The sequence below is a fragment of the Miscanthus floridulus genome, chromosome 18 (genome assembly GCF_019320115.1).
Source record: "Miscanthus floridulus cultivar M001 chromosome 18, ASM1932011v1, whole genome shotgun sequence".
Classification (NCBI taxonomy): Eukaryota; Viridiplantae; Streptophyta; class Magnoliopsida; order Poales; family Poaceae; genus Miscanthus; species Miscanthus floridulus.
In genome coordinates, this window is record NC_089597.1 from 121,629,705 (window position 1) to 121,701,793 (window position 72,089).

The window sequence follows — 72,089 nt, forward strand, 5'->3', positions numbered from 1 at the left end:
GGACTGGTGCGGCCTGAGACTCTATAGGTATGACTGTAGCAAGCGGCTCTGATGATGCAACTAAAAAAGGGAGCGTCTTTGTAGTCTCGGTAATAGGTGCAACTATGGAAGGACTTGGGACATGAAGATATGGCGAAGTAGGCTGTCCTGTCAACTCGCTGAAGGTAGAACCAAGGCTCCTAGAAACTATGGTATCTGGCGCTAATAGCAAGGAAGTCTGAGCCGGTGTGAAGCCCGTCTAAAGAGGTGTGAACTGTGGGGCTAACACTAGCAAAGCAAACCACTAGGACACCTACTCTATAGGAGAAGGAAACTGTGCTGGTGGCTGTCCCTGACTCTAAAGCCACTAGGCTATAAAGCTAGAGTCATAGAAGTGGTGGCAGGCTGACCAAGCTAGGGTGAAGGTTGTGGCGGTGGAGCCCCAATAGCTATCACAACATGCTGCATAAACCAAAGAAGCTGTTGTTGCATGAGAAGCTATTGCTGATGCATGGCCTGCTGCTGCTAGATCGCCTGCTGCTATCACTGGAACTCATCTCATCTTGGTGGAAACCACTGCTCAAACTCCACAAATCTGAGCTGCTGCACCTGCTTGGCCGTGGTGGCCCTCAGATCTAGATGAGTCACTGGAGGTGGACCATATGGTCTAGGTAGTAGACGAGAACTCCTCCACTGTGTCTCTGACCTCGGTGTGACTGGAGCACGGGTACGACCAGAACGGCAAAGCTATGGCTGAGGTGCCTGCTCTGTCTCCTCGACCTACTCTCCGTCCTGAGTCTGCTCTGCTGACTATGGTAGCTGTTGTGACTACCCCTGAGGCTAACTCTCATCAACAGCAACATGTCATCCTCCAACCATGACAGTCCTAGCTGGACCACCATGACAGCGCTCAACCTGCTCAACTGTAGCCCTTATAGATGGAGAAAGCTGATCTACAATAACAACACCACTCCGAGTACCTCCTCTCTCTGCGCGCTCTACGGCCTCTGCAACTGCAGCTGCTCTCGCTGTATTTGTATCAGGGTACTTGCGCTTCCTCGTCGCTAGCTTCTTTGTCGCCTTGCCTTTTGTATCTGTAGGCTGGCGAGGTGGGGGCCTCGGATCCTCATCACCGGGACCTCCTCCACCATTCTTGACACGAGCCATCTGATGGATCTAAAAAGAATAACTACTGCTGATAAAGATCAACTGCCAACAATCACTTCTGAGGCTTGGTCTCGATCTATACTCGCGAGCTTGGCCCCGAGTTAACTAACAACAGCCAATGGGACCACAACGGCACCGACTCGCTGCACGATAGAATAGATAGGATATACAAATAAATACATTATATCTAGAGATACGAAACCCTAAGAGAGCAAGCAATAGGTACGAAATTGAAATGATGGCTTGCTACCTTACGAACCGGTGAATCAATGAGAAGAGGAAGGAATCGGGGAACCATCGGGTCGGCAACTGGACGTCTAGGGTTAGAGTTGTGGCGAAGTTTGGTGGCTGAGCAATATAGTGAGGGCACGAGTGCAAGGATGGCAGTAGGGTCTCCAGCGTGGAGCATCACGGCGGCAACGCTAGTGAGTGCTGCGGGTGGTGCTAGGACATGGGAGCACTCGACAGCGGTGGTGCGATGGTGCTACGGCGGCTGCGTGCCGGCGTGAAGGCATGGGCGCGCGGAGCAATGCGACGCGACGGCTTGGCTTGGCGGTGGTGGCGTACAGGTGCTGGAGCAGGGCGGCGGCATGGGAAGGAGTGATGCAGGGCTAGACCAAGGCGGTGTTCTGTTATAAAGGGTCCCTCGACGGAACAGATGAGGAAACAGAGAAGAATTCGGATGCCGCATGATTTCTACTGACCGGACGTTCTAGTGGCAACGACCGGACGCTGCCACCCAGAGTCCAGTCGATTCCAGAGAGGTCCAAAACCCCTAAAATCATGACCGGACGCGTCCGGTGAACCTCGACCGGACACAGCCAGAGTCCGATGCAACCTGTCTCCTTTGTCTTCGATCGACCGGACGCTAAACCACCATCTGACCGGACACTGAACAGCAGAGTTCGGTCATGCCATCACGGTAGGTTCACCTCCTGTGAACTGATCGGATGCTAGACTTCAGAGTCCGGTGCAGCGTTCGATCACTCTTTTTCCAGCAAATCTTCAAAGTCCTTTGTGTTGCCTGTTCCCAATCTAGTCCCAACTTCAATAAGATCCAAATAAACACCAATTGAGACTGATGTGAGTTACCGCTCTCAAACCCTCAAAAATTTTAAAATATTTTGCCTTAGGCTATAATCCTTTTTAAGAAAATAGGTAATAAGGGGGCAATTGAAGATAAACGACAAAGCACCATTCATGCATATGCAATGCAATACTTGAAAGTAAATCTAGTTGCTTGTCAAGTTTGATCCAAGGTTAAGCTTCTTCACACGCTTTATGGCGGTTATCTTAACCATGTTAGACAAGCCTTAGGTGCATTACCATAAAGAAAACATGTTGTATATTACAATGCAATGCAAAGGACAACACAAGCTCATTTTTAGTGAAGTTACTAAAATCAAGCACATTGGGCTCATTCCGCAATTGATAAAAAGTCACCTCATCTAGCGGTTTAGTGAAGATATCCACCAATTGAACCTCGGTCCTTACACCTTCTAATGAAATATCATTCTTTGCAGCATGATCTCTAAGAAAGTGATGACGGATATCTATGTGCTTGGTGCGAGAGTGTTGAACCGGATTATTTTCAAGTTTTACCGCACTTTCATTGTCGCACAAAAGAGGTACTTTTTCTAGAACTACTGCATAGTTTAGCAAAGTTTGTTTCATATAAAGAATTTATGCACAACAAGCACCCACGGCAATGTATTCTGCTTTGACGGTGGACAAAGTCACACTATTTTGTTTCTTGGAGGACCAAGACACAAGTGATCTACCAAGCAAATGGCACCCTCTGGATGTGTTTTTTCTATCAACTTTGCAACCGGCATAATCCGAATCAGAATAGCCGACTAATTCAAATATAGCTCCTTTGGGATACCAAAGGCCAATGCTTGGTGTGTGCTTAAGATACCTAAGGATTCTTTTAACGGTAATCAAATGAGTTTCCTTAGGATTAGCTTGAAATCTATCACACATACACACACTAAACATGATGTTAGGCCTAAATGCGATTAAATATAATAAGCTACCAATCATAGAGCGGTAGAGAGTTTGATCAACCGTGTTACCTCCCTCATCTAGGTCGAGATGTCCATTAGTTGGCATTGGTGTCTTAATTGGTTTACATTCATCCATTTTGAATCTTTTGAGAAGATCCTTAGTATACTTTTCTCGAGAGATGAAAATCCCTTCTCTTATTTGCTTGACTTGAAAACCAAGAAATAATGTAAGCACTTCAATCATTGACATCTCGAACTCTTTTGACATCAATTTACCAAACTCTTTGCAAGAATCTTCATTTGATGATCCAAAGATGATATCATCAACATACACTTGACAAATGAAGATATGTCCATCAAGCTTCTTGGTGAATAGTGTGGTGTCGACCTTCCCAATGGTGAAGCCCTTCTCAATGAGGAAGTCCCGAAGGCGCTCATACCAAGCTCTTGGGGCTTGCTTAAGCCCATATAACGCCTTGGACAACCTATAAACATGATTAGGATGTCTAGGGTCTTCAAACCCGGGAGGTTGATCAACATAGACTAGTTCAATAATAAGTCCATTTAAAAATGCACTTTTCATATCCATTTAATATAGTTTCATTTCATGATGTGATGCATATGCAAGGAGGATACGAATGACTTCTAGTGTTGCAACCAGTGCAAAGGTCTCTCCAAAATCCAAACCTTCAACTTGAGAGAATCCCTTTGCAACTAGTCTTGCCTTATTCCTCACAACAACACCTTGACCATCTTGCTTGTTGCGGAACACCCACTTTGTTCTAATAACTCTTGCACCTTTTGGTCGCTCTTCAAGTGTCCAAACTTCATTGTGGGTGAAGTTATTCAACTTTTCATGCAAGGCATTTATCCAATCCAGATCTTGAAGAGCTTCTTCTACCTTAGTAGGCTCAAAGCAAGAGACAAAAGAGTGATGTTTAATAAATAAAGCAAGTTTTTGTGAGCGAGTCATTACTCCCTTTGATGGACTCCCTATGATGAGATCTTGTGGATGAGCTTAAAGTAGAGGTGAATTTCTTCTATCAACCACTTGAGGAGGAGGTTGTGGAACATCAACATCTTGTGCTTGTACCACCATTTGCTCATGGGAGACATGAGTGTCTTCATTTTCTACTCTCCTATCTTTTTCACCATCTTGTGGCACACTTGATGAAGAAGGTGGATTGATCACTTATACATCATCTTCATCATCATTAGGCTTGATGTCTCCAACCAGAATATTCTTCATGGCCTCCCTCAATGGTTCATCACCTACATCATCAAGATTCTCATGTGCTCCTTGTGAGCCATTAGATTCATCAAAATCCACATCATATGTTTCTTCAAACAAGCCGGCGGCATGATTAAATACTCTATATGCTTTGGACTTTGATGAGTAACCAACAAGAAAACCAATATCACAACATCTTTGAAACTTCCCTAGGTTTTGCCACTTCTTGTAGATGTAGCATTTGCAACCAAACCTCCTAAAGAAGGAGACGTTCGGCTTCTTCCCATTGAGCAACTCATAAGGTGTCTTACCAAGAAACTTTTAAAGGAATAGGCGGTTGGATGCATAGCATGCGGTGTTGATAGCTTCCGCCCATAGAGCTTCGGAAGTGTTGTACTCTCTTCAAGCATTGTTCTTGCAAGAGTGATCAATGTCCGGTTTTTCCTCTCAACTACACCATTTTGTTGAGGAGTATATGTTGTGAAGACCTCATGCTTGATCCCAATTTTATCACAATAGGCTTCTATGTTTGTGTTGTCAAATTCTTTGCCGTTGTCAAGCAAGATCCTAGTGAGGTGTTTGTGATTTGAGAATCCAAGAGAGTAGCCTCACTAGCAAATCAAGAGTAGCAAAGTGTGCATCCATCTTCTCATTAGGCTTCGCGTGGTCAAGTGAGAGTTCGTGCTTGTTACTCTTGGTGATCGCCATCACCTAGATGGCTTGGTGGTGATCGGGAGTTTGGTGTTCACCCGGCGGAGCTTGTGGGTGACCCAACTCAAGTTGTGAGCGGCTTTGGGTGATTTGCCGCGACGGAGTGTCGAAGAATCAACCCGTAGAGAGCACTTGATCCTTGCGCGGATCAAGGGGGAGCTACACCCTTGCGCGGGTGCTCCAACGAGGACTAGTGGGGAGTGGCGACTCTCCGATACCTCGGCAAAACATCGCCGCGTTCCTTTCTCTCTCTACTTACTTTGAGCACTTACTTTGAGTATTTACTTTGAGCAATTCAATACTTGTTTTACATCCATAGAATTGCTTGCTAGAGTAAGTTTGGAACATAGGTTGAGAGGTTGTTGTGCATTAGTTTGATATAAACACTTTTCTAGGCACAAGGGGTTAATTGGGCTATCCGTAGGATTTGATTATTGCAAGAGAATTTAGAATTAGCCCAATTCACCCCCTCTCTTGGGCATCTTGATCCTTTCAATTGGTATCGGAGCCTCGTGCTCACCTTTTAAGCTTAATCGCTTAGAGCAAGATGTCTCACGGGGATGGACCTCCTCCTATCTTTGAGGGAGATGATTTTCCATATTGGAAAATCCGCATGGAGGCATACTTAGAAGCTCTAGATGTTGGAATTCTTAGAGCCGCCTCTCAAGGGTTCCCCGCACCTAGGAATGCCGCACAACTTCAAGGCGATGAAGTGAATTATGAGAAATGGAATGCAAAGGCTCGCAACACCATTTTTAGAGGCCTTTGCAAAGAGGTGTTCAATCGTGTAAGGAACCACAAAGACGCCCATGCTCTATGGTCGGACGTTTGTGCGCTCCATGAGGGAACCAAGAGTGAGCGTGAGGAGCGCTATCATCTTGTGATTAAAAAGCTAAATTCTTTTGAGATGTTTCCCAAAGAAAGTGCTAATGAGATGTATTCTCGATTAAATGTTCTTGTAGAGGAAGTCAATGGGCTTGGACTTACTCAAATGTCACCATCCGATGTTGTGAGAAAAATCTTGAGTGTCCTCCCCATTGATAAATATGGACACATTGTGACCGTGCTACATCAAGGTGATCTTTCCACCGCTACACCGACACAAATCTTGGGAAAGATCAATGCTCATGAGATGTACATGCACATCACACCACAAGATGGCTCATCCTCTACAAAGAAGAAAGAGAAGGACTTAGCATTCAAAGCTAGCCAAGACAAGGGCAAAGCAAGACTTGAGTATGAGAGCTCAAGTGATGAAGATGATGAAGAAAGCCTTGCCCTCATGGTGAAGAAGACCACAAAGATGCTAAAAAGGCTAAACAAGAGTGGCATCAAGTTCGACGGCAAGAAGAAGAAGTTCTTCATAAGCTCAAGAAGAAAGCCAATCTCCGAGATGGATTGCTACAATTGTGGTGAACTTGGCCACTTAGCTCATCAATGCACAAAGCCCAAGAAAGACAAGTTCAAGAACAAGGGCAAGAAAGATAATTCAAGTGATGAAGATGAAAAGAAAAAGAACAAGCCATACAAGAAGAGAGATGGCAAAAAGAGGGACTTCTACAAGAAGAAGAAGAGTGGCAAGGCCTACATTGTCGGTGATTGGCTCACGGACATTGATTCATCAAGTGGATCATCCGATGATGATAGTGACGATGAAAAGGTGGCCGCCATTGCTATTGATCTTGCATCTTCACCGCCACCATCGCCATCATCCTCTACACACCTATGCCTTATGGCCAAAGGTGAACGCAAGGTAACTAAGAGTGATGATAGTAGTGATGATGAACATGCTAGTGATGATGATAGTGATAGCGATGATGATGACTCACCCACTTATGATGATCTTGTCAAAATACTTAGAAAATATACTAAGATCATTAGAAAGAGTAGAGCTACAAATGAAAAACTTGATGCTAAAAATGACTCACTCTTAGCTAAATGTGACACATTAGAAAAGGCTAATGATGAGCTCAAAGAAACAAATGATTCTATATCATCCAAACTCAAGGAGCTCAAATCTTCTAAGAAAGAGCTTAAAGATAAAAATGATAAACTTGAGTGGGTGCACAATGAGCTTATCACTAGTCACAATAAGCTAAAAGATGAATATGCAACTCTAAAGATCAATTATGATGCCCTTATTATTGCACAAGAATTCTTACCAAATGAGCCACATGATGCTACTAACCATGTTGTTAAGATTGATATAGCTACCTCATGTGATGATTTAATTGATGAAAGCATTGAGCATGGATCTAGTAGCAAGGGCAAGCAAGTGGTTGAGTGCAATAACTATGATGAGTATGTCAAGCTCAAGAGTAACAATGAGAAGCTCATGAAAGATCTTGAAGAAATGAAAAGTCACAACACCATTGTGCTAGAAACTCTTGATCATGACAAAGAGGTGATCCTTGAAAATGAGAAGTTAAAAGAAGAAGTCAAGAAACTCAAGGAGGAGAAGAACAATGATCTTCTCAAGGAAGAGAACAAGAAGCTCAAGATGGAGAAAGAGCATCTCAAGGTGGGATTGAGCAAGTTTGCTAGAGGCAAGCATCTCCAAAGTGAGCTACTCATGAATACCGTCATGAAGATGGATAGAAGTGGCATTGGATATATGGCAAGTGTAGAGAAGAAGAAGGCTCAAGCTCAACACCAACAATCAAAGCCAAAGCCAAAGTCAAAGAGATGTTTTGAATGTGGACAAGAAGGCCACTTTGCTCATGAGTGTCAAACTCCACTGCCACAACCCTTGCCCAAGCATGCTAGACCCTTTGCTTTCAATGCTCACTACATGCTTAGAAAAGATTCGAGTGGAAAGATGAAAGTCATGTTCTTGGGTCCCCCCAACAAGAGTAGGCCTAAGAAAATTTGGGTGGCTAAGTCACTTGTTGAGAAGGTGAAGGGCCCTCAACAAGCTTGGATCCCTAAAGCTTGAATCTCTTGTGTGTAGGTGAACTACAAGATCGGTGGAAGTCATTGGGTTATTGATAGTGGTTGCACTCAACATATGACCGGTGACCCTCGTATGTTCACCTCACTAGATGAAGAGGTAGATGGACAAGAGAAAATAACATTTGGAGATAATTCAAAGGGCAAGGTTAAAGGATTGGGCAAAGTGGCAATATCAAATGATCACTCCATCTCCAATGTGCTCTATGTTGCTTCATTGAGCTTCAATTTGCTATCCGTTGGGCAATTGTGTGATCTTGGCTTTCAATGCTTATTCACCGAGAAGGAGGTTGTTGTATCCAAGGTCGATGACAATCAAGTGATATTCAATGGATTTAGATACAACAACTTATATCTAGTTGACTTCACCTCCGAAGATACAAACTTGAAGACTTGCTTATTCACCAAAACAACACTTGGGTGGCTATGGCATAGAAGGCTTGCTCATGTTGGGATGAGCTCACTCAAGAAGCTTATGAAGAATGATTTGGTGAGAGGGTTGAAGGATGTGAAGTTTGAGAAGGACAAACTTTGTAGTGCATGTCAAGCCAGCAAACAAGTTGCAAACACTCATCCAACCAAAGCTTTCATGTCAACCACAAGAGTGCTAGAACTCCTACACATGGATTTATTTGGACCAACAACATACAAGAGTTTGGGAGGAAATCTCTATTGTCTTGTGATTGTGGATGACTATTCAAGATATACATGGGTGTTCTTCCTTCATGACAAATCCGAAGTTGCATCTTGCTTCAAGAAGTTTGCCAAGAGAGCTCAAAATGAATTTGAAGTGAAGCTCAAGAAGATAAGAAGTGACAATGGCAAAGAGTTTGACAACACAAACATAGAAGCTTATTGTGATGAAGTTGGAATCAAACATGAAGTCTCCGCAACCTATACTCCTCAACAAAATGGTGTAGTTAAGAGGAAGAACTGGACTTTAATCACTCTTGCAAGGACAATGCTAGATGAGTACAACACCCCCGAAGCTCTATGGGCGGAAGCAATCAACACCGCATGTTATGCATCCAACCGCCTATTTCTTCAAAAGTTCCTTGTCAAGACACCATATGAGTTGCTCAATGGGAAGAAGCCGGACGTCTCCTTCTTTAGGGTGTTTGGTTGCAAGTGCTACATCTACAAGAAGCGGCAACACCTAGGGAAGTTTCAAAGGCGTTGTGATATAGGTTTTCTTGTTGGTTACTCATTGAAGTCCAAAGCATATAGAGTATTTAATCATGCCACCGGCTTGGTTGAAGAAACATATGATGTGGAATTTGATGAATCTAACGGCTCCCAAGGAGCACATGAGAATCTTGATGATGTAGGTAATGAACCATTGAGGGAGGCTATGAAGAATATTCCGGTGGGAGACATCAAGCCAAAAGATGATGAAGATGATGTACAAGTCATTAACCAACCTTCTTCATCAAATGTACCACAAGATGGTGAAAAAGTTGGGAGAGTAGAAAATGAAGATACTCATATCTCCCATGAGCAAATGGCGGTACAAGCACAAGATGTTGATGCCCCACAATCTCCTCCTCAAGTGGTCAATAGAAGAAATACACCTCTCCTACAAGATCATCCTCAAGATCTCATCATAGGGAGTCCAACGAAGGGGGTGATGACTCGATCTCAAAAACTTACCTCATTTATTGCTCATCACTCTTTTGTCTCTTGCTATGAGCCTACCAAGGTAGAAGAAGCTCTCAAAGATCCGGATTGGATCAATGCCATGCATGAAGAGTTGAACAACTTCACTCACAATGAAGTTTGGAATCTTGAAGAGCGACCAAAAGGTGCAAGAGTCATTGGAACGAAGTGGGTGTTCCGCAACAAGCAAGATGATCAAGGTGTTGTTGTGAGGAACAAGGCAAGACTAGTAGCAAAGGGGTTCTCTCAAGTTGAAGGTTTAGATTTTGGAGAAACCTTTGCACCGGTTGCAAGATTAGAAGCCATCCGTATCCTTCTTGCATATGCATCACATCATGAAATGAAACTATATCAAATAGATGTGAAAAGTACATTCTTAAATGGCTTTATTAATGAACTAGTCTATGTTGATCAACCTCCCGGGTTTGAAGACCCTAGATATCCTAATCATGTTTATAGGTTGTCCAAGGCACTATATGGGCTTAAGCAAGCCCCAAGAGCTTGGTATGAGCGCCTTCGGGACTTCCTTATTGAGAAGGGCTTCACCATTGGGAAGGTCGACACCACACTATTCACCAAGAAGCTTGAAGGGCATATCTTCATTTGTCAAGTATATGTTGATGATATCATCTTTGGATCATCAAATGAAGACTCATGCAAAGAATTTGGTGAATTGATGTCTAAGGAGTTCGAGATGTCTAAGGAGTTCGAGATGTCTAAGGAGTTCGAGATGTCAATGAATTGATGTCAATGCAAAGACTCATGCAGCTTCCCTATGCTCACTGGATCACGTTCCTCATCCGCAGAGTTGTGATTGATAAGCCCCCTAGCATGATGGATGAGTATACAGGTGCCACTACAGAGTTCCCAGCTTACAACCTATCACAGAGGATCAGACATGCCACTCCTCAGGCACCTAGTCAGCCTAGCCGTCGCCCCGATGTGCTAGAATCTGCAGCTCAGCAGGACGAGATCATCAGAGGGATTGTAGCCACTGAGGAGGAGGAGCTAGAGGCACAGCAGGGAGTGAGTGAGTACAGTGACAGCTCTGACGACGACTACCAGCCTATACCTCAGATGCCTCCACGCAGACACGATGCAGAGGCCGATAGCTCCAGTTTTGCTCCACCTGCTCCACAGACAGACCCCGCTCTCATTGCTATTCTTGAGCGGATGCAGCAGGATCAGACACGACAGGCACAGGAGACAGCTACAAACTTCACACAGTTTCAGGCTCGTCAGGACGAGTTTCAGCGGCAGCAGCAGCTCCTTCAGCACCAGCAGTTACTCATGCAGCAGCAGCTCATGGGATTCATGCAGCATGTAGTGACAGCCATTGGGATTCCACTGCCACAAACTTCGCCCTAGCTTGCACAGCCTCCTACCACTTCGACGACTCCAGCAGTACAGCCCATTGGGCTTCAGAGTCAGGGACAGCCTCTAGCTCAGTTTACTTCACCTCCTGTACAGGTGTCCCAGTGGTTAGCTTCACCTGGTATAGCCCCGCAGTTCACTCCTTATCACACGGGTTTCTCACCAGAGCAGACTTCCTCGCTATTCGTGCCTGAGTCATCAGTCTCCAGGAGTCTTGGAGCATCATTCAGCGAGTTGACCAGCATGCCTACTCCGCCTCACATGCATTCTGCCGGTCCATCTACAGCAGCTCCAGCTATCATGACCACTCAGAGGCTCCCCTTGTCTATCGCCTCGTCAGATCCTACAACAGACATACTTGCAGCTTCACAGGCAGCACCAGCTCAGACCCAGACCGCTTCAGCGACTCTTCCTGCTTCAGAGGGTCAGTCAGTTCAGAGCTCAGGGTCAGATGATGATGGCGCCCAGTTCCACCTTGCTCCACGTACTTCAGCGCCCGACTTGTCCGCTGCAGCCCCGCCGACCGACCCTTAGGTTTTGGTGTTTGACGCCAAAGGGGGAGAGGGTTTGAGTATGTAGACTTAGGGGGAGCGAGTTTTAGGGGGAGCTAGTTATCTAGTATTAGCTTATTATATACATTTGGAGTTTTATTTGTGTGATACACTATTACTTATGCATTCGTGTGTTTTCTTTCATGCATACTATTATATATACATGTGATAGTGCTATCTACATGATTGTGATATTTGACATGTGTGATTCCTACTTTGCTTTATCTATATGTCATATCACTTATGGAATGCTCATTTGCTTTTTGCTTTTGCTTCCGCGTTTATACTTCGAAGCAAATGAGCCTTTGTTATTAGTACTCATGCTTAATTCATATTCTTTGAGTACATTGTGTTGGCTTGGGTCATATAAGCTCGACTAACTCTTTTGTTCTTATTGACAAAAGCTTATATGAACCAAGCCCGTCAAAAACCTCACTCCATAACATACTCGAGGTGGTATTGTCATCAATCACCAAAAAGGGGGAGATTGAAAGCATCTAGGCCCCTAGTTGGATTTCGGTGATTAATGTCAATACAAAGATTACTATGACTAACGTGTGTTTTGCAGAGACAATTAAGTTAGGTCATGGTAATGGAGATCGATTGGGCAATCGAGGTTGTCATGCCCCTACGATGGAAATCGTTTCGGTTTTCAAAGGATGGACGACAAGGTTAAGGATAACTAGTTCTAAGTGTCAATTGGAGTTGGAGAGACACTTAGAGTAGTTTAGGACTTTGTTTTTTCCTTTGGCCATACTATGAAGGGGGGTATGAACGGGTAGCTTGACCTAGTTGAGTCTAGTGAGTTAGGTGTGGTGCACACTTGTTAAAACTAGCTCTAGGTAGCTCCTATGAATGCCTAAGATCCTTTGGAGCAAACTTCATTCACATATGTTCGGAAGTTGGAAGTGAATGGAGGGTCAAATACTGACCGGACGCTGGCTCCGGTGCGACCGGACGCTGGCCGTAGGGTCCGGTCAGTTCATTTGACCGAGAAGATCAAGTCTGGTGTGACCGGACGCTGGGAGGTCATGTGACCGGACACTGAGGGCCAGCGTCCGGTCAACTCCAGTAAGGGTCCAGACTTGGAAAAGAGTGACCGGACACGTCCGGTCAGTGTGACCGGACCCTGAGTATCCAGCGTCCGATCGTTTACAGTAAGCATCCAAGAGCGACCGGACGCGTCCAGTCGGTACTGACCGGACCCTGACAGCGTCCGGTCATCACTTGAATGCTGGTTCGCGGGTTGAACTGACCGGAGCGTCCGGTCATCACGACCGGAGCGTCCGGTCATCCCGCAGAAGCTCATAACGGTTAGTTTTTCAGGCTGGCTTATAAATAGAAGCTCCACTCGTGAGTGGAGCATCCTTTGCTCATTCCAACAGCTGAGAAATACGTTTGTGAGTGCCAAGAAGAGCAAGATCCTAGTGAGGTGTTTGTGATTTGAGAATCCAAGAGAGTAGCCTCACTAGCAAATCAAGAGTAGCAAAGTGTGCATCCATCTTCTCATTAGGCTTCGCGTGGTCAAGTGAGAGTTCGTGCTTGTTACTCTTGGTGATCGCCATCACCTAGACGGCTTGGTGGTGATCGGGAGTTTGGTGTTCACCCGGCGGAGCTTGTGGGTGACCCAACTCAAGTTGTGAGCGGCTTTGGGTGATTCGCCGCGATGAAGTGTCGAAGAATCAACCCGTAGAGAGCACTTGATCCTTGCGCGGATCAAGGGGGAGCTACACCCTTGTGCGGGTGCTCCAACGAGGACTAGTGGGGAGTGGCGACTCTCTGATACCTCGGCAAAACATCGCCGCGTTCCTTTCTCTCTCTACTTACTTTGAGCACTTACTTTGAGTATTTACTTTGAGCAATTCAATACTTGTTTTACATCCATAGAATTGCTTGCTAGAGTAAGTTTGGAACATAGGTTGAGAGGTTGTTGTGCATTAGTTTGATATAAACACTTTTCTAGGCACAAGGGGTTAATTGGGCTATCCGTAGGATTTGATTATTGCAAGAGAATTTAGAATTAGCCCAATTCACCCCCCCTCTTGGGCATCTTGATCCTTTCAAGGTGGTGAATTGGGCTAATTCTAAATTTCTTTGCAATAATTAAGTCCTATGATTAGCCCAATTAACCCCTTGTGCCTAGAAAGTGTTTCTATTGATCTACCATACAAAAGTTTAGCAAACTATGTTCCAATCCTACTCTAGCATGGCAATTCTATAAATGTAAATGACAAGAATTGAATTGCTCAAAGTAAATGCTCAAAGTAAAGAGAGACGGAGGAACACGGCGATGTTTTGCTGAGGTATCGAAGAGTCGCCACTCCCCACTAGTCCTTGTTGGAGCACCCGTGCAAGGGTATAGCTCCCCCTTGATCCGCGCAAGGATCAAGTGCTCTCTACGGGTTGATTCTTTGACACTTCGTGGCGGTGAATCACCCCCAGCCGCTCACAACTTGAGTTGGATCATCCACAGGCTCCGCCAGATGATCACCAAGCTCCCAATCACCACCAAGCCGTCTAGGTGATGGCGATCACTAAGAGTAACAAGCACGAACTCTCACTTGACCACGACAAGCCTAATGAGAAGGGTGGATGCACACTTTGCTACTCTTGCTTTCACTAATGAGGGCTCTCTTTGGGATTCTCAAATCTCAATCACCTCACTAGGACCTTGCCCTTCTTAGCACTCTCAAAGGTGTTTCTCAGCTGTTGGAATGAGCAAAAGTACCCCCTCACACGAATGGAGGAAATATTTATAACCTTGGTTGAAAAACGAACCGTTATGTGCCTCTGCGGGGTGACCGGACGCTCCAGTCATGTTGATCGGACGCTCTGGTTAGTTCTTCCCGAACTCTAGTGTTTATATTGTGATCGAACGCTGGACAGCGTTCGGTCATGATTTTCCCTCTCGGGAACCTTACAAGAGTCGACCGGATGCTGGGACCCAGCGTTCGGTCACTTCACCTCTCAGCGTCCAGTCGCACCAGACGATTTCACCTTGATGAAATGAACTGACCGGACTCTGCGCCAGCGTTCGATCACTTTGGAACCAGCGTCCGGTCAGTATTTGACCCTCCATTCACTTCCAACTCTTGATCATACATGAACAAAGTTTGCTCCAATGGATCTAAGGGCTTTTTAGGAGCTACCTAGTGCTAGATTTAGCAAGTGTATACCACACCTAACTCACTAGACTCACCTAGGTCAAGCTACCCATCCATACCCCCCTTAATAGTATGGCCAAAGGAAAAACAAAGTCATAAACTACTCTAAGTGTCTCCTCAATACCAAACGACACTTAGAACTAGTCCATCCTTAATCTTGTCGTCCATCCTTTGAAAATCGAAACGATTTCCATCGTAGGGGCATGACCACCATGATAGCCCAATCGATCTCTATTACAGTGACCTAACTTAATTGCCTTTGCAAAACATATGTTAGTCACAGTAATTCTGTATTGTCATTAATCACCAAAACCCAACTAGGGGTCTAGATGCTTTCAATCCTAATGTTTAGGATAGTGTCGTAATCAGCAAACGCGTAAGCCCTCAAGGTTGTGATATATGTGTTGCCCTTTCTGATATCCCTTTTGTCATTGCCAATGTCAATGGTTTAACTGACTTGTCTTGATGATCCCTGGCATGAAGGGTTTTTTACCTAAGCTATTCAATCTCCATGTTGTCGACCTTCGTGAATCGTTTTGTTTGGTTAGGCTTGTCGTTGAGCCATTATCGGGTTGTGGGGGTTTGTGCCCGTGCACCACGGCATGCTCTATCACAATCGATAGGGGTGGCGTGTTTGTCGCTTCCCGCTAGGCCTCCCACTAGGAGAGCAATTGCTGTGACCCGAGTGGAGTGGCCCTGATACGTCGTTCGACTGCGCACCGAGGCGCCCAACGTTCTTGAGCAGGTCATGCTTCTTGGGGCCACAGGGAGTTTTTGATGGTTTTGTTTGGCTAGATGATGCGCCTGCCATGGTTGTTTGGGCAAACATGAGTGTTTCGTTGGTGAGTCGTTCTTGCCGGTTCGGCCCTCATCGAGCTCATTGCTCGGGATTTGTTCTTGCTAAGGTTGTTCGCTCGGTCTTCTTCTCTCAAAAGTACAGGGGCAGCCACGAATGACTATTCCCTTCTAGCTCGGGTGGGTCGACTTACTCAAGCGTCATGCGTGCTGAGGGCTGCTTGGTTGTCGTGGAGCCTACTGCTCCCACATGTGGTGTTGCTGGTGTGTGATCCCATCTCGTCGCGTTGCCGCCTATGTTCCTCTTGTTCGGGTTGGAATGTGCTCCTTCTCCATCAGCCTTGCAAGCGTGGGTGCATGTTCTGGCCTGGGGGCTGGCCCATAGAGCTGAACGTTATGTAGCCCAACGCTATAGTCAAAGCATTGGGGTTAGGTCACCGATCCGATTTGATGCAAGGGAAAAAAGCGAGCAGAGGCCGTAGGCTTCGATTTTCCCCGTTCCACCCACTCAAGCAGAGCAGCGCTTTGTTTCCTTTCGCTCCCTATCCATGTGAGTGTCCGACTTTGCCCTAGAGCTAGTCCAAGATGCTTGGTCTGAGAGGCGTCTCATTGCGGTAAGGAGTTTGGAAAATAGTTCACCGTTCCATCCCGCCATGGGTACACGTGGAGAAGCTCGAAGCAGGTCTCTCATTCTATGATGGATGGTGCTTGGGGTCTTTGCACCTAGAGTCCGATTGGCGTATTCGCTTGTCATTACGCTATTCTTTTACTTACTTTCTGTTCGAATTGGAATGTGCTTCATCCCCCTGGGTCTATGCCTACGAATGTGTATCTTAGCCTAAGGGCTGGCCTATAGGGCTAAAATGTGCATGATCCATTGGACGGACAGGACGACGGAGGATGATCATAGATCCGGCATGATGCGAGAAAAAAGCTAGAGAATGACATGAGCCCACTTCCTTTTGCTACCTAGGTCCTAAGTGAACAGGTTTCCTATTTCCTCTTAGGCTCATGCGCAGGTGCCTGGCCCTACCTAGGAGCTGGTCCATTGGGTTGGTCAGGGCAACTCGAGCGAGAGGTTAGGACGCGGGTCACCAACTCGTCGCGGCGTGGGGCGTGATCAGAAGACACTCAGGAAAGGGTTGCTAGGACGGTGACAAGCAGTGCTATGTCATGGGACATGTATATGTGCCTCGTGTGCGGCCTCCATGAGTGACTCATGTCTGGCTACTAGCGTGATCTAGATTGGGTCACTCAGGGATCTAAGCGGCTCCTGGCCAGAGCGCTCGGGCGCACTGTTCTATGGTTTGCTCCTTGAGTTGGTCGCTGTTTTCTGAAGCTAGGGGTGAGCCTACATGTGTTTGTGGACATGTTTGCGTAGAGAGGCTAAGGTTAAGGTGGATATGACTAACCAATGTACCAGAAGCTGGTGATGAACTGGTTGCCATAGCTCTGGGCGTGGTGAACCCTTGAGCATCTGTTCATGGCGGAGTTGATGCTTGAGGTGCTATGATCTCCTGGGCGTTGGCTTGCACTGGAGCTATCATGGTCCAAGGGCCATGAATCGATGAGGTCATTTCTTCACCACTCTAAGTGATCATAGCTGGCGAGGATTGACCCCTCAGGTAGCCTTGGACCATTCCTTGCCGGCTTGATATCCTCAATGGGCCTATGAGCCCTCGAGGAGGGCCTCTTCGCGTCCAACTTGATGTAGTTTCTGGCCGAGGGAGCTCATGCGTTCCGCTGCTCGAACCCTCCCAGTGCGACAACGTCGTTGTCGTCACGTCCCTACCTCTGGGTGTAGTTTCTGTTCTCGATGGAGAGCCGTCATGACCTTTTGCTATGTGAATTAGCTTTGAGTGCAACACTGTTTGACCCACTCATCGTGGCATGCGGTGCATTTGGAAATCCCACTTCCTCGGATGCACGCACATCCGAGCGATAGCTGATAGTTTGTGGGGGTGTGTCGTGCGGCTTGTCTATTACACAGGGTTAGACCTAGGTTTTGGGTTTTGCCCTACGTGGCGTGACGCTGGTTGGCCACTAGAACACCTGTGATGTTGCTGAGCGGTGATGGTTGATTCTGCTGCTCCTGCGTGCCTTGGCTCATCGTGTCCTACCGATAGCGGAGGCACTATCCAGGGTGTGTTTCTTCTATAGGATCTAGTTCCACCATGTGGTAGATCCGAATCGAGTAGGAGCCGATGACGGGTGTTGTTCCATTGGTTTGGGTGATCTTGCGGTTCCCTGAGAGGACGTGGCCATCGTGGGCTATTCCTCAGGTGAGGTCACCATGAGCCATGACCGTCTAGCTCCCTAGGAGGAAGTCTCAACCACGACTAGTGACGTTGTGGAAGAACCACCCAAAATTGCACACTTCTGGAGGCGCTCGCCTTCCACCAGACACTAAGCACCCAAAAAACGAGATACTTCAAGCAGTTTAGTCGAGCACACCCCAAGGGAGAACTCAAATAATCCATGATTTTCCTCTAGGATTCAATAATGAGAATGAGTTTATAATACTTAGTCCATTTCATACAACCAGAGTTCTTAGAAATACATTATTACAGTACCTAGTTTAGAGTGCGGAAATTAAACAGCAGAATTAAAATAAACATCTAACGGTAGAATACAAGGATCCATCTATGCTCACTAGAAGAATCCTCCACACATCTACTCTTCAAGCTGCACCTACAACATGGGTAAATAAACCCAGAGTACACAATGTACTCGCAAGACTTACTCGACTAGTGGGAATAACTTCCTAACTCCAAAGGATATGATAAGCTTTTTGGGTTGCTGGGTTTCCTTTTTGCGGAAAGCAATACTAGTAATGAATCCTTATGTATGTTTCTTATTAGCAGTCATGATTAGTTCATTATCTAACCATTCTAGGTAAGCACATGTTCTACTTTCAAGCAAGAGTTGAGCAAACAGATCCATTTCATCATCTTTCATCCTCTAGTTCTTACTACGGTGCTTGAGTGTAGACAAGTCATACCGGATTACCTGGTGATTCGTGAATCAGTGTGCCCGGCTGGGTACCCCAAATCACACGCCCCGCTTGTATCCTAGGCACAAGCAACACCAACCCACCACTCTCCTATCAAGGGGTCTAGGTCTTCGTCCAAACTTGGACTCCAAGCACCCACACCTGAGTCCTAGACTTAGTGTGGTGCTTAGACCTCCACCATCCCCGCCTCTAATTAATCGGTCTAGAAAGAGCCGGAACCCACGACAAGAGAGAAATGAGCCTTCGTTGCTCACATAAACAAGTATGTGCTCAGGATAATAAGTATGTGACTTGACTAGAACCCAATGCAACGGCCGGTCCTTAACCGACACGGATAGGGAAAATAGTGTAACCAACCTATGCCCCATTGGTTGTGGGACACAACCTCTTACACCCACCAATACCCATACCACATCCCTACCCGGTCTCCATTTTCCTTTCACCATTTTATCATAAGGGTGATAATAATCATCATCTATTGTGAGTAACGGCAGGTTACTCACGCTACCAAAAATCCTAAGCATAACAGCTACTCGCACCTATACTAGTAGGACTCATAGGACAGATATATTTATGCAGGTGGTTTCCGTAAAATGCCTGTAATGTAAATGCACATCACAGATATATATATTCAGTGCTTATTCAAAATAAGGGTTATGCACCGGAGCTTGCCTTGGAGAGGTAGGGTGTCAGCAAAGTCAGTCCCTGGTGGATCTAGGGCTCCCTCTTGTACGAGAACCTCCTCCTTGTACTCCTTGATCACCTCCTCGTACTCCTGCTCGCCCGCAGTCATGAACTCCACCAACTCGTTCTCTACATGCGTGCAATTACGATGCAACACTAAATATTAAGGCAACAACAATTCTTAAAATAAGAATACATCTACTAAGCCACTAAGCTACCTCTAATGACTAAGATACCGAGCTAATCATCATTCCCATCAAACCAGTAGGGTTTCACCTACAAGTGCTACTTAGCAACTAAAATATATTCTTACTCTTATTAATGATTTCCTATATACTACAACAAGGAGTACTTAGCTACCATATTTCTCAACCTATTCTAAGGTTACAAAAATTATAGTAAGCACATAATAATGCAATGAATCTTCTGTAAAAATTTTAAGGTCAAAGCTATTACCAATTTGCCACAAAAATTCCTACAAATACTAACCTAAATAATACTAAACACTCACAAATGATTTAATAGCCGGTGGTATCAACATATATATATAAGTAAAAACACTAACAGATAGAGCACAATTTTAGGAACCTAACAAAATTAGTTTCACAATTTTTGGACATCTACAGAATTTGCTATAATTTTCCAAAGATCAGCTCAAAACTAAATTAGAAAAACATTTGCTAATTCGCTGGAAAAAGGAAAACCAATTCTCATGCGGCCCATCCGCGCGGCCCACACACACACACGAGGCGGCCTACGGTGGGGAAGCCCATGCACACTGGTACTCTTACAAAAACACCCCTAAACTCTGAGCAAACTAACCCGCAGTCCATGTCACTATTCCTAGAGTGGGCAACTATGCAACGAAACCCTTGGAAACTTCCTCCTTTACAATTGCATGGTCCTCGGCACCCACGCGCACGTCGGCATGGTGGCGATGGCATTGGACGGCCACGCTGACCAGCTGGGACCCATGCTGGCTCCACTAACGGGCTGACCCCATCTACAACCCTAGCGCCTACACTAGCCTAGGTTACCAGAGCGGCAGAGCTCGCGGATGTGGTGACCACGGCGTGCGACCATGCGCTACAGTGGCGTGGCCATGCCAGCCACCCTAAGCCACCATGGGGTGAACTAGCTAGCGCTATAGCATCACTATCTTACCCTAGTTGTGGTTGCGGTGGTGGATTGGCCAGAGGTTCCTCAAATAGGGCTGGCCATGTGCGGGTGGTGGGATGTGGCTGTGCGGCCATGCTAGTGGCTATGGCGAGATGGTAGATGTGTAAGTGAGGTGCGCAGGGTGAAGTGGAGGTGGAGCCAGAGTTTGTGGTGTAGATCGATTGATGAGGGGTGGAGCGGTGGGTGGCTGCCCTCGGCCACGGCTGGTCTCGGCCTTAATGGCATAGTGGAGGAAAACTTCCAAATTGGAGTTTGTCGTGGCTCAATTCAAGGTGGGGTAGGACGGTTGGAATGCGGGCCTCAATGCGCATATACGAGCATGTGAAATTGAAGGCAAGTGCCTATGCCCTGGCTCACCGTGGCTATGGCATGATGGTGGAAACAGAGGCGGTCAGGCGTGGCCCGCCCGCCATAGTGCCATAAATGGCATGGCTATGGTAGTCCGGACCCGCGTGCACAACGCCTAGGCAGACCAGTGGCACATCGTGATGAAGCGGCAAGCGAGAGCAAGACGGTGACGCGATGATAGCGGCAGCGTCGTGACATGCGGTGGGAGCAGCGTGTGGCGTAGGTGGCCATGGCGCTCTGTTGTGCGAGTAGCAGCAACACACGGCAACGGTAGCAGGCGGTGGGGCAGCGTGATGGGACGAGTCAGGCAGCCATGGCTCTACACGGCGGTAGTCTAAGGCGGCCAGTGATATGGCTAGAGTAGTAGCATGGCAAAGGAACGGGACGTTCGCACGGCAGGGCAGCAACGGCGGCCAGGACGCCGGGCCCGCGTGGCAGTAGCACCGCATAGCCAGGCCGACCGGCCCGTGGTGGATAGCCGAGCATGCGAACACATGGGCGTGCAGAACACCCGACGCATTGGCGGCGTGCCCCCGGTGCGGGTGATCACGCTCAACCGGGAAAATGGCCCGAGAACACGCCAAGCAGGGATTTTAAAGCGCTCGAGAAACCTAAACCGTTGATCCAATTCCCAAACCACCTTTGCTATACCTTAGAGGGTATATTAGGCTACTAAAACAAGCCATAATACAACACCACTCCATAACCCAATTTCTCTACAAAAATTACCAAATACAGCTTTGTCAATCTATTTTCAGACTTAAGAAATTGACTAAGTCCTGAGTTGGATTTGCTTCAATTTAGATTTCCAAGCTATTAGAAATGTTATTTAGCGTTACTATCTTGTTAAAACAAAAGTTGCACTATCTTCTACAAAATGTGTATTTCAAACTTTATTAAGGTGTCACATATATGTTTTATAGCACTTTTGCTTAATAAAAATTGGTTTCCAACCTTAAGTGATATAACATGCCTATTGAATTCTCTTTATGTATCTTTGTTTTAATCATTTTTTTGTGCCAAGAAATTTATCTTTGCTCATTCTCACATGCACTAACACATAATCATGATGCTCATAAAGTGTTATTAGTAGAAAACTTGCAATGTAACACCAGGGTGTTACAACTCCCCCCATAAACAAAATCTTGTCCCAAGATTCCATGTGCCTAGTGTGGGAAAAGAGATAAGGAATAAATTTTGATTTAAATAATTACCTCGGTGAACTAGAGAGAAGATGGGGATAATGCTTTGAGATATAACTTTCTTGCTCCCAATTTGCTTCGTCCTCCGAGTGATTTTGCCACTGAACTTTATAAAACTTTACCACCTTGTTTCTAGTCACTCTTTCTTTCTCATCTAAGATTTTAACGGGATGCTCATTATAAGACAAGTCAGGCTAGAGGGAAAGTCCTTCAATTTCCATTACTTCCTCGGGAACTCTCAAACATTTCTTCAATTGAGAAACATAGAAAACATTGTGTATTGCTGACAAAATGTCTAGAAGTTGGAGACGGTAAGTAACAGGACCACATCGCTCCAAAATCTTATAAGGACCCACATAGCGAGGAGCTAACTTCCCACGGACACCAAATCGATGTACACCTCTCATGGGAGATACCTTGAGATACACATGATCACCAACTTCAAATTGCAAGGGCCTTCTTCGCTTGTCTGCATAAGCTTTCTGATGATTTTGAGCTGCCTTCAAATGGCTCTAAATAATATTGTCTTGCTCCTGAGCTTGTTTGATAAAATCAGGCCCAAAATATCCATGATCACCCCATTCCCACCATTGCCTCTGTGGCCCCCATGGGCAAAGCCACCAATCACCTAGGCTAGCATCTCCAAGGCACATGCTGACTCACGCTGAGCAGCCAGCATCGCTGCCATCATCTCTGCATGGGTCATCGGAGGTGGTAGTGGTAGAGGAGGAGGAGCTAGAAGTGGGGCCTCGTGGCTCTCCCCATTGGTGTTGCCAATGCCCTCACTGCGACTGTTATCACCTGGGTCTGCCCCTACGCTGGTACTCCCACGACCAGACCTCAGGTTCATCTATAAACAGATAAGAACCAACCATTAGGGACAACCCTCCAGATTAGGAACAAGAGACTTAGAGAAATGATAAGACTTTTATTAAAGCATTCTTTTAGATTATCCTATCAATTTACTAATCCATATTGTATTTGTGGGGGAAGTCTAGTTTAAGCAAGATTCTGTTTTCAGGATGAATGCATTGGCCTACCCATTCACTCAAGCCAAAATATAGCGGCATTCACAAAAATTTTTGGCACATCGCACACTCACTTTCCATACGCTAAACGATTCTTACGCAACATAAGTTAGTGTACCTACAGAAGATTGATTAGATAAAACCAGTGCCGCTATCCTAGATAGACCATATTACTAGGGCTTATACATAATTTTATCGTATCCTACTTTTCGCAAAACTTTTGTTGGTCAAATTTTAGGTTTTAAAAAGAGTTATGAAACTCGTAGACTCATTATTGGCTCTGATACCACCTGTGGCAGAACCGTCCGAAATAACACAATTCTAGAGGCGCTCACCTTTCACCAGAAACTAAGCACCCCAAAAACGAGATACTTCGAGCAGTTCTGTCGAGCACACCCCAAGGGAGAACTCGAATAATCCACGATTTTCCTCCAGGATTCAATAATGAGAACAAGTTTACAATACTTAGTCCATTTCATATAACCAGAGTTCTTAGAAATACATTATTACAGTACCAAGTTCAGAGTGCAGAAATTAAACAGTGGAATTAAAATAAACATCTAACGGTAGAATACAAGGATCCTTCTGTGCCCACAAGAAGAATCATCCACACAACAGCTACTCTTCAAGCTACACCTGCAACAAGGGTAAATAAACCCAAAGTACATAATGTACTTGCAAGACTTACACGACTAGTGGGAATAACTTCCCGACTCCAAAGGATATGATAAGCTTTTTGGGTTGCTGGGTTTCCTTTTTGTGGAAAGCAATACTAGTAGTGAATCCTTATGTATGTTTCTTATTAGCAGTCATGATGAGTTCATTATCTAACCATTCTAGGTAAGCACTTGTTCTACTTTCAAGCAAGAGTTGAGCAAACAGATCTATTTCACCATCTTTTATCTTCCAGTTCTTACTATGGTGCTAGAGTGTAGACAAGTCATACCGGATTACCTGATGATTCATGAATAGTGTGCCCAGCTGGGTACCCCAAAACACACGCCTCGCTTATACCCTAGGCACAAGCAGCACTAACCCACCACTCTCCTGTCAAGGGGTCTAGGTCTCCATCCAAACTTGGACTCCTAGCACCCACACCTGAGTTTGAGACTCAGTGTGGTGCTTAGACCTCCACCATCCTTGCCTCCAATCAGTCGGTCTAGAAAGAGCCAAAACCCATGAGAAGAGAGCAACGAGCCTTCCTTATTCCTATAAACAAGTATGTGCTCAGGATAATAAGTCTGTGACTTGATTAGAACCCAATGCAACGTCCAGTTCTTAACGAACACGGATAGGGAAAATAGTGTAACCAAGCTATGCCCGTTGGCCATGGAACACAACCTCTTACACCCACCAATACCCATACCACATTTCTTCCCGGTCTCCATTTTCCTTTCACTATTTTATCATAAGGGTGATAATAATAATCATCTATTATGAGTAACGGCAGGTTACTCACGCAACCGAAAATCCTAAGCATAGCAGCTACTCGCACCTGTACTAGTAGGACTCATAGGACATATATATTTATGCAGGTGGTTTCCATAAAATGCCTATAACATAAATGCACATCACAGATATATATATTCAGTGCTTATTCAAAATAAGGGTTATACACCGGGGCTTGCCTTGGGCAGGTGAAAGCTCTAGTTTGATTTTGGTTAATTGATGAAACCCTAAGTGCTAACCTAGTTTATCAAAGTGATTATGAGATAGGTAGCACTACTCCAAGTGATGAAGCAATGGCGAAGATCATGACGATGGTGATGGCATGGTGATGATCAAATGCTTTAACTTGGAAAAGAAGAAAGAGAAAAACAAAAGGCTCAAGGCAAAGGTAAAATTGTAGGAGCTATTTTGTTTTAGTGATCGAGACACTTAGCGAGTGTGATCACATTTAGGATCGATGGCCATACTATTAAAAGGGGTGGAACTCGCATCAAAATGCGGTTATCAAAGTGCCACTAGATGCTCTAACTCATTGCACATGCATTTAGGATCTAGTGGAGTGCTAACACCCTTGAAAACATTTGTGAAAATATGCTAACACATGTGCACAAGATGATACACTTGGTGGTTGGCACATTTGAGCAAGGGTAAGATACTTCACCGGCGGAGTGTCCGCCCATAGAGTACGGACAGTCCGACGGTGCCACCGGCGCCCTAGACAGAAAAGACGAAGGTCACTGTAAGTGACCGGACGCTAGTCTCAGTTGGACCGGCACGTCCGGTCAGTGGGAGCAGAGGGCGCATGTTTCGGTCTTCGATCAGACGCTGGCGCTAAAAGCGACCGGATGCTGGCAGGGTGTGTCCGGTCAGTGCTGATGTACGCTGACGTATGGCGTACAGAAGAGAAGTTGAGTGATCGGACGCTGGGTGAGTTCGGTCGAGCATGATCGGACGCATCCGGTCGTGAAATCTCGCTTTTGGAACCTTACTGGAAACGACCGGACGCTGAGTTCCAGCGTCCGGTCACTTTGTAATTGACGCGTCCAGTCATGTCATGACCGTTGAGATCAGATGACTCCTGTTGAACGCATGATGACATGTGGATGGCATCGGGCGACCAGACATTGGGTGCAGCGTCCGGTCAATATGATCGGAGCATCCGATCACCCCGATCAGTGCCCAGTGAAGGGGTACAATGGCTCTATTTCGTGGGGGCTTCTATTTAAGCCCTATGGCCGGCTCAAGCTCACTCTCTTTTCCATTTTATTGACATAGCAACCTTGTGAGCTTAGCCAAAGCCCTCCCACTCATCTCCATCATTGATTCATCATCTTTGTGAGATTGGGAGAGAATCCAAGTGCATTGTTTGAGTGATTGCATCTAGAGGCACTTGATGTTTGTGTTTTGCTGTAGGTTTCACTTGTTTCTCTTGGTGGTTGCCGCCACCTAGATGGCTTGGAGCAGCGAGGATTGTTGAGCGGAGGTTGGTGATTGTCTCCAGCTCCGATCGTGGTGATTGTGAGGGGTCTTGTGCCTTCCCCGGCGGAGCGCCGAAAGGTAACTCTAGTGGATTGCTCATGTCATTGAGTTGCCTCACTTGTGGGTAGGTTCTTGCGGTGTCCAATTGTGTGGACGAGGTTCGTGCAACACCTCTTAGCCGCTGAACCACCAAGTGTTGGTCGACACAACGGGGACTAGCGTGCCGGCAAGCACGTGAACCTTGGGAGAAAAATTGGTTGTCTCTTGCCCTTTGGTATTCTCCCGGTGATTGATTTGGTTTTCATATTATGATTGGTTCACTCCTCTACATGGCGGTATAATCACCCTACTCACTCATTTATATTCTTGCAAACTAGTTGTGGCTAGCTCTTTAGTGTAATTAGAATTGAGAGCTTGCTTTGGTATTTTAAGTTCATCTAGTGGAGCTCTTTAGAGTAGCAAGTTTGAGAGCTCTTAGTGAGTAGTAACATTGCAAGTTGTGTGCCTAGTAATCATTGCAACTAGAATTATTAGATAGGTGGCTTGCAACCTTTGTAGAGCTAGAGCAAGTTTGCATTTCGCTATTTGTCATACTAATTAAATTGCTCTTGTTGACTTGTAGAATTTTAAATAGGCTATTCACCCCCCCCTCTAGCCATATTAGGTCTATGAAGAAGAAGGGCTATTCATGAAGAAGAAGGGCTATTCATGAAGAAGAAGGGCTATGGTGCAAGAAAGAGAAGAGATCACTCCAAGAAGAAAGAGTATGTGAGAAGATGCTACAATTGCAAGAGCCTCGATCATGTAGTAGCAAACTGTCCATATAATAGTGACAATGATGAGGATGAGAAGAAGAAGCACAAGGAGGATAAGAAAGAAAAGAAGGAGAAGAAGGATAAAAGGATGACCTTCCAAAAGAAGAAGAAGGGTGGAGGCTATGTGGTCACATGGGATAGTGATGGCTCTTTGGATAGTGATAGTTCTAGTGATGATGACAAGAAATCTATCAAGAGAGCACTAGCAAGCATCACCATCAACAACAAGCCCCCCATCTTTGACACTCCATCGACATGCCTCATGGCAAAACCTACCAAGGTAAAATATGATGTGAGTGATGATGATGAATGTGAAAGTGATGCTTATAGGAGTGATAATGATGATGAGGAGTACTACAAGGAGGAGCTCATGGACATGTGTGAGCAAGTGCATACTTGCTTTGAGATGAAGAGAAAGGAGTGCAAGGAATTGAACAAGAAAGTCAAATTTCTTGAGCAATCCCTTGATGAGCTCAATGCCACTCATGAGAGGCTAATGGAAGCCCATAAGAAGCTTGGAAAAGCTCACTCTAAGCTTGAAAAGGCTCACTCCTCTCTCATCGAGCAAGTCAAGGAAGAGGAAGCTAAGAAGGAGAGAGTGATTGTATCATGTGATGTGGGACTAACATGTGATCTTATTGATGAATCTTTTCATGAGTCTATTTTAGTTGCTCCCACTAACACTTCTTGTAGCACTACTACTTCCACTTCACCTTTGAGTGATGGTCTCACATGTGATGCATCACTTATGGTGGAAAATGAGAACCTCAAGAAGAAGGTGAATGAGCTCACTCGTGCCTTAGGCAATGCTTATGGTGGAGAAGCCCACTTGCTAAAGTGTTTGGGTAGCCAAAGGTTTTCTCTCAACAAAGAGGGATTAGGCTATACTCCCAAGAAAGGCAAGGTAGCCTTTGTCACTCCTAAAGCTAGCTTTGTGAAGGGCAATGGTCGGTTTTGCAATAGATGCAAGCAAGTTGGGCATATAGAGCAATATTGCAAGATTAACAAGAACAAGCTACCTAATATATCCTCAATTAAATTTGATTCTTGTTACATGCTTTTTAAGGGTGCCAATGGTGTGAAGGCTAAGTTCATTGGTACACCAATTGTGGGCCCAAAGAAGAAGGCTATTTGGGTACCAAAGTCCTTGGTAACTAACCTACAAGGACCCAAGCAAGTTTGGGTACCTAAAAGGAATTGATCTTCTTTTGTAGGTAAATTATAAAGCCGGAGGAAGGCATTGGGTGCTTGATAGTGGGTGCACACAACACATGACTGGTGATTCAAGAATGTTCAATTCAATCAATGAAAACAAGAGCAATGGGATTAATAGTATCACATTTGGTGACAATGGCAAAGGCAAGGTCAAAGGGCTTGGTAAGATTGCAATATCTAATGATTTGAGCATTTCCAATGTGCTACTAGTAGAGAGCTTCAACTTCAACCTATTGTCGGTAGCTCAATTGCGTGATCTTGGTTTCAAGTGCATATTTGGTGTGGATGATGTAGAGATCATAAGTGTAGATGGCTCAAACTTGATATTCAAAGAATTTAGATATGAGAATCTATACTTAGTTGATTTCAATGCTAGAGAAGCTCAATTGACAACATGTTTGATCACTAAGTCTAGCTTGGGTTGGTTATGGCATAGAAGGCTTGGTCATGCTGGAATGAAATAATTGAACAAGTTGATTAAGCATGACTTAGTTAGAGGCTTGAAAGATGTCACTTTTGAGAAGGATAAGCTATGTAGTGCATGTTAAGCCAGAAAACAAGTTGGTAACACACATCCTAAGAAGAGCATGATGAGCACATCTAAGGCATTTGAGTTGATGCACATGGACTTGTTTGGACCAACCACATACACAAGCATTGGTGGAAACAAATATGGATTTGTGATTGTGGATGATTTCACTAGATACACATGGGTATTCTTTCTTGTTGATAAGAGTGATGTGTTTGCAACATTCAAATCACTTGTCAAGGGCATTCACAATGAGTTTGAAACAACTATCAAGAAAGTTAGAAGTGACAATGGTAGTGAATTCAAGAACACTAGAATTGATGAGTTGTGTGATGAATTTAGAATTAGACATCAATTCTCGGCCAAGTACACTCCTCAATCAAATGGCTTAGTTGAAAGGAAGAATAGAACTTTGATTGACATGGCAAGATCAATGTTGAGTGAGTACAATGTGAGTCATTCATTTTGGGCCGAAGCAATCAACACGGCTTGCTATTATAGCAACTGACTCTATTGTCACCCCATGATGGAGAAGACACCTTATGAGCTTTTGAATGGAAGAAAGCCTAACATAGCATACTTTCGGGTTTTTGGATGTAAATGCTACATATTGAAGAAAGGCACTAGATTGAGCAAATTTGAGAAGAAATGTGATGAAGGTTTCTTGCTTGGTTACTCCACTACTAGCAAGGCTTATAGAGTTTGGAATTTGGCTAGTGGTACTCTTGAGGAGGTTCATGATGTGGAGTTTGATGAAACAAATGGTTCCCAAGAGAAAGATGAGAACCTAGATGATGTAAAAGGCACTCAATTGGTCAAGGTAATGAGAAACATGGATATTGGTGAGATAAGGCCTAGAGAGGTGATTGATGTTGAAGATGACAAGAATCAAGTGCTCTCTAAATCAAATGTGCAAGCTAGTGGTTCTCATGATCAAATTCAAGGAAACACTAGTGATGGAAATATGCAAGATCAACAAATGGCTAATTCATCATCTCAACCAAGTGATCAATCAAATGCTAGAAATCAAGTGCAAGTGCTTCAACCAACCAATGTTGCAAGAGATCATCCATTAGACACTATCATTGGTGATATTTCAAGAGGTGTACAAACTAGATCAAGATTGGCCTCATTTTGTGAGCATTTCTCATTTATGTCATCCATTGAACCAAAGAAGATAGATGAAGCTTTGAAGGATATTAATTAGGTCAATGCTATGCATGAAGAGCTAAACAACTTCACAAGAAACCAAGTATGGGAGTTAGTTGAGAGGCCTAAGGATCATAATGTGATAGGAACCAAGTGGGTCTTTCAGAAAAAGCAAGATCAAGATGGGATAGTAATAAGGAACAAAGCAAGATTAGTGGCTCAAGGTTACACTGAAGTTAAAGGTCTTGACTTTGGAGAAACATATGCCCCGGTTGCAAGATTGGAAGTAATTAGGATCTTGTTAGCCTATGCTTGTGCCCACAACATCAAGTTGTATCAAATGGATGTGAAGAGTGTATTTCTCAATGGGTACATCAATGAGCTTATGTATGTTGAGCAACCTCCCGGTTTTGAAGATGAGAAGAAACCCAACCATGTCTACAAGTTGAGAAAGGCTTTGTATGGATTGAAACAAGCACCTAGAGCATGGTATGAGAGATTGAGGGATTTCCTACTCTCTAAGGGATTCAAGATGGGAAAGGTTGACACCACTCTCTTCACCAAGAAGCTTGGAAATTACTTGTTTGTAATGCAAATCTATATTGATGATATTATATTTGGATCAACAAATCAAGAATTTTGTGAGTAGTTTGGAAAAATGATGGCTAGTGAGTTTGAGATGTCCATGATTGGAGAGCTTAGTTACTTCCTTGGTCTTCAAATCAAGCAAATAAAGAATGGCACATTTGTGAGTCAAGGCAAGTATATCAAGGATATGCTCAAGAAATTTGAAATAAATGATGCTAAAGCTATTAGTACACCAATGGGGACAAGTGGAAGCTTGGATAGTGATGCTAGTGGCAACATGGTGGATCAAAAGATGTATCGGTCTATGATTGGAAGCCTACTCTATGTGACCGCATCAAGACCAGATGTGATGTTTAGTGTATGCATGTGTGCTAGATTTCAAGCCTCACCAAGAGAAAATCATTTGAAAGCAACAAAGAGAATATTGAGGTACTTGAAGTATACACAAAATGTTGGATTGTGGTATCCCAAAGGAGCAAGATTTGAGTTGATTGGATATTCGGACTCCGATTATGTGGGATGCAAAGTTGAGAGAAAGAGCACATCGGGCATATGTCAACTATTGGGAAGATCACTTGTGTCTTGGTCATCAAAGAAGCAAAATAGTGTAGCACTTTCAACCGCCGAAGCGAAGTACATTTTGGCCGGTAGTTGTTGTGCTCAATTACTTTGGATGAAGACTACTTTGAGTGACTTTGGAATTAGTTTCAAGCAAGTGCCATTGCTATGTGATAATGAGAGTGCTATAAAGCTCACCAACAACCCGGTTCCACACTCAAAAACAAAGCATATAGATGTCCGTCATCACTTCATAAGAGATCACCAACAAAAAGGGGACATTTGCATAGAGAGTGTGGGCACGGAAGATCAACTTGCCAACATATTCACTAAGCCACTTGATGAGAAGAGGTTTTGCAAGCTAAGGAATGAATTGAACATACTTGACTTCTCAAATATGTGTTGATGCACTCCCATTATATGACATGTCTCTCCTTCGAGCGATTCAAGGTATAAATTGATTGGCATGGCATACATCCTTGCTAAGGACATGATTAGTGCATCTAGACATATTTCACATTTGAATAGGCTCATTCATGAAAATCAAATGAATTTGATGCTTGTATGGTACCACTATTGCTTGTATGTTTGAAATGATCTAGTGGTAGCATATGGCATGAGTATGGGCTTGTAAACCTAGTGTTTGATCTAAAAAACAAACTATAAGTGTTTAACTCAACATGGTACAAGATAACCCTTATTTGGAGGTGTGAAGAAGCTTGTCCTTGGATCAAACCGAGTTAAATATCTTTTACAAGTAATCTAGATTGAACCAAATTTGAACATGATCCTCATTTCACATGGTTTTCACCCCAACCTATCTATAATTTGAACCTATCTATACTTTAAGCCTTTGTGGTCATTGATGACAAAGGGGGAGAAAAATAGTGTACAAAGATAGTGAAAAGATGAAAAGACAAGGGTGAGATAAAATATGACAAAGGAAGGGGATCAATTCAAACTTTAAGCATACAAGTAGGGGGAGCAAGCTCATAAACTTGTATGATGCATTTGAATGTGCATTTCATATATTTGCTTGCATGGCACAAGTTTTAAAGTTCAAGATCCATGCTTGTGTGGTGTATGCTAATTGTAGATTTGAATGATGAAATGAAAATCTAGCATGCATAGGTCATCTAATGATTTCATTCCCATGCATTTACAAGTGGTATCTAGCTATCAAGTGGTATCTAGCTAAAGTAACTAGACCTATGTTCATTCTATTGAAACTAGACCCTTGCTTGTAATATTGATCTCATAGGGTATTCTAGTTTTTGTGTATGTCTAGTTACTAATGGTGCTAAGGATGGTATATTGGTGCACTCCGATTGGTATCATGCTTCGAAGGTCTATCTCTTATACCTTAGCACATTTGGTAGAAATTGACTCCTATATTTCCTATCTAAGCATATGTGCAAGCTACAATCCAAACTCTTAGCACATATGTAGGGGGAGCAATTACTACCATTTGGAGTTCATGAAACTTGTCCACATTCTTTTACACATAATGCTTGGGCAAGCAACGTGAATTCAATTAAATCTCAAATCATATCTTTGTGAAAGGGTTGTCATCAATTACCAAAAAGGGGGAGATTGAAAGCTCTAGTTTGGTTTTGGTTAATTGATGAAACCCTAAGTGCTAACCTAGTTTATCAAAGTGATTATGAGATAGGTAGCACTACTCCAAGTGATGAAGCAATGGCGAAGATCATGACAATGGTGATGGCATGGTGATGATCAAATGCTTTAACTTGGAAAAGAAGAAAGAGAAAAACAAAAGGCTCAAGGCAAAGGTAAAATTGTAGGAGCTATTTTGTTTTAGTGATCGAGACACTTAGCGAGTGTGATCACATTTAGGATCGATAGCCATACTATTAAGAGGGGTGGAACTCGCATCAAAATGCAGTTATCAAAGTGCCACTAGATGCTCTACCTCATTGCATATGCATTTAGGATCTAGTGGAGTGCTAACACCCTTGAAAACATTTGTGAAAATATGCTAACACATGTGCACAAGGTGATACACTTGGTGGTTGGCACATTTGAGCAAGGGTAAGATACTTCACTGGTGGAGTGTCCGCCCATAGAGTACGGACAGTCCGACGGTGTCACCAGCGCCCTAGACAGAAAAGACGAAGGTCACTATAAGTGATCGGACGCTGGTCTTAGTTGGATCGGCGCGTCCGATCAGTGGGAGCAGAGGGCGCGTGTTTCGGTCTTCGACCGGACGCTGGTGCTAAAAGCGACCGGACACTGGCAGGGTGCGTCCGGTCAGTGCTGACATACACTGACGTATGGCGTACAGAAGAGAAGTTGAGTGACCGGACGCTGGGTGAGTCCGGTCGAGCATGACCGGACATGTCCGGTCGTGAAATCTCGTGTTTGGAACCTTACTGGAAACGACCGGACGCTGAGATCCAGCGTCCGGTCACTTTGTAACTAACGCGTCCGGTCATGTCATGACCGTTGAGATCAGACGACTCCTGTTGAATGCAGGATGACACGTGGATGGCATCGGGCGACCGGACGCTGGGTCCAGCGTCCGGTCAATATGACTGGAGCATCCGGTCACCCCGATCAGTGCCCAGTGAAGGGGTACAACGGCTCTATTTTGTGGGGGCTTCTATTTAAGCCCCATGGCCGGCTCAAGCTCACTCTCTTGGCCATTTTATTGACATAGCAACCTTGTGACCTTAGCCAAAGCCCTCCCACTCATCTCCATCATTGATTCATCATCTTTGTGAGATTGGGAGAGAATCCGAGTGCATTGTTTGAGTGATTGCATCTAGAGCCACTTGGTGTTCGTGTTTCGCTATGGGTTTCACTTGTTTCTCTTGGTGGTTGCCGCCCCCTAGACGGCTTGGAGCAGCGAGGATCGTTGAGCGGAGGTTGATGATTGTCTTCGGCTCCGATCGTGGTGATTGTGAGGGGTCTTGTGCCTTCCCCGGTGGAGTGCCGAAAGGTAACTCTAGTGGATTGCTCGTGTCATTGAGTTGCCTCACTTGTGGGTAGGTTCTTGCGGTGTCCAATTGTGTGGATGAGGTTCGTGCAACACCTCTTAGCTGCCGAACCACCAAGTGTTGGTCGACACAACGGGGACTAGCGTGCCGGCAAGCACGTGAACCTCGGGAGAAAAATTGGTTGTCTCTTGCCCTTTGGTATTCTCCTGGTGATTGATTTGGTTTTCATATTGTGATTGGTTCACTCCTCTACACGGTGGTATAATCACCCTACTCACTCATTTATATTCTTGCAAACTAGTTGTGGCAAGCTCTTTAGTGTAATTAGAATTGAGAGCTTGCTTTGGTATTTTAAGTTCATCTAGTGGAGCTCTTTAGAGTAGCAAGTTTGAGAGCTCTTAGTGAGTAGTAACATTGCAAGTTGTGTGCCTAGTAATCATTGCAACTAGAATTATTGGATAGGTGGCTTGCAACCTTTCTAGAGCTAGAGCAAGTTTGCATTTTGCTATTTGTCATACTAATTAAATTGCTCTAGTTGACTTGTAGAATTTTAAATAGGCTATTCACCCCCCCCTCTAGCCATATTAGGTCCTTTCAGCAGGTGGGGTGTCAGCAAAGTTAGTCGCTGGTGGATCCGGGGCTCCCTCTTGTACGAGAACCTCCTCCTCGTACTCCTCGATCACCTCCTCATACTCCTGCTCACCCGCCGTCACGAACTCCACCAACTCGTTCTCTACATGCATGCAACGACGATACAACACTCAATATTAAGGCAACAGCGGTTCTTAAAATAAGAATACATCTGCTAAGCCACTAAGCTAGCTCTAATGACTAAGAAACCGAGCTAATTATCATTCCCATCAAACCAACAGGGTTTCACCTACAAGTGCTACTTAGAAACTAAAATATATTCTTACTCTTATTAACTATTTCTTATATACTACAACAAGGAGTACTTAGCAATCATATTTCTCAATTTATTCTAAGGCTACAAAAATTACAGTAAGCACATAATAATACAATTTATCTACTGTAAAAATTTCATTGTCAGAGCTATTATAAATTTGCCACAAAAATTCCTACAAATACTAATCTAAATAATACTAAACACTCATAAATGATTTAATAGCCTTTGGTATCAACAAATATATATATATATATGAACTAAATACACTAATAGATAGAGCACAATTTTAGAAACCTAACAAATTGGTTCCACAATTTTTGGACATCTACATAATTTGCTATAATTTTCCAAAGATCAGCTCAAAACTAAATTAGAAAAACATTTACTAATTCGCTGGAAAACGAAAAACCAATTCTCGTCTGGCCCACACGCGCATAGTGCGCGCGCACGTGCGGCCTGTAGGCGTGGCCCACGCGAAGCAGGCTCACACGCAAGGTGGCCCACGGTGGGGAAGCCTGCGTGCGCTGGTACTCTTGCAAAAACACCCCTAAACTCTAGGCAAACTAACCCACAGTCCATGTTACTATTCCTAGAAAGAGCAACTATGCAATGAAACCCTCGGAAACTCCCTCCTTTACAACGGCATGGTCCTCGGCTACCCACGCGCACGGCGACACGGCGACGATGGCATTGGATGGCCACGCCGGCTAGCTGGGACCCACGCTGGCTCCACTAACGGGCTAACCCCCGTCTACAACCCTAGCACCAACACTAGCCTAGGTTACAAGAGCGGTGGAGCTCGTGGAAGTGGTGACCACGGCGTGCAGCCATGACGGCCACCCTAAGCCACCGTGGGGTGAACTAGCTAGCGCTATAGCATCACTATCTTACCCTGGTTGCAGCTACGGTGGTGGTTTGGCTAGAGGTTTCCCGAACAGGGCTGGCCACGTGTGGGTGGTGGGATGCGGTGGTGCTCTGAGATGGCGTGGCCACATCAGTGTCTACGGCGAGGTGGTAGAGGTGCAAGTGAGGTGCGCAGGGTGAAGTGGAGGTGGAGCCAGAGTTCTTGGTGTAGATCGACTGACGAGGGGTGGAGCGGTGGGTGGCTGCCCTCAGCCACGGCCGGTCCCAGCCTTAATGGCACAGCGGGGGAAAACTTCCAAATTGGCGATGGCGGTGTGGCCCGCGCGCCGCTGTGCCATAAATGGCATGGCAACGACGGTCCGGCCCCGCGCACACAGCGACCAAGTGGACCAGTGGCGCACCGTGATGCAGCGGTAGGCGAGAGCTAGACGGTGACACGACGACAGTGGTAGCGTCGCGACGTGCGGTGGGAGCAGCGCATGGGGTAGGTGGCCGCGGTGCTCGGTTGTGCGAGCAGCAGCAACGTGCGGCAATGGCAGCAGGCGGTGGGGGCAGCGCAACGGGATAAGTCGGGCAGCCATGGCTCCACACGGCGGCAGCCCAAGGTGGCCAGTGATGTGGCCAGAGTAGCAGCGTGGCAGCAGAACGGGACATCCGCACGGTAGGGCGGCAACGACGGCCAGGACGTTGGGCCTACGTGGCCGTAGCACCACGCAGCTAGGGCGACCGGCCCTTGGTGGACAGTCGAGCGCGCCAATGCGCGCACATAGAATGCCTGATGCGGCGGCGGCGTGCCCCCGGTGCTGGTGATCGTGCTCAACCAGGAAAACGGCACGAGAACACGCCAAACATGGATTTTAAAGCGCTCGAGAATCCTAAACCGTTGATCCAATTCCCAAACCACCTTTGTTATACCTTAGAGGGTATATTAAGCTACTAAAACAAGCCATAATACAACACCACTCCATAACCCAATTTCTCTACAAAAATTACCAAACACAGCTTTGTCAATCTGTTTTTAGACTTAAGAAATTGACTGTCTTGAGTTGGATTTGCTTCAATTTTGATTTCCATGCTATTAGAAATGTTATGTAGTGTTACTATCTTGTTAAAACAAAAGTTGTACTATCTTCTATAAAATGTGTACTTCAAACTTTATTAAGGTGTCACATATATGTTTTATAGCACTTTTGCTTAATAAAAATTGGTTTCCAACCTTAAGTGATATAACATGCCTATTGAATTCGCTTTATGTATCATTTGTGTTAATCATTTTTTTATGCCAAGAAATTTATCTTTGCTCATTCTCACATGCACTAACACGTAATCATGATGCTCATGAAGTATTATTAGTAGAAAACTTGCAGTGTAACACCGATGGTGTTACAAGAGAGGGCCTCGGGACCTAGATTGCAGCCCCCTAGGCAGTTCTGAGAGTGCGCCCACCATAGGCCGCAGGACCTAGATCCTCGAGGTGGAGGTCTGGGCCATGGCGAGGGGCGGACGCAGGCGCTGACCCTTTGGCGTGGTTAACCGTGTGGTTCCCTAGAAGGATGTGGCCGGTCGTGGCCATTCCACGGGCGAGTTCATCGTGTGTTGTGGTCCTTTGGTTTCTCAAACGGGAAACCTGGCCATGGCTTGCGACGAGTGAGAGTACTAGCCCCTCTGGGTAGGTGTTCCCCGGGATGCAACCCCCAAGGGTAGTTCCGAGAGTGTGTCCACCGTGAGCCACAGGACCCAGATTTATAAGGTGGAAGTCTGGACTGCGGCTAAAGGCGGACGTGGGTGCTGGCCCTTTGGCACCGATGAACCCATAGTTTTCCCGGTGGATGTGACCGCCGCGGGCCATTCCACCAGCGAGTCCACTGGTGGTGCGAGGGGCCATCGCTTAATTCCACAATCAAACGAGAGTGCGCGACTATCCCCTACCTAGCACGCCAACTGTCGGTGTTTCATAAACCGGACTAGTAAATTTATACGATTATCACACTGTTCTAGAAAGACGATGGTAGCATCCAATAGACATGAGGATTTATACTGGTTCAGGCCAGAGCCGTACGTCCAGTCTTAGAGAAGATCGAGTGTGTGTTCCTCGCTTGAATGATTTGAAGTTCTTACAACGGGGGTGCAAGAATGGAGAGAGAAAGGTGTAGAACCTATGCTAGACGAGGGGCAACTAGAAGAGAAGCTCCAGGAGCCCTACTGCTATGGATGGAATGGTAGAGGATGAAGAATGTGAAGATGATCCTGAGATGGGAGCCCTGGCTACCCTTATATAGAGTTCGTGGCCAGGGCTTGTTACAAAGAGGAGGTTCCCCCGACCGAAGAGTCGAGAGTCCGAGGGTGGTCCTAGCTAACTTGGCTTGCAAGCTATGTCGTCTTCTAATGCTCGCCCGGGCGTGGCTATCGTCATGGTCTTGTGGACACGTCGCAGCAGGGTCTGACATGGTGCTACTGTGCGGGCCATGGCAGCACTGTAGCCATGGTGATGGTTTGTCAGATGTCCTATGCAACGCGGCATCCTTCATGGTCTTCGTCGTCGTCTCCAGGATCCCTAGGACGTCGTACCCGTAGTAGGTAGCCGCCCCGGGTCGTTGTTCATCTGATCGCTTCGTGGGGCTAAGGGCCACGACCCCGATCGTTGGGGTCGAGGCTCTCTGCCATCCAAGGAGGTCTCCAGGTCGGGACCCTTGTCATGGATCCATCCTGTAGTGGGTGGGATCGTACATGTGTCCTGTCGGTCCATATTTGTACTGTGGGCATCGTACCCGTTGTCACGGCTATGCGTTGCTGTCTTATTGGTGCAACGCGGCACTGGCATGGTGTCCGACTGGGCGGAGGTGACTGTCGTCACACCGGTCCTTGAGGGATCAGTGCAGCATGCTCGCCCCTATCAGGGCAGGTTCGTCAGGCAGGGCCTGACCTCTCCCCGTCCCTTTTAGGGGTCATGATGGGGGAGAGGTCGCACATCTGAGCGTCGCGTGGCCTGTGCTGGAGGAAGGGGTCGTGAACACCCTTGGCTCAGCGTCTTGCTCTGCTCGGCTTTCGCTAGGCCTCGGTCGTTTGGGCCCTTGCTGACTATTGCGTTGTAAGCCGTGCGGCCTGCTAACTAATCGGTGTCTTGAGACACCCCGGGGTTATGACCCCGACATATATGTTGTTACTATTTTCTATAAAGTTAATCAAAGTTAAAAAAGTTTGACTGCCACGGATTCTAGGAATTTATTTATTTGGGAACGGAGGGAGTAGTATATTCGAACGGTTAATTTTTAGATAATATGTTTTATAAAGTAAAGAGGACATATTGGATCACACTTTAACAAAAGCCATATGTTAGCATTATTGATCACGCATCTATACAGTCATCGCCGTAGCAAGGCATGAGTATATTTGTCTAGTAAATGCAAAAGGCTGAAAAAGCCAAAATCTAGATCCATGATGTCACAAAAATGGTATAGTATTATAATAACATTTAATACATAGCTTAAGGTAAGGTTTCAAGTAAATACGTATGAGAACACCCATGGGCCATGGAGGTGCCTTACAAACAACGAAAATATTCATAGACTATTTGATAGATTTATCCCAATTAGATAGGGATCATAGAAATCTACTCCTCTTCTAGCCATAAGCATTTTAAATTGGGACCAGGGGCAGGTATCTGTGACCAAGTGAATGGAGCTAAAGTGCATAATTTTCTTTGTCTTTACTAATCAATTGGGGCGGTTATAAGGCCATGTTCGGCTTGCTGAAAAAATGACCGATGCTAATATTGATTTGTTGTGAAAAAAAAAAACTGTTATTTCGCTGAATGGGTACGGCCGCAAGCGAACAGGGCCTGGGTCTGGAGTCTGGAGCGTTGTGTTCGTCATTTTGGGCTGGTTATGATCGTTGGGCTTCGTTGGGCTGGGTTGGACAATGTTTCATCCTGGTCCAAAACGTGCTACATTTGTTGCGGAGCTACTCTCCCGAGATCGCAGTAGTTTGGCCAAAATTTCGACTAGCGGATTCGACATGTCAAAATTTAGCCAAACTTTGCATCGGTACGAACCAAAGAGGTCGCAAGTTTTAATCCATGCCAGACGCTTTAATGGCGTACCTAGAAATGCGTCGGAGATCCTATACTAGCCTAGAAATGTGCTGGAGTCATCAGTCAGATTCGAAGAATTGGGGAATCGGTCGTGGGAGGGCATGGGTGATGGGTCCGAGTCTGGTTTTCCGTGGGTGAAGGCGGCTAGTCTGCTGCCTGAACGAGTGAACGGTGCAGGCACAAGGCTCTGAAGAAAACGCGTCTGGTTCACGGGGGAAAACCGAGGATGACACCAGTTTCGCCTAGTTTATTGCATTTTTTTGAGGAAATTAGTTTATTGCATTGCTCTACCACGTTGTAACAAGTAACAACTTCGTTCTCGTCACTCATAAGCAGTTATCAGCTCACTCCTGTATACTACCATGTCCACAAAAGAACACGATTCTCGTCTTTCGAGGAGTGAAACGGGTTAAAATTTAATTAAAATTATATAAAAATATATGGACTACTAACATCCGTGAAACAAAATAGGTACCATTAGATTAGTTATAGATTATATTTTTATAATAAATTTTGTTAGAGACATAAATATTAATACTATTTATTATAAAATTAATTAAAATTAAATAAATTTGACTGACGTGTTTTTTTTAGACAAAGGGAGTAAATAAAATACTCCTAGACCATGAATGTCCGCCCTCTCCCGTCGCAATCCTGCAACCTGCAACGCATGGATGTCTGCTTCAGTGTGGGCGTTCAGTTAACCGAAACCGATCGGTTCGGTTCTTCAGTTCTTCAACTAATTCGGTTACCTGAGAAGAAGGTACCGATCGGTTACTTTGAAAATGCAGAACCGAGGAATTTCGGTTTCGGTTAATTCGGTTCGGTTTCGGTTCTAACCGATGGAACCGAATTTTTCAGGAACCAAGAAACAACACATTCAATTGCAAATTTCGGCAGCATTTTGCCTGATTTTCATGCAGTCAAAAGGGACAATTTAAAAAGCAATGCAACATAAAACAACAGTACAACACATTTATGTTATTGTTCTCTCAAATATTCAAGCATTGAGCAATATTCAAGTCTACAGTAAAAAAACAAGAGGTCCAACAGTTTAGTTCGGTTATTTCAGGTCAATTCAGTTAACCGAGTGCTGGAATTGAATTAACCGTAATAATTTTGGTTTCTAGGAACCTGGAACCGAATCTAGGACCGAATATTTTGGTTTCGATTACTTCAGTTTTGGTTTCGATTAATTCGGTTCGGTTCTCCATTTTTGGGTTTTTTTTTTGTGTGTGTCCAGGCTTATGTCTGCTTCCTCGGTTAAAATAAAATAACCAACCAAATTCGGATAAGCTTTCCTCCGGTTCTAGAGCCCTAGTCTGACGCAAGAGTCCAGTTTTACAGGCTGTCCCTGTCCATGTCCGTGCGCCGTGACCACGGGTAGCCAGCTAGCTAGCTGCGCCAAGCTGTCTGTGTAATTCAGCGGCCCCGCAGTCAGACTCCGATGGAGATGAGAGAACAGAACACACATGCATGCATGAATCTTGTCCGAAAGCACAGCCCACACCACATAGATTTGAAAAGAAACGAACTCGATCGCTACTATTCGAAAGAGTGTCTCTCGTCACATGAATTTTTTTTATCACAGTATTAAGACCCAACAACCTCTATCTTTCCTTTTTTTATATATAACCTACAGCCTCCACAGATCACATATTACAGATCACAATTTAACCTCCACAGATCACATATTACAGATCACAAATTTTTTTCGTACGAAAGAATAAATCACAAATCCAACACCACCGCCGCCGAAGCAGAATGCGTGGCCGACGGGGGAGGCCCTGGAGGCGCGCCTGGAGGCCCTGGAGGCGCGCCTCGCCGGCACGGGGAGCGTGCTGCACAGGTCGGCGAGTGGACCGCCTCGTCCTAGGCGATGGTTGGCCTGTTGGTCTGAAGTGGCGATGCAGGAGCCAACACGTGCACGGGGAGCGTGCCTGTTGGTCTGCAGTGTCCTCTTGAGTTGTTGGTGTGCCCGCTCGAAGAGGCTCGGCGTTCTGGGAAGGTTCGCGAAGGCCACTCCCGTGCCTGCAGGTACGAGGCATCGTGGCTAAAAAATCATGTGTTTTTTTATGCTAAAAAACACGAACATATAGGCAGTTGTACATCCGGTGGTGCAGAAAACAAACGAAAGAATAATGTGACATGCGTGCTAGTACATTTACATTGCCATCGCCCATGGCAAAACCAAACATTATTCGCCAGACCAGACCACCGATCTCTCTGGTTTCCACCACGGCGAGGCCGAACGACGAGGGATCGTGCACTGTGGCTTCGTGTTCGTTCATCCATCGATCCAACCACACGCATCCTCACCGGAGCTTGCACTCGGCGGGCACGCCCTGCGGGAACCGCTTGGCATCGGTGCAGTAGTTGTAGATCATGAACTTCCTCTGCACCCAGCGCATGCGGCGGTAGCTCATGTCACTAAGCTGCTGGTTCCACCAGCTGCCGCGTCGCCCTCCCCCGGCCGCAGCCTCCATGGCGCCGACGGGGCACTGCTGCTTGCCGTTAGCCCAGACGCAGGCGTCGGCGCTGAACCCACGGAACGACGCCACGAACGGCGCCTGCGTCCAGTCCGCCTTGACGCGCCCGCCCTGCGTGGCCCAGTCGTCGGCGTTCCAGAGACTCGCGTACAGCCTCATCGGCTGCGTCCGCGGGAACGCCACCCCGCGCGCCTCCTGGTTCTTGAAGTCCCGGATCGGCGTGCCGTCCACCGCGAAGATCACGTGCTGCGGGTTCCACACCACCGAGTAGGTGTGGAAGCCCTTGGTGGGGTCGAACCAGAGCCGGAACTGCTGCTCCCTCTGCCCTTGGCCCTGGGTGAACACGTTGGTGTGCAGCGTGTAGGGCTCGCCGGAGACGTTGCCGAGGAACTCGAAGTCGATCTCGTCGTGCGCGCTGCCGGCGGAGGAGAGGTAGAAGGTGGTGACGGTGCCCGCGGAGTTGCCGGGCACCAGCTTGATCTGCATGTCGATCTTGCCGAAGAGGTACTGGTTCTTGGACTGGAACCCGGAGCCGGAGGTCTTGTCCAGGGTCAGGTCCAGCCCGCGCCCGCCGTCCACCACCTTTCCTCGACCTTGCCCCCACGTCATCTCCGTGTCCTGGTAGAAGTTGCCGCCGTGTGCGATGGACGCTAAGCACGCCACCGCCACGAAGGCAACTAGTGCCCCTGGCCTCATCATCATCATCTTCTTCTCACCTCTAGCTCGTGTCTGTGACTGCCGGAGCTCTAGCTAGTGATAGTGGTGTGAGTAGCGTGTGTGGGGAAGGAAGGAACTTGGACTTGAGAGATGTTTCGATTGGTGTGTGAGTGGGTTGGGATGGCCATGGAGTGGGGTGGTATTTATACGGGAGCGCCGGGGTGCGGTTCCTTAGCCGTGGCAGCCAGCTAGCCAGGCAGGCAGCCGCGGGCACGGCAGGTGGTGAACCAACGGGCGAGTGCCGGGCGGCTCCGGCGCTGGGCTGGCTGGCAGGATGGCGCGTCTCCGCGGAGTGAATGCGGGTAGATTTAGGGCACGACACGGCTGGCCGCACCTTGGATCCAGCGGAAGCTGGCTGCCCGCGCGTACGTCCACGCCGGTGGGGGCCGCGCGGCGCGGGCGCCTTTACTTGCCCACGCGCGGACGCGTGACGCGTCCACCCCGACCCGACCCCGGCGGCATCCGCGAAAGGGGTGGCCTAGCCGTGCCGGGAGCCGGGTGCCGGGTGCCGGGCGGGGAAAGCGCGCGTGCAGCTTTTGGCGCTGCTTTCCTCTGCGTGCTCCGGCCGCGCACAGTGGCGCTAGCTAGCTAGTGCTACGGGGGCGTTCGCTGCTTTACAGTGAGGCGCCGGCTGGTGGTGGGCAGGCACGCAGGGGCACAGGCTGCTTGCCCCGCTCGTGCTGCCCGCCTGCCACGGCCACTGCCAGCCCCGCGGCGAGATCCGGCCGTGGCATGTGCCGAGTCCGGCTGCCGGCTCTGCTCTGCTCGGTTGCTCTTGCCTTGACCCCATGGGAGAAGGAACGCGGCGGCTGCCCTAGCCTTCCCGTCCATGGCATTCGAGTTGTACGTCCGTACTTGCATGCTGCAGGTGCAGGGTGTCCACGGTAAACGGCTAAAAACGCATGCAGTGCCGCCGGTGTCCGGTGAGACTTTCATTGGTCCGTAGTAGGGCTGGGACGAAAGTTGGATCCGCCATTACGCTGAGCAGTTGAACGGGCGGTGGCGCTAGCGACGGAAGCCCATACACGTACAGTCGTATTCGTACACAGGCAGAGGCCGTGTAGCTCAGGCCTCAGGCAGTCGAGCTGGAGTGCTTACCGGTTTCTCCTTCCAACATGCTGTCGTTAGGTACACCTATACAGGTGTGCTGATTTGGACTACGTTTAGTACAAACCAACACGACCGCTTTTGGACATGTCGAGATCGAGGCAGGGGCTGCCGAATTTGAATCCGTTACAAGGAAATTTGAACACTGAAGGATGCTTGTTACTGTGTTTATCCTCATTTGACATGGCTGAAGTGTTTTCTCTGATAATGTGCTCATGTGTGACTTTAGAAATATGCTGTATCATGAAGCAAAAATTACAGCCCCGTTCGTCCAAGTACAAGAACTAATGGTCTGTTTGGAATGCAGAAGATTTCATAAAAAAATATACAGAAATTTAAGAAGAATCAATTTATTTTCATAGGGAAAATACTAGAACAAAGAAAAATTCCCCTGTCCATATGTTGTGCGAACAGAAAAATTTTCCCACATAGGTACACCTATACAGTTGCATGATCAAAACTTGTGCTCAAATGTGGCAGTTGTGGGATCCTCGGGCTGTCCTATGCTATTTGTTAGTGATTACTAAAGATACAAATTACACATTCATATGTTTAATATTAAACACATCTTCATACCTCTTCTGACTATATTGCTGAGGGTGTTGTCTATGATAAGCATAAGGGATAATTGTCTGTTGGACATCCCAAGTGATCGTCCTTTAATGGCGGACATCCAATTTGGAGCATTTTGCCAGAAAACACTCTGGTTCTGTGAAATTAGGCTATAGGCACCATGGACCGGTTGCAACCGGTTGATAAGAGAGAACAATGGTGAAATGACATTCTTGCCCCTGCCGCGCGCGTCGCGGTCTTCTTCAACCTGGCCGTCGGCTCCGGGGCCGGCGGGTTCCTCGCGGCGCCGCGGTTCGCGCGCCGGCTACCCGCCTAGGCGGCGCGCGAGTTCGTGGCCAAGAACCACAAGGTCCTGTCAGGGGGGCGTGGCGGGAGCGGCGGGGGCCTGATGTCGATGTCGTTCGGCGCGCCCACCCCGAGGCCTTGTTCCGAAAGGTGTTCGGTGACCTGACGGTGCGCGACGCCGCGAAGCCGCCGCTGATCCCGTGCTACGACATGGCGAGCGTGGCGCCGTTCGTGTTCTCCCGCGCCGACGCCGTGGAGGCCGACGCGTTCGACTTCCCGCTGTGGCAGGTGTGCGCTGCGGCCTACGGCGTGGGCCCCACGGAGGTGGCGTCCCTGGATGGGCACACCAGGCTGCACGCCGCGGCGGGGACCGGCGGGGGTGGAGCGTCCGCCGTTGTGGCCAACCCGACGGCCGTGGCGCTCACGCATGTGCTCCACAACAAGCGCGAGTTCCCCTTCGCTGTCGGCGCGGTCGACCTCGTGGTGCTCTCCCTCGGCGGGAGCGCGCCCGCTGTCGCCTCCTTGCTGGGTCGCCCCTCATCCTCCAGCCTCCTGCGCATCGCCGGAGCCTACCAGGCCGACATGGTGAGCCTGCCTGCATGACCGGCACCATTTCTCGAACAGGGTAGCAGTTGGAACGAACAAACGGACAGGACAGGACTGACAATGCGCCTCTCGCGGTTTGTTTTGTTTCGATCGCAGGTTGACCAGGCCGTGACGATGGCGTTCGGGGAGAGCAGAGCGACCAACTACGTCCGCATCCAGGGCAACGGCATTACGCCCGGCGAGACGGTGGAGGCACGCTGGCGGAGCGGGGCGTGAGTCGGTGCTATTCCGTGGCAAGAAGCTGATGGCGCAGACCAACGGCGAGCGGCTGGACGCGCGTGGCGGAGCAGCTGGTCCAGGAGCACCACCGCCGGCTGGAGAGCAAGACCCCGTGGTGCTGGTGAAGCCCTCCGCGCGCGCGGGTGAGGGATGCGAGGTTAGCAGCAGTGGGCCTTCGACCGCCACACTGGCAGCTGCCGCCTCAGCGCCTTCGTGCGCCGACACAGAAAATAGAAAAAAAAGAGAATGGGAGAGAGGAAGAAGAAAGTGACACGGACAAGAACGTCATTTCATCGTTCTTCTCTCTCCTCAACCAGCTACAACCGGTTCAGTGATGACCTGTGACCTAATTTCACCGAACCAGAGTGTCTTCTGACATACGGTTTAAAACAAGGTGTCCGCCAGCAAACGACCATCACTTTAATTTTCGCCAGACAATTATCCCTAAGCATGAAGTACCGGTGCTGTCTGACTGAGTGTGAAGCAATATTTCAGTTGCTTCTAATGGTTTAGACTACACGTGCTATTGCAGATAGCTGAGCAATCCAATTGACAGATTTGATGAGATGCTTTCCCCCATACTGGTGCTTCTTCTCTAAACTCAATCTCACTTCGTTATATCGGATTGTTCGTGCTTGCTGAGGTATCAGTGATATCGGTCGCTAACAACCGTATATGAGTTAATTTGGTAAAATTATACAACATTAATTAACAATTCAGTTGAACTAATGCAAATTTATAATATTCAATCAGACAAAGTATAAAAAAAACGTTGAATCATTCTTGTACTTAGACCTGTACGTTTATGATCAAATATGGCCTCAGCCGTGGTTTAGTACAAAATAGTCAACAAAATAGAGTATGACATGCAAGCGTGCACGCCAGCCGGTGACATATTAAAAGGCAGACGAAAGAAATCATGAAGACTAGGTGCAAACGTGCACGTAAAGGCTAATACTAGCATAGAAAAAAAATATCAATTATATGCCTACAATGAGAACAAAATTTTTATGGCATCTTGTGGTTAGGGTACTAGATGGAGTATATTAGACATGAGAAATTGTGAACAGCTGGAACTGTAATGGTCGATCTCCTAGATCTTTAAACTGCATGACGAATTATGGGCATGTTTGGTTGATGATCAAAACTTGCTACGTCTAGCATTCGACAAATTGTGACTGCCAGAGAAAGTTTGATGAGCAAATTGAAACCACACTTAGTGGCAAAATTTGACAAGAAAATAGGTCTATGACGTATAGGACCGGGTGCTAAAAAAGTGTGGTACACTATAGTTATGGCAGCAAACCCAACAGCTACTAGAAAAACTATGACATGATTAACTTATGGCATGGTTGGTCATGAACCAAATAGACTGTATATGATAAGCCAGTGGAATATATAGAATGTGGAACCAATATTTAAACAAGCTAGATTGCATTGCAATCGTGTTGTGCGCTTGAGAAGTGGCAATTACAGCATGGTAGGATAGAGTACTCTGCTCCTTTCAAATCCTGTAATAAAAATCTAGAAAAGTTAAAATATGGAGTAACAAATAAATGTGGCGCCGTGCTAGTTTCGTAAAAGCGACTCATGGGCTGAGGTGGCAGGCCATGAGTCGACTCACGCCACTGGAGCAATCGACTCGTCCGATGAGAGGATTGAACCAATTCACCTGCATGAGTCGATTCATCGCTGATAAAAACGATTAAAATAAAGAAGCACGAACGACTAATGATTTCTTGTGAGAGAGCGGCCGGACAAAAGCAGCTATGAAACTATTTTTTTATTTGACAACAGAAAGTAACAGTTGTAATAGTTTTGTTTATTTATATAAAGGTCCCACTTAACTTAGAAATCGACTCATCCAAAACTGAGGTGGCCGTCTATCGACAGGGTATCGTCCGCAGTTCTTCGAGGGATATCCCACGAAGGTAGATTGATCGGCAGATGTGCATGAGATCAAGAACAAGAAGGCAACAGAGACACACGAGTTAGACAGGTTCAGACCGTCAGTATAACGTAATACCCTACTCCTATGATTTGTTAGTTTGTATTGGCTATTGTATGATATTGCGTGACTGTATATATATGTATCTTGATGTAGCCTATCCGCTAGGGGACCCCTACCTCTCCTTATATAGTCTGGAGGGGAAGGGTTACAAGAAAAATATCATATTTGGTACTACATAAAATCTTGCGGTGCATGTCGAGCAGCGTCGTGCACGTCTTGATATTGTGGGTTGTGCCGCCTCTGATGGTGCGGCCCATGTCTTTTCTTGTGGATATCGGGGGCCATACCCCCACAGCGAGTCCTCGAGCCTGACAGTAGGTGACGTAGTCATGTGGTGCCAGGGTCAGAAAGTAGAAGACCAGCCGAGCAGGTAGCCAGTCTCCGGGCATAGCCACGAGATGAGAAAAGTGCACATTCACCGCAGGTGAAGTGTGCCCACTTAGTCCCCAAGCCTGCTGGAAGATGAAAAATGAATCTTGTAGCAGGGTCAAAGAAAAAGAAGTCTGAAAGCTTTGTCGACATCGTCCGACATGCGCGTATTAAGACCCCAGACGTGCTTCCCAAGATCAGCACCCTGATCCGAACAACATGGAGTAGCTTGATAGCACATCGATGAGACGTAGCAAGATCCGACCACCAAGGGAGCACCGATGAGTCCCCGGCGTCGCTGGCGATGACCGAGCACCGAGGAGCGAGGAGTCCCCGGCGTCGCTGGCGATGTCCGAGCACCGAGGAGCGAGGAGTCCCCGACGTCGTTGGCGATGACCGAGCACCGAGGAGTCCCTGACGTAGCTGACGACATCCGAGCACCGAGGAGTCCTCGGCGTAGCTGGCGACGTCCGAGCAGCGAGGAGTCTCTGGCGTAGCCGGCGATGTCCGCGCACCGAGGTGTCCCCGGCGTAGGCTGGCGACGTCCGAGCATCAAGGAGTTCCTAGCATAGCTAGCGACGTCCGAGCATCGAGGAGTCCTCGGTGTCGCTGGTGATGTTCGAGCACCGAGGAGTCCCTAGCATAGGCGGCGATGTCCAAGCACCGAGGAGTCCCCGTCGTAGGCGGCGATGTCCGAGCACCGAGGAATCCCTGGTGTAGTTGGCGACGTCCGAGCAGCGAGGAGTTCTCGGTGAAGCTGGCGAGGTCAGAGTACCGAGGAGTCCCCGGCATAGCTGGCGATGTCCGATCACCGAGGAGTCCCCGGCGTAGCTGGCGATGTCCAAGCACCGACGTAGCTAGCGACGTCCGAGCACCGAGGAGTCCTCGACGTAGCTGGCGATGTCTAACGTAACTGGCGATGTCTGTGCGGTGAAGTGTGCCCACTTAGTCCTTGAGCACGAAGAATTCGAACGACGAACAATCTGGTCAACTGATCGGCGGCGAAGTGAGCATTGAGCAGAAGCGGTCGACGAATAGTTCGATCAACTGGTCGGCGACAAAGTCGATGATCCTAGCGGTCCGACCAGTTGATCGGTGGTAAAGTCCGAGCACCAGGTGATCCGATCACCTGGACGATGATCCTGCAATACAAATATGTAGAACAGGTAGTACATGATATACAAATATATGAACTCCGGACAAAAATCAGCAATGGCGATGAAATAGCGTAAGTAGCTCGGCGATTAGTTGGTGTGAAGATGTATTTAATATAAACCACCCAAACAGTTAGTGTGTAGCTAAGTCTCCAGCCCTAGCTAGCCTATTAACCATGACGCGGAGCGCGGAGCCCGTACACGTGTAGGAGGAACAGGCGTCGCTAAGGAGCTGCTATCGACCACCCATAATGCAGAGGGCAGACTGAAAGCTCTAGTTTGGTTTTAGTTAATTGATGAAACCCTAAGTGCTAACCTAGTTTATCAAGATGATTATGAGATAGGTAGCACTACTCTAAGTGATGAAGCAATGGCAAAGATCATGACAATGGTGATGGCATGGTGATGGTCAAATGCTTAAACTTGGAAAAAAAGAAAGAGAAAAACAAAAGGCTCAAGGCAAAGGTATAAAATGTAGGAGCCATTTTGTTTTAAGTGATCAAGACATTTTGTGAGTATGATCACATTTAGGATAGATAGCCGTACTATTAAAAGGAGTAAAACTCGTATCGAAATGCGGTTATCAAAGTACCACTAGATGGTCTAACTCATTGCATATGCATTTAGGATCTAGTGGAGTGCTAATACCCTTGAAAATGTTTGTGAAAATACGCTAACACATGTGCACAAGGTGATACACTTGGTGGTTGGCACATTTGATCAAGGGTGGAGAAGTTTAGGTGCAAGGGTAAGAAAACTCCACCGGCGGAGTGTCCGCCCGTAGAGTGCGGATAGTCTGATGGTGCCACCGGCGCCCTAGATAGAAAAATTGGAAGTCACTGCAAGTGACCAGACGCTGGCCTCAGCTGGACCAGTGCATTCGGTCAGTGGTAGTAGAGGGTGCGTACGTCGGTCTATTGACCGGACGCTGGGTCACTTAGCGACCGGACGCTGATAGGATGTGTCCGGTCAAACTGACGGGTCTGCACAGTACCTAGGGTATTGCACCGGACGCTGGTCTGTGTCCGATCAAGGTGGACTGGACGTGTCTGGTCAAAAAAATATGTCACGGGGAGCTTACTGGAAACGACCGGACGCTGGGGCTTCAGCGTCCGGTCAGTTTTGCCGGAGCGTCCGGTCAGCTTCGTAGCCGTTGAAATCTGACGAACAGCGTTTGAAGCTAGTGACGCGTGGCGTCCATCAGGCGACCGGACGCTGAGGGCCAGCGTCCGATCAAGTCTGACCGGAGCGTCCGGTCATCCACAGTGTGCCCAGTGAAAGGGTACAACGACTCTATTTCATAGGGGCTTCTATTTAAGCCCCATGGCCGGCTCAAGCTCACTCTCTTGCATATTTTCATTGACATAGCAACCTTGTGAGCTTAGCCAAAGCACTCCCACTCATCTCCGTCATTGATTCATCATCTTTGTGAGATTGGGAGAGAATCCAAGTGCATTGCTTGAGTGATTGCATCTAGAGGCACTTGGTATTCGTCTTGCGCTGTGGATTTTGCTTGTTACTCTTAGTGGTCGCCACCACCTAGATGACTTGGTGCAGCGGTGGAGGATCGGCATGAGTTGGTGATTGTTCGTGGCCGTCTTCGGTGATTGTGAGGGGAGTTGTACCTTCCCCGACAGAGCGCCGAAAGGTAACTCTAGTAAATTACTCGTGTCATTGAGTTACCTCACTTGTGGGTCGGTTTTTGCGGTGTTCTATCATGTAGACGAGGTTTGTGAAACACCTCTTAGTCGCCTGAAAGGATCAAGATGCCCAAGAGGGGGGGTGAATTGGGCAAATTCTAAATTTTCTTGCAATAATCAAATCCTATGGATAGCCCAATTAACCCCTTATGCCTAGAAAAGTGTTTCTATCAAGCTAACGCACAAAGGACTTGCAACCTATGTTCCAAACTTACTCTAGCATGGCAATTTTATGAATGTAAATACAAGTATTGAATTGCTCAAAGTAAATACTCAAAGTAAATGCTCAAAGTAAAGAGGGAGAGGAACGCGGCGATGTTTTGCCGAGGTATCGGAGAGTCGCCACTCCCCACTAGTCCTCGTTGGAGCACCCACGCTAGGGTGTAGCTCCCCCTTGATCCACGCAAGGATCAAGTGCTCTCTATGGGTTGATTCTTCGACACTCCGTCACGGCGAATCACCCAAAGCCGCTCACAACTTGAGTTGGGTCACCCACAACCTCCGCCTGGTGATCACCAAGCTCCCAATCACCACCAAGCCGTCTAGGTGATGGCGATCACCAAGAGTAACAAGCATGAACTCTCACTTGACCATGCGAAGCCTAATGAGAAGATGGATGCACACTTGACTACTCTTGATTCACTAATGAGGCTACTCTCTTGGATTCTCAAATCTCAATCACCTCACTAGGACCTTGCTCTTCTTAGCACTCACAAACGTGTTTCTCAGTTGTTGGAATGAGCAAAAGTAACTCCACACACGAGTGGAGCTTCTATTTATAAGGCAGCCTAAAAAACAAACCGTTATGAGCTTCTGCGGGGTGACCGGACGCTCCGGTCAGTTCAACCCATGAACCAGTAAAAATGTGTTGACCGGACGCTGGCAGGGTCCGATCACCACTGACCGGACACGTCCGGTCGCATTAAACTCTTACTGGAACCTTACTAGACTCGACCGGACGCTGAACCCTCAGGGTCCAGTCAGTACTGACCGGACGTGTCCGGTCGTAGATTCCCTTCTCTGGAACCTTACTGGAGACGACCGGACGCTGCCTTTCAGCGTCCGATCACTTGACCTCTCCAGCGTCCGGTCGCACCGAATGCAGACTGCTGATCAAATGAACTGACTGGACCCTGCGGCCAGCGTCCGATCAGCATTTGATCCTCCATTCACTTCCAACTCTCGAACATATGTGGATGAAGTTTGCTCCAAAGGATCTTAGGCATTCATAGGAGCTGCCTAGAGCTAGTTTCAACAAGTGTGCACCACACCTAACTCACTAGACTCAACTAGGTCAAGCTACCCGTCCATACCCCCCTTAATAGTACGGCCAAAGGAAAAACAAAGTCCTAAACTACTCTAAGTGTCTCTCCAACTCCAATCGACACTTAGAACTAGTCATCCTTAACCTTGTCGTCCATCCTTTGAAAACCAAAACGATTTCCATCGTAGGGGCATGACCACCTTGATTGCCCAATCGATCTCCATTACCATGACCTAACTAACTTATCTCTGCAAAACACACATTAGTCATAGTAATCTTATATTGTCATTAATCATCGAAACCCAACTAGGGGCCTAGATGCTTTTAATCTCCCCCTTTTTGGTGATTGATGACAATACCACCTCGAGTATGTGAAAGAGTGAGGTTTTTGACGGGCTTTGTTCATATAAGCTTTTGTTGATAAGAACAAAAATGTTAGTCAAGCTTATATGACCCAAGCCAACATAATGTACTCAAAGGATATGAATTAAGCATGAGTACGAGTAACAAAGCTCATTTGCATCAGAGTATAAACGCGGAAGCAAAGGCAAATGAGCATAACACAAGTGATACGACATATGAATAATGTAAAGTAACGAGCACACATGTCATATATCACAATCACATAGATAGCACTATCACATAGATATAATAGTATGCATAAAAGTAACACACGATGCATAATAGTAATAGTGTATCACACAGATAAAACTCCAAACGTATATAATAAGCTAATACTAGATAACTAGCTCCCCCTAAAAGTTGCTCCCCCTGAGTCTACATACTTGAACCCTCTCCCCCTTTGGCGTCAAACACAAAAACCTAAGGGTCGGTCGGCGAAGCTACAACAGATGAGTCGGGCGCTGAAGTACGTGGAGCAAGCTGGAACTGGGCACCATCATCATCTGACCCTGAGCTCTGTACTGACTGACCCTCTATGGTAGGAAGTGTTGCTGAAGCGGTCTGGGTTTGAGCTAGGGCTGGTACTGCCTGTGAAGCTACTAGTCCGTCTATCGTAGGATCTAAAGAGGCGACAGACGAAGGGAGCCTCTAAGTAGTCACCGCGACTAGAGCTACTGTAGAAGGATCGGTGGTATGCATATGAGGAGGTGTAGGCATGTCGGTCAGCTCGCTGAAAGATGCTCCAAGACTCTTAGAGACTGACGTGTCAGGCACAAAAAGCGAGGGTGACTGCTCCAGTGAGAAGCCCATGTGATATGGAGTAAACTATGGGGCAACCACTGGTGAGGACAACCAATGGGACACCTGAACTGTAGGTGAAGCAAACTGAGCTGAAGGTTATCCCTGACTCTAAAGCCCACTGGGCTATATAGCTGGAGTCGTTGAAGTGGTGGCAGGCTGAGCAAGCTGGGGCAAGGGCTGTGGTAGTGGGGCCCCAAGTGCTGTCACTACATGCTGCATAAATCCCATAAGTTGCTGCTGCATGAGTAATTGCTGGTGATGCATCTGCTGTTGCTGCTGCTGCCTCTAGAACTCGTCCTGACGAGCTTGGAACTGTGCGAAGTTGGCAGCGGTCTCCTATGCCTATTGTGCCTGATCCTACTACATCCGCTTAAGAATGGCAATCAGTGCAGGGTCCGTCTACGGTGCTGGTGGAGCTGAGCTAGAACTGTCGACCTCTACATCATGTCTGCATGGAGGCATCTGAGGAATCGACAGATAGTCATCATCCGAACTATCACTGGACTCGGTCATCCCCTGCTGTGCCTCAAGCTCCTCCTCCTCTGTAATGGCTATGCCTCTAATGATCTCGTCCTGCTGAGCTGCTGACTCTAGAACATCTGGACGACGACTGAGCTGAGCGGGTGCCTATGGAGTGATGTGCTTGATCCTCTGTGCCATGTTATATGTGGGAAACTCTGTGGTGGCACCCTTGTACTCTGCAACCAACTTAGGGGTCCTAACCTACACACTTGAGCATCAAGAATGTGACCCAATGTGCATAAGGAAGCTGTCTGCGACCCTTGAAGCCCTCAACAATAGTATCCTCTATCTCTGATAGAAGGAGGTCCCAAATGTCGAACACGGTCTGCTGCATCAGGGCATTAAGAAGCCAGAGCTGTAGGCGAGTCAGACCCTCTCTGTATCCCAACCTAGGAAGTAGTGTCCTCCTGATAATGGCCTCTAGCACATGAGCGGTATGAGTCAGGTCACTGGGGTTCCTGCTCAACCCCTCACCAAAGGGCTCCTTGAAGCAATGTCGCACTAGATCTGTAGGGGGCACCAACCCTCCATGAGGACGCCTGGGAGGCTCCTGCTGTCCATAACATACCTCATGCAATTTGACAGGCTGATCCTGTAGTCTCAGTATCTCCCGGGCCCTGAAACTCATCACCCTATAATCTCTGCTGTTGAATGCAAAGTGAATAAAGTTGTGATGCGGATCAATGTAGAGTGAAGCATAAAACTGCCGAACCCAAGATGGTACATATACTCTTGTCCGGCCAATCAGATCTGCGAGCCCCGGTAAATATGACAAGTAGGGGCGGATATGCTCTCCAGCTGCTGCCACAATAGACTCTAAACTACAGACTCTCTGAGATCTAAACACTGCCCCACTATTGAGATAGGCATTATATAAATCCTCTTGGAGCGGCGTGTAGAACCCCTCTGCTGCTCTCTCATCCCTCCTCGGAGGAAACCACACATCGAACTCAACAAATCTCAACTGGTGAACCTATCTGGCTGTTGTGGCCCTCAAGTCGAGGTGTACCACTAGAGGTGGACCCTGTGGTCTGGGCAGTGGGCGTGAACCCCTACGCTATGTAGCTGGCCTCAGTGGAACTATAGCACTAGCCTGACCAAAGCGGTGTAGCTAGGGTGCTGGCTTGGTCTCCTCGGCCTGCTGACCCTCCTGAGTCTCCTGAGCTGGCTGAGGCTCTGCTGGTGGGGGCTGCTGCTGTGCCTCCTACTAGGACTCCCCCTGAGGTCGAGCCTCCTCAATAGCCAGTTAGGGTTCTATCATCATGACAGTCCTAGGTGGACCACCATGACAACGCTCAGCCTCCTCAACTATTGCCCTCTGTGCTGGTGTGAGCTATGGATCTGCTATGACAACACCACTATGAGTGCCTCCTCTCTCGACATGCTCTACGGCCTCTACAACAGCTGCTGCTCTCGCTGTCTCTGCGTCGAGGTACTTGCGCTTCTTGGATGTCACCTGCTTCATTGCTTTGCCTTTCGATCCTATAGGCTGGCGAGGCGGGGGCCTCCGATCGTCATCTCTCGAACCACCACCAACGTTCTTGGTGCGAGCCATCTGATCTGACAAGAGGATGAACTACTGCTGATGAAGATCAACTATCAAACTGACACTCCCGAGGCTTGGCCTCGATCCTTACTCGCGAGCTGGCTCCGAGTTGGCTGCCAACTGCCACAAGAACCTCAACGGCACCAACTCGCTGCACGATAGAATAGATGGATATACAAATAAGTACAATATATCTAATAGATGTGAGACCCTAAAAGAGAAAGCAATTTGGTAAGAAAGTGACACGACAGGCTTTCTACCTGACGATCGGCAATCCGAGAGGAGGAGAGAAGCGTCACGCGGGGGAAACCTCGGAACTGGGGCTAGGGTTAGGTTGCAAAGCACTTCGATGAATTGGCGGCCCTGGATGTGATTTGACATCAGTGATTGAATCAATCTAGGTCACGAGCAGCATAATGTGGTTGCTAGGGCATGGCCTTACCGGCGAAATCGATGGCACAACCATTGTGAGTCGACGACGTAGGGCACACCGGGGCACAACGAAGCACGGAAGCAGCGCTGGTGGTCGACGGCGAGTGAGGCGGTGGCACTGCTCGGTGGCGCGTGAGCTAGGGTTGGCGCGGCGGTTCAGCGTAGATGCGGCTGTGTGGAGTCGGAGGCGCGGGACAATGATGGCTTGGAGACGGTGGCTGCGGTGGTGCGGTGCTCAGGCATAGGAGGGCTACAGTGGCTAGGGCATGGCTGGCGCAGAGGTAGTAGCTATGGCGATCACGGCGATTAGGGCTAGAGCTCGGTGATGGTGGCGTGGAATAGACCAAGAGTGCACGGGAGGGCTAGGGTTAAAAGAGGGCCCCACGCATAACAGAGAAGGAAATGAGGAAGAGATCTGAAACTACGCGAGATCCACTGACCGGACGCTCCGATGGTAGCGACCGGACGCTACCACCCAGCGTCCGATCGATTCCAGAGAGGTCCAATTCTTCTAAACTTGAGACCAGACGCGTCCGGTGGTCCATGACCAGACATAGGCAGGGTCCGGTCAGTATAGCCTGTTCCTTCTCTAAACAACCGGACGCTGGATCCCTTCTTGACCGGACACACAAACGCAGCATCCGGTCCCTCCTTTAGCTGCAGTTCACCTCCTGTGAACTGACCGGACGTTGGACAGCAGCATCTGGTGCAGCGTCTGGTGCACCTTTTCCAGCAAATCTTCAAAGATCCTTTGCGCTGCCTATTCCCAATCAAGTCCCAACTTGAGTAAGATCCAAATAAACACCAATTGGGGCTGATGTGAGTGACCTCTCTCAAACCCTCATATTTTTCAAAATATTTTGCCTTAGGCTATAATTCTTTTTAAGAAAATAGGCAATAAGAGGGCAAATGGAACAAAACGACAAAACAACATCCATGTATATGTAGTACTATGTAAGTAAATCTAGTTGCTTGTCAAGTTTGATCCAAGGTTAAGCTTCTTCACACGCTTTTCAGCGATTATCTTAACCATATTAGACAAGCCCTATATGCATTGCCAAAAATTAAACATGTTGTATATTACAATGAATGCAAGCGACAACACAAGCTCAATTTTTAGTGAAGTTACTAAAATCAAGCACATTGAGCTCATTCCACAATCTACAAAATGTAGCCTCATCTAGCGGTTTAGTGAAGATATCCGCTAATTGATCTTCGGTTCTTACACCTTCTAGTGATATATCATTTTTAGCAACATGATCTCTTAGAAAGTGATGGCGGATATCTATGTGCTTGGTGCGAGAGTGTTGAACCGAATTATTTGCAAATTTTACCGCACTTTCATTATCACACAAAAGAGGTACTTTTTCTAGAACTACACCATAGTCTAGCAAAGTTTGTTTCATGTATAAAATTTGTGCATAACAAGCACCCGCGGCAATGTATTCCGCTTTGGCGGTGGATAAAGCCACACTATTTTGTTTCTTGGAGGACCAAGACACAAGTGATCTACCAAGCAAATGGCACCCTCCGGATGTGCTCTTTCTATCTACTTTATATGCGGCATAATCCGAATCGGAATAGCCAACTAACTCAAATATAGCTCCTTTGGGATACCAAAGGCCAATGCTTGGTGTGTGCTTAAGATACCTAAGGATTCTTTTTACGGCAATTAAATGTGTTTCCTTAGGACTAGCTTGAAATCTAGAACACATACACACACTAAACATGATGTCAGGCCTAGATGTGGTTAAGTATAACAAGCTACCAATCATAGAATGGTAGAGAGTTTGATCAACCGGGTTATCTCCCTCATCTAGGTCGAGATGTCCATTGGTAGTCATTGGTGTCTTGATTGGCTTACATTCAACCATCTTGAATCTCTTGAAAAGATCTTTTGTGTATTTCTCTTGAGAGATGAAGATGCCTTTTTTCATTTGCTTGACTTGAAAACTAAGAAAGAATGTAAGCTCACCAATCATGGACATCTTGAACTCCTTCGACATCAATTCACCAAACTCTTTGCATGAGTCTTCATTTGATGATCCAAAGATGATATCATCAACATATACTTAACAAATGAAGATATGCCCATCAAGCTTCTTGGTGAATAGTGTGGTGTCGACCTTCCCTATGATGAAGCCCTTCTCAATGAGGAAGTCCCAAAGGCGCTTATACCAAGCTCTTGGGGCTTGCTTAAGCCCATATAATTCTTTGGACAACCTATAAACATGATTAGAATATCTAGGGTCTTCAAACCCGGGAGGTTGATCAACATAGACTAGTTCATTAATAAAGCCATTTAAAAATGCACTTTTCACATCCATTTAATATAGTTTCATTTCATGATGTGATGCATATGCAAGAAGGATACGGATGGCTTCTAATCTTGCAACCGGTGTAAAGGTCTCTCCAAAATCCAAACCTTCAACTTGAGAGAACCCCTTTGCAACTAGTCTTGCCTTGTTCCTCACAACAACACCTTGATCATCTTGCTTGTTGCGGAACACCCACTTTGTTCCAATGACTCTTGCACCTTTTGGTCGCTCTTCAAGAGTCCAAACTTCATTGCGAGTGAAGTTGTTTAACTCTTCATGCATGGTATTTATCCAATTCGGATCTTTAAGAGCTTCTTCTACCTTGGTAGGCTCATAGCAAAAGATAAAAAAGTGATGAGCAATAAATGAAGTAAGTTTTTGAGATCGAGTCATTACACCCTTTGATGGACTTCCTATGATGAGATCTTGTGGATGATCTTGTAGGAGAGGTGTATTTCTTCTATTGACCACTTGGGGAGGAGGTTGTGGAGCATCAACATCTTGTGCTTGTACCACCATTTGCTCATGGGAGATATGAGTATCTTCATTTTCTACTCTCCTATCTTTTTCACCATCTTGTGGTACACTTGATGAAGAGGGTTGATCAATGTTTTGTACATCATCTTCATCATCTTTTGGCCTGATGTCTCCCATCAGAATATTCTTCATGGCCTCCCTCAATGGTTCATCACCTACATCATCAAGATTCTCATGTGCTCCTTGGAAGCCATTAGATTCATCAAATTCCACATCATATATTTCTTCAACCAAGCCGGTGGCATGATTAAATACTCTATATGCTTTGGACTTCGATGAGTAACCAACTAGAAAACCAATATCACAACGTCTTTGGAACTTCCCTAGGTGTTGCCGCTTCTTGTAGATGTAGCATTTGCAACTAAACACCCTAAAAAAGAAGACGTCTGGCTTCTTCCCATTGAGCAACTCATAAGGTGTCTTACCAAGAAACTTTTGAAGGAATAGGCAGTTTGATGCATAGCATGCGGTGTTGATTGCTTCCACCCATAGAGCTTCGGGGGTGTTGTACTCATCTAGCATTGTCCTTGCAAGAGTGATCAATGTCCGGTTCTTCCTCTCAACTACACCATTTTGTTGAGGAGTATAGGTTGCGGATACTTCATGCTTGATCCCAACTTCATCACAATAGGCTTCAATGTTTGTGTTGTCAAATTCTTTTCCATTGTCACTTCTAATCTTCTTGAGCTTCACTTCAAATTCATTTTGAGCTCTCTTGACAAACTTCTTGAAGCAAGATGCAACTTCAGATTTGTCATGAAGGAAGAACACCCATGTATACCTTGAATAGTCATCCACAATCACAAGACAATAGAGATTCCCTCACAAACTCTTGTATATTGTTGGTCCAAATAAATCTATGTGTAGGAGCTCTAGCACTCTTATGGTTGACATGAAAGCTTTGGTTGGATGAGTATTTGCAACTTACTTGCTGGCTTGACATGCACTACAAAGCTTGTCCTTTTCAAACTTTACATCATTCAATCCTCTCACCAAATCATTCTTCATAAGCTTCTTGAGTGAGCTCATCCCAACATGAGCAAGTCTTCTATGCTATAGTCACCTAAGTGTTGTTTTGGTGAATAGGCAAGTCTTCAAATTTACATCTTCGGAGGTGAAGTCCACTAGATATAAGTTGTTGTATCTAAATCCATTGAATATCACTTGATTGTCATCTACCTTGGATACATCAACCTCCTTCTTGGTGAATAAGAATTGGAAGCCAAGATCACACAATTGTCCAGCGGATAGCAAGTTGAAGCTCAATGAAGCAACATATTGCACATTGGAGATGGAATGATCATTTGATATTGCCACTTTGCCCAATCCTTTAACCTTGCCCTTTGAGTTATCTCCAAATGTTATTTTCTCTTGTCCATCTACCTCTTCATCTAGTGAGGTGAACATACGAGGATCACCGGTCATATGTTGAGTGCAACCACTATCAATAACCCAATGATTTCCACCAGTCTTGTAGTTCACCTACACACATGAGATTCAAACTTTAGGAATCCAAACTTGTTGAGGGCCCTTCACCTTCTCAACAAGTGACTTAGCCACCCAAATCTTCTTAGGCCTACTCTTATTGGGGGGTCCTAAGAACATGACTTTCATCTTTCTACTAGAATCTTTTCTAAGCATGTAGTGAGTATTGAAAGCAAAGGGTCTAGCATGCTTGGGCAAGGGTTGTGGTGGTGGAGTTTGACACTCATGAGCAAAGTGGCCTTCTTGTCCACTCTCAAAACATCTCTTTGGCTTTGGCTTTGGCTTTGATTATTGTTGTTGAGCTTGAGCCTTCTTCTTCTCTACACTTGCCACATATCCAATGCCACTTCTATCCATCTTCATGACGGTGTTCATGAGTAGCTCACTTTGGAGATGCTTGCCTCTAACAAACTTGCTCAATCCAATCTTGAGATGCTCTTTCTCCAACTTGAGCTTCTTATTTTCTTCTTTTAGAGCATCATCTTTCTTTTCTTCCTTGAGCTTCTTGTTTTCTTCTTTGAGCTTCTCATTCTCAAGGATCAACTCTTTGTCATGATCAAGAGTTTCTAGCACAATGATGTTATGACTTTTCATCTCGTCAAGATCTTTCATGAGCTTCTCATTATCACTCTTGAGCTTGACATACTCATCATAGTCATTGTACTTAACCACTTGCTTACCTTTGCTACTAGATCCATGCTCAATGCTCTCATCAATTAAATCATCACATGAAATAGCTATATCAATCTTGACAACATGGTTAGTAGCATCATGTGGCTCATTTGGTAAAAATTCTTGAGCAATAACAAGAGTATCATGATTAATTTTAAGAGTAGTGTATTCATCTTTTAGCTTGTTTGTGGCTAGTGATGAGTTCATTGTGCACCCACTCAAGTTTATCATGTTTATCTTTAAGCTCTTTCTTGGAAGATTTGAGCTCCTTGAGTTTGGATGATATAGCATCATTAGTTTCTCTAAGCTCATCATTAGCCTTTTCCAATGTATCACACTTAGCTAAGAGTGAATCATTTTTAGCATCAAGCTTTTCATTGGTAGCTCTACTCTTTCTAATGATCTTAGTGTATTTTATTAGTATTTTGACAAGATCATCATATATAGGTGAATCATCATCATCGCTATCGCTATCATCATCACTAGCATGCTCATCATCACTACTATCATCACTCTTAGTTACCTTGCGTTCACCCTTGGCCATAAGGCATAGGTGTGTAGAGGATGATGGCGATAGTGGCGGTGAAGATGCAAGATCAATAGCAATGGCGGCCACCTTTTCATTGTCACTATCATCATCGGATGATCCACTTGATGAATCAATGTCCGTGAGCCAATCACCGACAATGTAGGCCTTTTCACTCTTCTTCTTCTTGTGGAAGTCCCTCTTCTTGCCATCTCTCTTCTTGTATGGCTTGTTCTTTTTCTTCTCATCTTCATCTTCATTGCTTGAGTCATCTTTCTTGCCCTTGTTCTTGTTCTTGAACTTGTCTTTCTTGGGCTTTGTGCATTGATGAGCAAGATGACCAAGTTCACCACAATTGTAGCAATCCATCTCGGAGATTGGCTTTCTTCTTGAGCTAGTGAAGAACTTCTTCTTCTTGCCATCAAACTTGATGCCACTTTTGTTTAGCTTCTTTAGCATCTTGGCGGTCTTCTTCACCTTGAGAGCAAGACTTTCTTCATCATCTTCTTCATCACTTGAGCTCTCATACTCAAGTCTTGCTTTGCCCTTATCTTGGCTAGCTTTGAATGCTAAGTCCTTCTCTTTCTTCTTTATAGAGGATGAGCCATCTTGTGGGGTGATGTGCATATACATCTCTTGAGCATTGATCTTTCCCAAGATTTGTGTCGGTGTAGCAGCAGAAAGATCACCTTGATGTAGCATGGTCATGATGTGTCCATATTTGTCAATGGGGAGGACACTCAAGATCTTTCTCACAACGTCGGATGGTGACATTTGAGTAAGTCTAAGCCCATTAACTTCCTCTACAAGAACATTTAAACGGGAATACATCTCATTAGCACTTTCTTTTGGAAGCATCTCAAAAGAATTTAGCTTTTTAATCACAAGATGATAGCGTTCCTCATGCTCACTCTTGGTTCCCTCATGGAGCTCACAAACGTCCGACCATAGTACATGGGCGTCTTTGTGGTTCCTTACATGGTTAAACACATCTTTGCAAAGGCCTCTAAAGATGGTGTTTCGAGTCTTTGCATTCCATTTTTCATAGTTAACCTCTTTGCCTTGTAGGTTAGTAGCATCCCAAGGTTTTGGGAAGTCTTGTGAGACAGCTCTAAGAATACCAACGTCTAGAGCTTTTAAGTACGCCTCCATGCAGATTTTCCAATATGGAAAGTCATCTCCCTCAAAGATAGGAGGAGGTCCATCCCCATGAGACATCTTGCTCTAAGCGGTTAAGCTTAAAAACGTGAGCATGAGGCTCTGATACTAATTGAAAGGATCAAGATGCCCAAGAGGGGGGTGAATTGGGCTAATTCTAAATTTTCTTGCAATAATCAAATCCTATGGATAGCCCAATTAACCCCTTGTGCTTAGAAAAATGTTTCTATCATGCTAACGCATAAAGGACTTACAACCTATATTCCAACCTTACTCTAGCATGGTAATTCTATGAATGTAAATACAAGTATTGAATTGCTCAAAGTAAATACTCAAAGTAAATGCTCAAAGTAAAGAGAGAGAGGAACACGGTGATGTTTTGCTAAGGTATCAGAGAGTCATCACTCCCCACTAGTCCTCATTGGAGCACCCACGTAAGGGTGTTGCTCCCCCTTGATCCGCGCAAGGATCAAGTGCTCTCTACGGGTTGATTCTTTGATACTCCGTCATGGCGAATCACCCAAAGCCGCTCACAACTTGAGTTGGGTCATCCACAACCTCCGCCGGGTGATCACCAAGCTCCCAATCACCACCAAGCTATCTAGGTGATGGCGATCACCAAGAGTAACAAGCATGAACTCTCACTTGACCACGCGAAGCCTAATGAGAAGATGGATGCATACTTGACTACTCTTGATTCACTAATGAGGCTACTCTCTTGGATTCTCAAATCTCAATCACCTCACTAGGACCTTGCTCTTATTGGCACTCACAAACGTATTTCTCAGCTATTGGAATGAGCAAAAGTAACTCCACACATGAGTGGAGCTTCTATTTATAAGGCAGCCTGAAAAACAAACCGTTATGAGCTTCTGCGGGGTGACCGGACGCTCTAGTCATATTGACCGGACACTCCGGTCAATTTAACCCATGAACCAGTAAAAATGTGTTGACTAGACGCTGGCAGGGTCCGGTCACCACTGACCGGACGCGTCCAGTCGCATTAAACCCTTACTAGAACCTTACTGGACTCGACCGAACGCTGAACCCTCAGGGTCCGGTCAGTACTGACCAGACGCGTCCGGTCGTAGATTCCCTTTTCTAGAACCTTACTGGAGTCGACCAGACGCTGCCTTTCAGTGTCCAGTCACTTGACCTCTCCAGCGTCCGGTCGCACCGAACGTAGACTGCTGATCAAATGAACTGACCGGACCCTACGGCCAGCGTCCGGTCGCACTGGGGCCAGCGTCCGATCAACATTTGATCCTCCATTCACTTCCAACTCTCGAACATATGTGAATGAAGTTTGCTCCAAAGGATCTTAGGCATTCATAGGAGCTGCCTAGAGCTAGTTTCAACAAGTGTGCACTACACCTAACTCACTAGACTCAACTAGATCAAGCTACCCATCCATGCCCCCTTAATAGTATGGCCAAAGGAAAAACAAAGTCCTAAACTACTCTAAGTGTCTCTCCAACTCCAATCGACACTTAGAACTAGTCATCCTTAACCTTGTCGTCCATCCTTTGAAAACCGAAACGATTTCCATCGTAGGGGCATGACCACCTTGATTGCCCAATCGATCTCTATTACCATGACCTAACTAACTTGTCTCTGCAAAACACACGTTAGTCATAGTAATCTTGTATTATCATTAATCACCGAAAATCAACTAGGGGCCTAGATGCTTTCACCGCTGAATCACTAAGTGTTGGTCAACACAACGGGGACGTAGCGTGTTGGCAAGCACGTGAACCTCGAAAAAAAATCGATTGTCTCTTGTCTTTGGCATTCTCCCGGTGATTGGCTATATATTCATCTTGTGATTGGTTCATCCCCTACACGTCGATATAATCACCCTACTCACTTATTTACATTCTTAGTTGATACAAGCTCTTTAGTGTAATTAGAATTGAGAGCTTGCTTTATTATTTACATTCATCTAGTTGAGCTCTTTAGAGTAGTAAGATTGAGAGCTCTTAGTGAGTAATTACATTGCAAGTTGTGTGCCTAAGTAATCATTACAACTAGAATTGTTGGATAGGTGGCTTGCAACCCTTGTAGAGCTAGAGCAAGTTTGCATTATGCTATTTGTCATACTAATTAAATTGCTTTAGTTGATTTATAGATTTTTAAATAGGCTATTCACCCCCCTCTAGCCATATTAGGACCTTTCAAGTGGTATCAGAGCCGTGGTCACTGTTTAATTGAAGGCTTAACAACCTCGGTGTCAAATTATGGCTCAAGTTGTGTTTAACCATGTGGGGGCAAACCACCGTTCTTTGATGGCACATGCTATGATTGTTGGAAGAGAAAGATGAGGATGTATCTTGGTTCAATCAATGATCAAGTATGGGAAGTGACTGAAAATGACTATGCTATCATTGATCCCAATGATCCCACCAACCAAGATAAGATCAACAAGCAATGCAATACAATAGCTCTCAACACTATATATAATGCCATTGATTCCAAGGTGTTTGAGCAAATCAAAGATTGTGAAAGAGCAAATGAGGTGTGGAAAAGATTGGAAGAAACATATGAGGGCACACCAGCGGTGAAGAGTGCCAAGTTGTATATCCTCAAGGATAAATTGACAAGCTTCAAGATGAAGAAAGATGAGAGCATTCTAAAGATGTTCCATTGATTGCAAGTAATTGTCAATGACTTGAAGGCTTTGGGGGAGAAGATCAAGGATGATGACGTCTCTCATCGGTTCTTGATGTGCCTACCTCCAAGATTTGAGATGTTAAGATTGCTAATCATAAGAGGAGGATTGAAGGATATTACCTCCAACTAAGTACTAGGTGATGTCATGACACAAGAGACATACAGTGTGAAAAGGGAGGGGGATGACAAGGATGGCAAGAAGGAAGAAGAAGACAAGAAGAAGAAAAGCTTAGCATTCAAGGCTAGCTCATCATCATCAAAGAACAAGGGCAAGTCCAAGAAAGAATCAAGTGATGATGATCTTAGTGATATTGATGATGAAGCTATGGCTCTCTTTATGCGCAAGATGGGCAAGTTCATGAAGAAGAAGGGCTATGGTGTAAGAAAGAGAAGAGATCACACCAAGAAGAAAGAGTATGTGAGAAGATGCTACAATTGCAAAAGCCCCGACCATGTAGTAGCAAATTGTCCATACAATAGTAATAATGATGAGGATGAGAAGAAGAAGCACAAGGAGGATAAGAAAGAAAAGAAGGAGAAGAAGGAGAAGAGAATGACCTTCCAAAAGAAGAAGGGTGGAGGCTATATGGTCATATGGGATAGTGATGGCTCTTCGTATAGTGATAGCTCTAGTGATGATGACAAGAAATCTATCAAGAGAGCACTAGTAAGCATTGCCATCAACAACAAGCCCTCCATCTTCGACACTCCATCAACGTGCCTCATGGCAAAACCTACCAAGGTAAAATATGATGTGAGTGATGATGATAAATGTGAAAGTGATTCTTGTAGGGATAATGATGACAATGATGAGGAGTACACCAAGGAGGAGCTCTTAGACATGTGTGAACAAGTGCACGCTTGCAATGAAATGAAGAGAAAGGAGTGCAAAGAATTGTGTAAGAAACTAAAATCTCTTGAGCAATCCTTTGATGAGCTCAATGCTACTCATGAGAGGCTAATGGAAGCCCATGAGAAGCTTGGCAAAGCTCACTCTAAGCTTGAAAAGGCTCACTCCTCTCTCATTGAGCAAGTCAAAGTGGAGGAAGCCAAGAAGGAGCAAGTGATCATAACATGTGATGTGGGACTAACATGTGATCTTATTGATGAATCTTTTCATGAACCCATTATTGTTGCTCCTACTAACACTTCTTGTAGCACTACTACTTCCACTTCACCCTTGAGTGATGGTCTCACTTGTGATGCCTCACTTGTGATGGAAAATAAAACCCTTAAGAAAGAGGTGAATGAGCTCACTCGTGCCTTAGGCAATGCTTATGGTGGAGAAGCCCACTTGCTAAAGTGTTTGGGTAGTCAAAGATTTTCTCTCAACAAAGAGGGATTAGGCTATACCCCCAAGAAAGGCAAGGTGGCCTTTGTCACTCCCAAAGCTAGCTTTGTGAAGGGCAATGGTCGGTTTTGCAATAGATGCAAGCAAGTTGGGCATATAGAGAAAAATTGCAAGACTAACAAGAACAAGCTACCTAATGTATCCTCAATCAAATTTGATTCTTGTTATATGCTTTATAAGGGTGCCAATGGTGTAAAGGCTAAGTTCATTGATACACCAATTGTTGGCCCAAAGAAGAAGGCCATTTGGGTACCAAAGACCTTGGTGACTAACCTACAAGGACCCAAGTAAGTTTGGGTACCTAAAAAGAATTGACCTTCTTTTGTAGGTAAATTATAAAGCCAGAGGAAGGCATCGGATGCTTGATAGTGGGTGCACACAACACCTGACCAGTGATCCAAGAATTTTCAATTCAATCAATGAAAGCAAGAGCAATGGGATTGATAGTATAACATTTGGTGACAATGACAAAGGCAAGGTCAAAGGGCTTGGTAAGATTGCAATATCCAATGACTTGAGCATTTCCAATGTGCTACTAGTAGAGAGCTTGAACTTCAACCTATTGTTGGTAGCTCAATTGTGTGATCTTGGTTTCAAGTGCATATTTGGTGTGGATGATATAGAGATCATAAGTGTAGATGGCTCTAACTTGATATTCAAAGAATTTAGATATGAGAATCTATACTTAGTTGATTTCAATGCTAGAGAAGCTCAATTGTCAACATGTTTGATCAGTAAGTCAAGCATGGATTGGTTATGGCATAGAAGGCTTGGTCATATTGGAATGAAACAATTGAATAAGCTGATTAAGCATGACTTAGTTAGAGGCTTGAAAGATGTCACATTTAAGAAGGATAAGCTATGTAGTGCATGTCAAGCCCGAAAACAAGTTGGTAACACACATCCTAAGAAGAGCATGATGAGCACATCTAAGGCATTTGAGTTGATACATATGGACTTGTTTGGACCAACCACATACATTAGCATTGATGAAAACAAATATGGATTTGTGATTGTGGATGATTTCACTAGATACATATGGGTCTTCTTTCTTGGTGACAAGAGTGATGTGTTTGCAACATTCAAATCATTTGTTAAAGGCATTTACAATGAGTTTGAAACAACAATCAAGAAAGTTAGAAGTAACAATGGTAGTGAATTCAAGAGCACTAGAATTGATGAGTTGTGTGATAAATTTAGAATTAGACATCAATTCTCGGCTGAAAGGATCAAGATGCCCAAGAGGGGGGGTGAATTGGGCTAATTCTAAATTCTCTTGCACTAATCAAATCCTACGGATAGCCCAATTAACCCCTTGTGCCTAGAAAAGTATTTATATCAAACTAATGCACAACAACCTCGCAACCTATGTTCCAAACTTACTCTAGCAAGCAATTCTATGGATGTAAAACAAGTATTGAATTGCTCAAATTAAATACTCAAAGTAAGTGCTCAAAGTAAATAGGGAGAGAAAGGAACGCGGCGATGTTTTGCCGAGGTATCGGAGAGTCGCCACTCCCCACTAGTCCTCGTTGGAGCACCCGTGCAAGGGTGTAGCTCCCCCTTGATCCACGCAAGGATCAAGTGCTCTCTACGGGTTGATTCTTCGACACTCCATCGCGGCAAATCACCCAAAGCCGCTCACAACTTGAGTTGGGTCACCTACAAGCTCCGCCGGGTGAACACCAAACTCCCGATCACCACCAAGCCATCTAGGTGATGGCGATCACCAAGAGTAACAAGCACGAACTCTCACTTGACCACGCGAAGCCTAATGAGAAGATGGATGCACACTTTGCTACTCTTGATTTGCTAGTGAGGCTACTCTCTTGGATTCTCAAATTACAAACACCTCACTAGGACCTTGCTCTTCTTGGCACTCACAAACGTGTTTCTCAGCTGTTGGAATGAGCAAAAGTTACTCCACTCACGAGTGGAGCCTCTATTTATAAGGCAGCCTGAAAAACGAACCGTTATGAGCTTCTGCGGGATGACCAGACGCTCTGATCGTTTTGACCGGACGCTCCGGTCAGTTCAACCCGCGAACAGTTTTCAAATGATGACCGGATGCTGTCAGGGTCCGGTCAGTACCGACCGAACGTGTCCGGTCGCTCTTGGATGCATACTATAAACGACCGGACGCTAGATACTCAGGGTCTGGTCACCACTGACCGGACGCGTCCGGTCACTCTTTCCCAAGTCTGGACCCTTACTAGAGTCGACCGGACGCTAGCCCTCAGCGTCTGGTCACACGACCTTCCAGCGTCCGGTCACCTAGACTTGTTCTTCATGGTCAAATGAACTGACCGGACCCTGCGGCCAGCGTCCGGTCGCACCGGAGCCAGCGTCCGGTCAGTGTTTGACCCTCCATTCACTTCCAACATTCGAACATATGTGAATGAAGTTTGCTCCATAGGATCTTGGGCATTCATAGGAGCTACCTAGAGCTAGTTTAAACAAGTGTGCACCACACCTAACTCACTAGACTCAACTAGGTTAAGCTACCCGTTCATACCCCCCTTCATAGTCCGGCCAAAGGAAAAACAAAGTCCTAAACTACTCTAAGTGTCTCTTCAACTCCAATCGACACTTAGAACTAGTTATCCTTAACCTTGTCGTCCATCCTTTGAAAACCAAAACAATTTCCATCATAGGGGCATGACAACTTTGATTGCCTAATCGATCTCCATTACCATGACCTAACTTAATTGCCTCTGCAAAACACACGTTAGTCATAGTAATCTTGTATTGACATTAATCACCGAAATCCAACTAGGGGCCTAGATGCTTTCAATCTCCCCCTTTTTGGTGATTGATGACAATACTACCTCGAGTATGTTGTGGAGTGAGGTTTTTGATGGGCTTGGTTCATATAAGCTTTTGTCAATAAGAACAAAAGAGTTAGTCAAGCTTATATGACCCAAGCCAACACAATGTACTCAAAGGATATGAATTAATCATGAGTACAAATAACAAAGCTCATTTGCTTCGAAGTATAAACACGGAAGCAAAAGGCAAATGAGCATTACACAAGTGATATGACATATAGATAATGCAAAGTAGAAATCACACATGTCAAATATCACAATCACGTAGATAGCACTATCACATATATATAATAGTATGCGTGAAAGTAAACACACGAATGCATAAGTAATAGTGTATCACACAAATAAAACTCCAAATGTATATAATAAGCTAATACTAGATAACTAGCTCCCCCTAAAACTCGCTCCCCCTAGGTCTACATACTCAAACCCTCTCCCCCTTTAGCGTCAAACACCAAAACCTAAGGGTCGGTCGGCAGGGCTGCAGTGGACGAGTCGGGCGCTGAAGTACGTGGAGCAAGATGGAACTAGGCGCCATCATCATCGGACCCTAAGCTCTGAACTGACTGACCCTCTGAAACAGGAAGTGTCGCTGAAGCGGTCTGGGTCTGAGCTAGGGCTGGTGCTGCCTGTGAAGCTGCAAGTATGTCTGTCGTAGGATCTGACAAGGCGACAGACGAGGGGAGCCTCTGAGTAGTCATGATAGCTAGAGCTACTACAGACAGACCGGCAGTATACATGTGAGGCGGAGTAGGCATGCTCCAAGACTCCTGGAGACTGACGTGTCAGGAACGAATAGCGAGGAAGACTGCTCTGGTGAGAAACCCGTGTGATAAGGAGTGAACTGTGGGGCTACACCAGGTGAGGCTAACCACTGGGACACCTGTACAGGAGGTGAAGTAAACTAAGCTGGAGGCTATCCCTGACTCTGGAGCCCGATGGGCTATACTGCTGGAGTCGTCGAAGTGGTAGGAGGCTGTGCAAGTTGGGGCGAAGTCTGTGGCAGTGGGATCCCAATGGTTGTCACTACATGCTGCATGAATCCCATGAGCTGCTGCTGCATAAGTAACTGCTGGTGCTGAAGGAGCTGCTGCTACCGCTGAAACTCGTCCTGACGAGCCTAAAACTATGCGAAGTTGGTAGCTGTCTCCTGTGCCTATCGTGTCTGATCCTACTGCATTCGCTCAAGAATAGCTATGAGAGCAGGGTCTGTCTGCGGAGCAGGTGGTGCAGAACTAGAGCTACTAGCCTCTGCATCATGTCTGTGTGGAGGCATCTGAGGTATAGGCTGGTAGTCATCGTCGGAGCTGTCACTATACTCGCTCAACTCCTGCTGTGCCTCTAGCTCCTCCTCCTCAGTGGCTGCAATCCCTCTGATGATCTCATCCTGCTGAGCTGCGGACTCTGGCATGTCGGGACGACGGCTAGGCTGTCTGGGTGCCTAAGGAGTGGTGTGTCTGATCCTCTGTGATAGGTTGTAGGCTGGGAACTCTGTAGTGGCACCTGTATACTCATCCATTATGCCAGGAGGCTTATCAAGCACAACTCTATGGATGAGGAACGTGATCCAGTGAGCATAGGGAAGCTGCCTGCGACCCTTGAATCCCTCAGCTATAGTATCCTCCATCTCTGAAAGAAGGAGGTCCCAGATGTCAAATACTATCATCTGCATGATGGCATTGAGAAGCCAGAGCTGTAAGCGAGTCAGGCCCTCCCTGTATCCCAACCTAGGAAGCAGTGTCCTCCTGATGATGGCCTCTAGTATCCTCGCTGTAGGAGTCAAGTCACTGGGGTTCCTGCTCGACCCCTCTCCAAATGGCTCCTTGAAGCAATGCCGCACTAAATCTGTAGGGGGCACCTGCCCTCCATGAGGACGCCTAGGAGGCTCCTGCTGTCCATAGCAAACCTCATGCATCTTTACAGGCTGCTCCTATAGTCTCAGTATCTCCCTGGCTCTGCCACTAGTCACTCTGTAGTCTTTGCCTTTGAAAGCAAAGTGAATGAATCTATGATGAGGATTGATGTAGAGCGAGGCATAAAACTGACGGACCCAAGAAGGTACATATATGCCCGTCCGTCCAATCAAATCTGTCAGTCCTAGCAAATATGACAAGTATTGCCGAATGCTCTCTCCGGCTGCTGCCACAATGGACTCTATCTGACAAACCCTCTGTGATCTGAACACTGCCCCACTGTTAAGATATGCATTGTAGAAATCCTCCTGCAGTGGTGTGTAGAACCCTCAGCTGCTCTCTCATTCCTCCTCGGAGGAAACCAAACCTCAAACTCAACAAACCACAGCTGCTGAACCTGCCTGGCTGTAGCGGCCCTCAAGTCGAGGTGAACCACTAGAGGCAGACCCTGTGGTCTGGGCAGAGGGCGTGAACCCCTGCGCTGTGTAACTGGCCTCGGTGGAACTACAGCACTGGTATGACTCGAGCGGCGTAGCTGAGGTGCCGGCTCAGTCTCCTAACCCTCCTGAGTCTCCTAGGCTGGCTGAGGCTCTGCTGGTGGGGGCTGCTGCTATGCTGACGGACCCTCCTCAATGGCAACCCATCGTCCTACAAGCGTGGCAGTCCCAGCTAGACTACCGTGACGACGCTCAACATCCTCGATCATAGCTCTAACTATAGGTGAAACTGGCTGATCTGCAATGACAACTCCGCTGTGGGTACCACCTCTCTCGGCACGCTCTGCGGCCTCCGCA

At 46.3% G+C, this 72,089-nt stretch overlaps 1 protein-coding gene and 1 pseudogene across 2 annotated transcripts; one reads left to right on the top strand and one right to left on the bottom strand.

Annotated features, from left to right (window-relative positions):
* Window positions 1-41,229: 41,229 nt before the first annotated feature.
* LOC136521519 (xyloglucan endotransglucosylase/hydrolase protein 22-like) lies at window positions 41,230-42,971 on the bottom strand. Of its 2 annotated transcripts, XR_010775570.1 has the most exons (2): window positions 41,803-42,971; window positions 41,230-41,671 (listed from the first exon to the last, which is right to left on the bottom strand). XR_010775570.1 is itself a non-coding variant. In XM_066515267.1 (1 exon), exon 1 carries the CDS (start codon window positions 42,832-42,834, stop codon window positions 41,956-41,958), a length of 879 nt encoding a protein of 292 aa, XP_066371364.1. In that variant the 5' UTR covers window positions 42,835-42,971; the 3' UTR covers window positions 41,759-41,955. The 2 variants fall into 2 exon arrangements, 1 of the variants encoding a protein (XP_066371364.1); XM_066515267.1 differs by lacking the exon at window positions 41,230-41,671 and having other exon boundaries at window positions 41,759-42,971.
* Window positions 42,972-44,728: 1,757 nt separating this feature from the next.
* LOC136524507 (patatin-like protein 3) lies at window positions 44,729-46,189 on the top strand (annotated as a pseudogene).
* Window positions 46,190-72,089: the final 25,900 nt, after the last annotated feature.

Coding starts and splice junctions, on each gene's coding strand:
- LOC136521519 (XM_066515267.1), bottom strand. CDS start 42,834: ATGATGATGATGAGGCCAGGGGCACTAGTTGCCTTCGTGGCGGTGGCG.